Raw genomic sequence first — 67927 nt, 5'->3', positions numbered from 1 at the left:
ACTTTCCTGGGTTGGAATTCATAAGCCTTATGTCTGTGATACTTTCTTAGGTATGGTAAGAATGGCTAAAGATTCCTATACTAAAGTTGTGGAATAAAGATACTATGTTGGGTTGCTGCTGCTGCTGCTGCTAAGTCACTTCAGTCGTGTCCAACTCTGTGCAACCCCATAGACGGCAGCCCACCAGGCTCCCCCGTCCCTGGGATTCTCCAGGCAAGAACACTGGAGTGGGTTGCCATTTCCTTCTCCAATGCATGAAAGTGAAAAGTGAAAGGGAAGTCACTCAGTCATGTCCGACTCTTAGTGACCCCATGGACTGCAGCCTACCAGGCTCCTCCATCCATGGGATTTTCATGTTGGGTTAGATTCCTCCAAAACAGATCTTGTATACTGAGGAGGAACAGGGAGTAAAAAAGAGAACTGAAAAAAGACAATGTCAGTGACCGAGCAGATCGCTGCTGCAGACCTCAAACAGCACAATTCTATCCCCTTTCTTTTGTGACTGTTCATGGGTGGGCTTTGACTTAATTTGGTCCAATATGGAAACCAGATTGCCTATTAGTTGGGGAAGAGATTTTGTGGACATGGACCGAGAGAGAATTTAGACCCAGGAGCTCTTGGTACATATCCCATGACCATGGAGCCAACCTTAAGATGAAACTAACTGTGAAAAGTGGAATAAAGAGATGGAAAGAAATCCATTCTTGCTGATATCTTTGATCCCCTGCACTAATCCTACTTCAGGACTTTCCCTTTACACAAGCCAAAGTGCCCTCTATTGATGAAGCTGATTTGTATTTATTCTTCTGGCTACTTGCCACCTAAAGAATCTTAACAGATATATTACTAGTGTATGCAAAGTGTTTAGTGTAAGACCTGACATATAGTAAGTGAAACACAAATGACACCTATAGTTACACAGAAGGAAATGATGGAGAGTGAAATTAAATCTTATATTAGTCCTTCAAAATATGTGTTACTTTGGTATACACATAGGAATAAGAAGAGGCCTTCCCAGGGGCTCAATGGTTAAAAAAAAACCAAAAAACAAAAAACTCCACCTGCAATGCAGGAGATATGGGTTCAATCCCTGGGTTAGGAAGACCCTCTGAAAAAGGAAATGGCAACCTGCTCCAGTATTTGTGTCTGGGAAATGCCATGGACAGAGGACACTGGTGGCCTACAGCCATGGGGTTGCAGAATCAGACATGACTTAGTGACTGAGAACACACACAGGAATAAAAAGAGGGTATGTGAAGACATGAAGAAGACAGTAGTTGCTCACAATTACTAGCATCTGCTCATCTCAACCAGCCAAGTTTGAGAGAATAAAGAGCTTCAACATACCACTAGTCAATCAGACTGTCCATTGGGCAGAACTGCCCATCATGCCAGCAAGTGTGATTAATGTTGCTACTTAGGCCATAGAATAAGTTCCTGCTCCCCTGATGCCCACTGCAAAGGCTCACCTCATGGGTCTAATTCCCCAGTTACTGCTTAGACTCTAGTTTCCTGCTCAGTCTACAGTTTGAGCTGAAATCCACACATTTGATCTGAATGCTAACAACTAGATCATTCCAGTCCCATGCAACGAGGCTCATCCTTCACATGTAGGCAACTCATTTTTCCAAGGAGCACTCGATGTGGCAGGGTAACTGAGGTTGAGGGCCTGGGTGCCTGCTAAGTTGCTTCAGCTCTTTGTGATCTCATGGATTGTAGCCCTCCAGGCTCCTCTGTCCATGGGATTCTTCAGGCAAGAATACTGGAGTGGGTTGCCAGAGGTTGAGGGAAACCTGTTCTAAGAACTAGCTCTTCCCCATGGTTGTGGAGTGGTATCAGCTCTGCCTGAGTCCTCATGTTATTCTCAGTTCTCTGAATTGTTGCTTGTTGACAAGCAGTTCAGAAATGAAGTATCATCCCCCATAATTACTGTCCCTGGAACAGCCATCCTGAAGGCCCAAGAATAGAACAATTGAAAGTTAGGGGCACAGCTCACCTGGCCTGCTCCATGAGTTAGAGGTGCTAACCTCCAGAATCATTTCCCAGTCTCCCAGGGCATCCCAACACCCCATCCATCCTCCAAGGCCAGAGAAAGTCTCTCTCGTCTTTACACCTAATATTTGCTCTATTTCCCACCCCAGGACAGAGTCACAATTAAAATTCTTCCAGTTGTCTCCATTATCTCTAATAGACAATTGGAAAAGCGAAATATTCTCTGATGGTTACATTTCCCCCCATGGTTTAATAGTACAACCTTATACCATGGTTACTTCATTACATAATTATATATAAATGTGCCTTCCTCTCTCTCTGAAAAGAAGGTCTTTGAAAGCAGAAGTCATACTATAGCTGATTCAAGCCTATGTGCCTAGCTCCTGATTGTGTATCTGGTATATAATAGAAAGTCAATCAATATCTGTTAAATAGAAACCTAGATAGGTGAATGGAGACATGGATGGATAGATAGGCAGAGAGATAGATGAATGGATGGATGGATGACAGATGGACATTAAATAAATAAATCTAAAACCATCCCAGGAGCCCAAACAATGCCTCTTGATCCAAGTCCTTTGACTTAGAAAAGAGTAAAAAGCATCAATATTTTCTATTAGACCTTAAAAGACTTTCCTCACAGAAAATCATTTATTAACTGCTCCCTCTAAAACTGTAATGTATAAATTCTAAACTGATTTTATTGATGAGGAAACAAAAGTTCAGAGAAGTTAAATAAGTTGTCTACATTAATCAGCCAGCTAGCGACTGGCCTAAAATCAGGTCCTATGCTCCAGGGTCCAGACTGTTTCCACTACTGAGTTGCCTCTCATAAGAGAGTGGAAAACCTCTCATTTCTTGAAATTACATTAGACTTTTTACAGAAATAAATGTTTAGTGCATAGATTAGGAATCTGATGGCAACATGAAAGACTACAGGGTAAAATGAATATAAAAACAGAGTGAGTTGTGGCAGAAAAAATGCACATTTGTATGTGATTCTACTTTCTTTTCTTTCTTTTTTTTTTTTAATAAACCACCAACTTGCAACAATTAGGTTATAATTAGAGGCAGCTTGGAGAAGGATGTTTTGAATTAGCAACCAAATTGTCAGGTTTCTTTGTGGAGCATTTTATTGTTGGGTACAGTTGGAGGGAATCAGTCCCAAGGGAGGCCCATTTGTCATTCACGTAATTCTGCTGAACAGACGACTTACCCACAAAGCATTCTTCTTGCCTTCCTCCTCCCAGCTCTCAGCACTGCAGCCACACCTCCTCAGGCCACCAGGGCTATGCACAGGGCTTCAGAACTGGAAGGGACCTCAGAGAGCAGTGAGCATGTGCCTTGGTTCACATAGGAATCCCTCTTCAGTTCCCCCAACCTGAGGTCACACAGACTCTGCTGATAACCTACCATAATAGGGTGTGTGAGAAGTGATGGAAGTTCAAATCCCAGCTCTTCCCTAGTGCTTCACTTGGTCTGGGACCTCAGACAAGCTCCGTAACTTCTCTGACTCTCAGTTCTCTCACCAAACTTTCAGCAACAAGGTGAGGACTTCATGATTAAAGGCACACAAAATGCCTCACACAGACCCTGGCTTATAGAGGTGCTCAATAAACAGGACTATTCTTGATTGGGGCCCTTAAAATGTTGTTGGAATATTTCCAACAACAAGATGAAAGGTGTTCAGCTGCATTTTCTAGTTCTGGTTTCTCTGACTGTGAAGGGCAAATCTTCCTCATAGTCACCCTTCAGATACTGACAAGCAGCTCTCATTGCCCTTATGTCATCTCTTCTTCCACATTAAACAGCTCTGGACTTTTCAACTTCCTCATGGCATGGTTGGTTATCCCCTCTGTATCCTCGTCTCCCTGGTCTACATGTATCCTACTTTGCCAGTGATCCTAGTACATTGTCATAACTCTACTCTGAAGGTCAGCTATAAGGATGATCAAGTTTGTACTTCTCCTCTCTCCATCTTTTCTTCTCCCATCCCAATCACAAACTCTTTGTGCCTTCATGTGCCCCTGACTCACCTCCTCACTGATGGCCCAGCATAAGGAAGGTTGTTTTATTGAACTTGGTCCAGATGCAAGAGAAGATATTGAGAGAAGGGTGGGTTCCTGGATATACCCAGGAGCAACTTCCCCTTGTATCTCATACTACTAACCCTCCCACCCCACTTAACAGATGAGAGTCTGTATCAAACCCATGCTTCCTGATGATGACATTAAGGATAATTTTACTTCTCCAAGGGCTTCTGAGTTCCCAGAACACATGAGAAAGATCTGTGGATTTTTCTACAATGCTTTTGATTCCTCAAAATCATCAGGAATTATTGCCAAAAGGTGCCAGTATTGGGGGCATGAGCTACAGTGGGTCCCTTATGATTCCCATCCCAATTATCGATGCATTAGTAAAAAGTTAAGACAGTGTTCAAAACCATAAATATGGGCCAAAGACTTTAATGTATATCCAAAGTATCTGAATATATAAAGAGATTTGCAATAAACTGAGGGCAGATTTCTAAGATTTCAGCAGCTTGTACACTAATCTCTGATTTATTTATTATTGGAAAATCAAAGATCCCTTATACTTTATGCCAGCATAAAGCTAGAGCTCAAGTCTAAGGGTTCAATATCAGGCCTGAGAAACCCAGGGCTGAGTGATAAGATGCAGCACATTTCCTAGGATCCCCAGCTTGGTTCAAAGCTGAGACATCAAAGGTGAGTAGAGGCAACTGGGATAGAGAAGAGCACTGAGCTGGGTGTACACATGGTTCCTGTTGCCTTCTTTCCTCCTAAAAACAGGTTTAGAAGGCTGGTGTGGGTCTACATTTAAGCACTTACAAGGGAGCAGATTGGAGATTCCAAGACGTAAATGATGTCTCAAAACCTCAGGGGACTGAAAATCCAACCTTTCTTTAAAATTAATTGTCAGCAGCAAAAATGCTTACACACTTGGTTCATTTGGAAGGTGAATACTACACTGATTTAAAGACTGACTTTTGCAAGTGGTCTAATAGTACATAATGCACTTTGAGACAGACAACACTGTCCTTTTGTTTTCAGGATGGAAGAAAGAAATGTTTCTGCTCTTTTCTTCCTCTGGGCATAAGCTGAAGCCCAGAGTGATGAGAGAGAAGGTAGACTGACCCATCATATAGAGTAAGTTACTCCAAGGTCATTGAACCCCAAATACCCCCACTTTCTTTGCCAATATATCACATGGGAGTTGCTCTCCTTAAATTCCATTTTTAAAATCTTTTTTCTTCATCTTCATTAAAGTTGAGGCATTATATCATCCTCAGTTCAGTTCAATTCAGTTGCTCAGTCATATCCGACTCTTTGCTACCCCATGAATCACAGCATGCCAGGCCTCCCTGTCCATCACCAACTCCCAGAGTTCACTCAGACTCATGTCCATCGAGTAGGTGATGCCATCCAGCCATCTCATTCTCTGTCGTCCTCTTCTCCTCCTGCCCCCAATCCCTCCCAGCATCCGAGCCTTTTCCACAGACTCAACTCTTCACATGAGGTGGCCAAAGTACTGGAGTTTCAGCTTTAGCATCTTCCTTCCAAAGAACACCCAGGACTGATCTCCTTCAGAATGGACTGGTTGGATCTCCTTGCAGTCCAAGGGATTCTCAAGAGTCTTCTCCAACACCACAGTTCAAAAGCATCAATTCTTTGGCGCTCAGCTTTCTTCACAGTCCAACTCTCACATCCATACATGACTACTAGAAAAACCATAGCCTTGACTAGATGGACCTTTATTGGCAAAGTAATGTCTCTGCTTTTCAATATACTATCTAGGTTGGTCATAACTTTCCTTCCAAGGAGTAAGCGCAAGCTGAAGTATGTCTTATTAAGGAACTAATTTGTTTCAAGCTGTTTTGAGACATTTTATATATGTTCTAACAATCATGCCTTACAAAGTCCATTCCTCTAAGGTGAAACTGACTTCTCCCCTTTATACCAGTGAGAACATGAAGATGCATAAAGTCTCAGAGTGACTTTCCCAAGGTCCCAGGCCTTGGTCACTAAACCATGCATGGTTTCCATTGGACAGTGTCAGTCACTGGTGTCCTCCAAAGACCTGAATCCCAAGGAGAGAGGAGGAAGCTTGGAGTAGAAGAGAGAACTTTAGAGGCATCTGTACTCAACAATTGTGAGGTCTGGGGCAACTCTACTTTACTGTTGTAGAAAATAAGAATGTCATTCCTTACTTTACAGAGTTGCTATGATGATCAAATGGGGTAACATGCAAGAATGTTTCATGCAGGCCTAGTGTATATGGTCAGTGCTCCACATAAGTAAGTGAAATCTGATTGTCTCCAGAAACTAATTTTCACAAGGAAGCAGGGAAGAAGTTACCCAGAAGAGAGACAGGGCACAGTAAATGAGAGGAAGACCCATCGTCCAGCCTGCAGGGCCCTCTGAGGCTAGGTGCCAGGGCTCTGACCTCTGGACAGATCTGGTAGAACTGGGAAAGTGGACCAGAAGCTGCCTTGCCACTTTCTCAGCTTGTACAGACCAAATAACCCACTGTGTGTGATGTCCAAGGAAGAACAAATATAGATGCCCTCATCTTCCCTGAATCATTGATTGTGTTTGTCTTGTGAAAAGTCCTATTGCTGTCTTTATGGCAAACTGTAAAAAAGTATTTTTGATCCTCATTTATCCAAGAATAACACAATCCCCCCCTAAATAGCTGTTTTATTATGACCGCAATCAAAGCTGAAAACAATTTCGTTTTCCCCTTTGAGGTCCTTGGGAACAATTTTAATTTCATAATAAAGTGGAGCAGTCCAGGCTTTGCTTCTTAGAGACAGCAGACCTAGGGGTATGGGTCCAGGAACACAGAAGTCAGAGGTGGGCCTGTGTTGGGGGGCTTTCCCACATATGGTGATCCAGATGGCTTGGAAATCATTTTAGAAACCATCTACAGCACTCTTTCCCAGCAGGCTCTCACTGTATAGGAGGGCAGAGCATGGATTCATATCACATCACAGGGAAAAAAATATCCATGTAGGAGAAATCTAGCACTTCAACCGATCTCAGACCATGGTGGTGGGGATCCAGAGAGAGAAATGAATCTGTGATAGGGGATGGGTCTACCCTGTGCAGTCTGCTTAGCAGCAAGTCTCCACCCAGGACCCCATCCTGGAGGACAGCCTCGCCATCCCTGCTGCCTCAAGTCAAAAGCCTGAGTCTTACTGATATCCATGTCCCCACAGTGGGCTGCCATTTCCTTCTCCAGGGGATTTTCCTGACCCAGGGATAGAAGCTGCATCTCCTGCATTGGCGGGCAGATTCTTCAGTGAACTCTTTACCACTGAGCCACCAGGGAAGACCTCTTTAATGTGTTAAGTCTTCCTCATTTCTCTCTTAGCTTTTTTACCCAAACTCATCTTTTTCTCTGTAACCACTTTTGCTCAGACACTGTTGTCTCACTCTCACTGGACAGTTATAGAATCCCCTGATTGGTCTCTCTGCCTCCAACTTGTTTCCACCCATTCCTCCTCCATTTCACCAAGCCTATCTTACACTTTAATAGTGAAAGTCACTCAGTTGTGTCTGACTCTGTGTGACCCCATGGACTGTACAGTCCATGGAATTCTCCAGGCCAGAATACTAGAGTTGGTAGCCTTTCCATTCTCTAGGGGAGCTTCCCAACCCAGGGATCAAACCCAGGTCTCCCATGTTGCAGGCAGATTCTTTACCAGCTGAGCCAAAGGGAAACCCAAGAATACTGGAGTGGGTAGCTTATCCCTTCTGCAGTGGATCTTCCCAATCCAGGAATTGAAACAGGGTCTCCTGCATTGCAGATGTGTTCTTTACCAGCTGAGCTATCAGGGAAACCCTATGTCTTATACTTTAGTCTTCCACTAAAATCCTCTAGGATCTCTCAGTGGCCTTGAGTTAAGTCCCAGTTTCTTAGCCTGGTATGTAAGACTAACCATTTTTTGGTCTCTGCTTACCTCTGGTTACTTAGGAAGAATTATCCTTTTGCAAGATTGTTTTATAAAAGTGAATCTAGATTCTTATCTCCATATTTCCTGACTTTTTATGATGAATATTTTTAACACAGAAAAGTTGAAAGAATTACAGAGTGAAACCCATATACTTGCAACTCAGATTCTATAATTAGCATTCTATAATATTTGCTTTATCACATATTTATCCATTCATCCATTCCTCCTTCCATGTATAAATTTAACTTATGTTTGATGCATTTCAAAATAAGTTCTGGACCTCAGTGTTTTTCATCCGTTAACCTTCAGCATATATATCATATGACCACTAGATTTGTTTACATCATCCTTTTCCTCCAAAATGACTTCTGAAAGCATAGATATATTAGGACTAACTGATTTACAAAAGGCAAGTTAGGTATAAAAAATAAGAGCAAGTTAAGGAAAGAGAAAAAGTTTATACAGAATCTCTGACTGAAGAAAATTATGTAAATGAATGCAAAAATACCTCTGAGCTTCCTAAAAACCAAAAATCATATTAGGTATATTGCTTTAATCTTCTTGTAGAAGGCCTACTAGGGACACATTTTTCAAGTCTTGAAATCTGTGAATTTGTCAGTCAGGTATGTTGTTAAAGGGCACTTAGAAATGTAGAAACGACACTAATAGAATACAATGGTTAAGAACTCAGACTCTGAAGCAAGAGGACTTGAGTTCAAATTTAGCTGCACCACTTACCATATATGGGAGCTTACACAAAGGCTTTTAACCATTTAGGTTCCCCATCTGCAAAATGAAGATCTCACAGCACCAATTTCATTTTGTTTATTTGGTGACTTTAATCAGATAATGTGCTCAAATCACTTAATATAGTGCTGAGCACATAGTAAGCACTCAATAATTAGAGTTGTTGTTTTAGCAATAAAAAGAACTGCTTCAGCAGAAGGTGAGATTATAACATCAAAGCATGGTTTTTATAAAAGCTTTTATATGTCACAGTGATAATATTCAGGAATAATGTTTTCTTTCAATCTAGCTTAGTACAGAGAAAAATCTAGATACTCTTTGAGGAAGACAGAAGATATCATTGGTTGCTTTTACAATAATGGTCCCTGCTTCTTTCTAGAAGAATCTAAATTTTATTCAGCTAACAGACAAAACTCAGAGCAAAATGTTCATCCCCAGAACATGAACCATTCTAATTCTAAGCCAATCATGTTAATTCCATGCCCAGAAGTTAGTGACGGATCTAGAAATAAATAATTAGACTGAAGGAGCAGTGTGCTGGAGTGACTGTGCAGAGAACCATCTTGATAAACAGGGAGGGAAAACTCCAAGGGAAAGGCCTATTCCTCACTTTCTGTGTTATATGGTATATGAGGATTTAACGCATGGTATTATAGTAGCCACTTTGTGACCATGAGGAGAAAGCCAAGGAATTGCTGAGAAGCTGACCCAAAGCCTTGCTGTCCAACTTCTTGGTATGTGAGCTGAATGAATATTTTTAATCCATTTTTAGCTAGTCATTCTGTAGTACTGTTATAAGCATTCTTAGTTAATGATAAAACAAAGAGCTAATATTTCCTTTGAGTGCATCCCTGCTGTTTATTGTCTTTATCCAACTGGTTTGACAGTAGCTGAAAGGACTTTAAAATGGGTTATTCTTAATTGTACATAATCACTAAGAGGAGATATCAGCCACGTTTTAAGAACCCCAAGTTTAAGTGAATCATGGCAGTCATTTTCTGCAGCAGCTGCAGAAGCTCTGCTCACTGAGTTCAGCAAATGTTTGGTCAGGTAGACATACCACCATATGGCCCATTACCCAGAAACTTCATTTAGAGAGAGAGTAAGCTTATAACCTACCAAAGGCAGTCCCTGGAAGTATCTGAAATCGAATCTTCAAGAGGCTCTTGCCGTTAGGGATTCTGGCTGTCTGCTAGCACAATGACCAAGCAGCTGTGGCAGATGGATAAATCAATCCCTATGGAGTAGGAAAATGGCTATTTGCCCTATGCTGTGTTTCAACACATTAATTTTTTAAAAAATTTTATTGGATACAGTTGATTTACAATGCTGTGTTAGCTTCAGGTATACAGCAAAGTGAATCAGTTATACATGTACATACATTCATTCTTCTTTAGATTCTTTCCCCAGATAGGTCCTTACGGAGTACTGAGAAGAGTGCCCTGTATTACAGTGTGTCCTTACTAGTTCTGTTTTATATATAGTAATGTGTATGTGTCAATCCCAGTTTCCCAACTTATCCCTCCTCTCACCCCACTTCCCCATTTCTGGTAACCAGAAGATTTGTTTTATACATCTGTGACTCTATTTCTGTTTTATTAATAAGTTCATTTGTACAATTTTTTTAGATTCCACATATAAGCAATATCATGATTTTTGTCTTTCTCTGATTTTACTTCATTCAGTACGATAAACTCTAGGTCCATCCATGTTGGTGCAAATGGCATTATCTTGTTCTTCTTTATATATGTATACATATATACAATATCCCATTGAATATATGTGCAACATCTTTATCCATTCCTCTTGTTGATGGATATTGAGGTTAATTCCATGTCCTGGCTATTGTAAACGAGTCTGCAATGAACATCGTGGTGCATGCATCATTTTGAATTATGTTTTTCTCCAAATACATGCCAAGGAGTGGGGTTACTGGGTCATATGACAACTCTATTTTTACTTTTTTGAGGAACACCCATATTGTTCTCCAAAGTAGCTGCACCAATTTACATTCCCACCATCAACAGTGTAGGAGGGTTCCCTTTTCTCCACACCCTCTCCAACACTTATTGTTTGTAGATTTTTTTGGTAATAGCCTTTCTGACTAGTGTGAGGGGATAGCTCATTGTAGTTTTGATTTGCATTTTCCTAATAATTAGTCATTAAAAACATTAACTTATTGAAATCAATGTGTGACATCATAGAAACCGACTGTATATTTGGTTACCATATAGCAGATTTTGGGTAGGAAGAATCAAATTCTATTGTTAAAGTTGGGGTAAATATAAGTATTCATACATGGGACCTGTATTCTGCATTTGGTAACGTATCTCCAAAATCATTATGGAAGTAAGGGGGAAATACATGGTTAAAGATAAAAAATACCTGGAAACACGAAACTCTTCATGAATGCTTAATTATGAGGGGTGCCTGTGCAAGGGATGGTGTGCACCCCAGCACAGCTGTGATCAGTGTCATCTGCAGAGCATGAGGAGGGGAGACAGGGAAGGGCACTGACTTTAGATGGACATGGTAGAGACTGCCTGTTCTCCACCAAAAACAATTCCTTCTTCCTAGGAACACAGCAAAGGTACTTCCAAGCTGCCCTTGCAGCTGGGCATGACTATGCGACGAAGTTCTAGCCAGTGGGATATGAATGGAAGTCATATGTTTGCTATTTTCAGGCTTGAAACCTCCCGCATAGCCTACTCCATACTCTTTATGTTTCTGTCATTTTGTTATAGACAAGGGCCATACCAAACAAGATAAAAGAGACTCAGTATGAAAGAAGACTGGATCCCTGGGCTGCTGTGTGCAAGAGAGCTGACCCCCACACAACCTGGACACCTACTTGGGATTACCATGTGAGTACAAAATAAGATAACATTGTGTTTAAGCCATTATATGTTGTTTGATTCTATTGTTGTTTGGTTACAGCAGTTTAGCCTGCACTAAGGCATACAAGGGCTTCCCTAAGAGATACCCTGCACTAAGGGTGGCGCAGTGGTAAAGAATCCTCCTGCCAGTTCAGGAAATGCAAAAGACATGGGTTCGATCCCTGGATTGGGATGATCCCCTTGAAGAGGGCATGGCAACCCACTCCAGTATTCTTGCCTAGGAAGTCCCATGGACAGAGGAGCCTGGCAGGCTACGGTCATGGGGCGAAAAACAATTGGACACAACTGAAGCAACTTAGCATGAATGCATGCAAGGGATGCAATTGTGTATCTATTAAGTACATGAATGTTTTCCCCCTCTGGAGCCCCATATTTACTATAATGTACATACGAATACATATAACAAGCTCAATGGAAGTATATTATTTTAGTCTCTAATAATGTAATTTCCCTTAGAAACTCATCTTTGTTAAATAAATGTGAGTATTTGAAAAGTTTGGTAGGAGTAGAGGTGGCCTCCAGGGGCTTTGGGTTCTACAGCCCCTTCCTGCAAGGCAAGAAGAGGGTCCAGAATGGGAAAGAAGCACACTGAACAGTGGAAGCCAGGTACTGAGTAATGTTATTTTCCCCCTTGGGCTCCATATTATTCACAAAGTTTGCATTGCTCACAGATGCTTTTGCTTGAGTAGTGCATCCTTAAAAATGTTTCTTTCTGGAGGGCATGCATAAAGGAGTTTGGAGTTCTGCTTTCACTTGGGTATGGAGCAAGGGGCAGGCATTTCAGGCTCCCACTTAGAGCTCTTTCAGAAAGATGCACAAGGGGCTTTCAGAGTGCCGGGGAAGAAATGTTTTCCCTGGCAAAGTCAGAGAACGCTTCAAGGAGGAACTGAGTCATCTTGAGAGAGGAGTCGGAACCCGCCAGTCTAGAGAGGGAGCAAGGGCATTCCAAGCAGAGAATAACAAATGGATTTCAGCCTTGTCAGGCCATGGCCTTCACGGATTTACCTGATTACCGGGCCTGAGTGCCTGACCCTGTCGCCTTACCATGGTCAATGCGGCTAGCACCACCCTTATCACAGCAGCATGTCTCTCTGCAGTTACCTAAGGACAGGGACGTACAGCTCCTCAGATAAGGGGCTCGTGTGCATTCCAGCAATCTTGTCAATTATCCCTGGACTGATTTGCACGCCTGCTCCTTCTCAGCATTAACACTGGTTGGCGGAGGGGACGCTTCCTTTTATCGGTGCCTATTGTGCTGTCAGGCTTGGTTTACAACACAATAAGCTTACAGACACTCACAATTAATGAGCTTCTCATGAATGCTCACAAACACATTAAAAATGAGCAGGTAGCAAATTATCTACGGATCCCAATAGTCTGCACCTACATTCATATCCAGTTTTTAGTAGACTGGAATTGACTAAAAGTCCCTGTCATTTGTCAGGTGGTATGTCAGCTTAATGGGCCCAGAGCTCATTTATGGGTTGCCATCTCCCACTAAACTGTCTAAATTGTCTGCCTGAGCTTCCAGAAATACCTGAAGGGGTAGGTCCTGAATATGAGCCTTATCCGAACTTGAAATCTGTGTGGGCCCCCATTCTTAAGGAATCCACTTTGGAATTCTGAGAAAAATCTGCACCCCCCCACTCCACTTTTGTTTTTTTGTTTTTTTCCAAAATGTACATCCAAAAGAAAGATGTAAGTGTAAACAGTATGGGAAGAAGCACTTAAGGATTTGGGTTGAGTGCCTTATCTCACTTGCTGTGTAATTTTGAGGATGTTAATGTCTCTGAGCATCAGTTTCTTCATCTGTAAGTGGAGATAATCATAGCACATTTCACACAGAATCAAGTGACAGAAGGAATACAAGGCACACCAAATTTATACAGCACTGTGATGAGTGTTGTGAGTCTGTGTAGGTGCTTGCTAAGTCACTTCAGTATTGTCTGACTCTTTGTGACCTATGGACCATAGTTCACCAAGCTCCTCTGTCCTTGGGATTCTCCAGGCAAGAATACTGGAGTGGATCTCTGTGTCCTCCTCCAGAGGAATCTTCAACCCAGGGATCAAACTTCCATCTCTTATCTCTCCTGCATTGGCAGGCGAGTTCTCTACCACTAGCACCACCTAAGAAGCCCTGTGAGCACTTTACAGTAATTCAATTTCTCCTCATAATAATCTTATGCACTATTTTGTAATCCCATTCTGCAGCTGAGGAAACTGAGGACTTGAGAGATTAAGCAATTTGTTTAAAGTCAAATAGCTCATAAGTAATGGACCTGGGACACAAACAAGGACATCATGATGCCAGAGACCTTTCTCTGTTGAAGGATACTGTGCTGTGCTAGCTGGTCCATTACCTGGAAAGGAATTCGTTATTTCTCTTTGAATGTAGAGAAACTAGAGAGATAAATAAGATATGCACCCAACTTTAAGAAAATACCAGTCTGTCAGGGAGATTTGTCTTGACCAGTCTGTCAAAGCCATTTGAACCTTGGTTAGTGTTATAACTGGGGCAATCACATGTATCAGTTTTGATTGCTGAAAACAAATGACCACAAGCTCAGTGGCCTAAACCAACACTCATTTAATACCTCACAGTGTTCGTGGGTCAGGAGTGCAGGCACAGCTCATCTGAGGCCTCTGCTCAGGATCTCAAAGGCTGCAATCAAGAAGTCAGCAGTTTCCTTTCTGGAGTTTTCTGATTGCAAGCAGAATTCAGTTCCTTGCATCTGGAATATGGAGGCCTTCGACTCCTAGAGGCTGCCCAATGTTCCTGGCCATGGTGCCCGTGGCTTTTTCCATAGGCAGCAGCTCATTCTTCAGGGTCCACAGGAGAATGTCTCTCTTTGGTGTCTTAGATAATCAAGGGATTGGCTATCCTTTCACCATTGCCATATTCTATTGGCCAGAGGCAAGTCACCATGAATGCCTACATGCAAGAGAAAAAGATTAGAGAAAGGCATGACTCAATAGGGGTCACTGGAGGCTGTGTCGGTCACACCACACAATCTATTATTCTATTGGGACATTCCTGAGAGTGAAAATATGCCATTAATAAATACTGGAAAAACAAGCATAAATTGAGACTGTCCCAAGCAAACTGGGACATATAATCATCTAAGCTAGAAACAGCACAGGACACTTAATACTGGGCCAGTGGAGACACAGTATAATTCTGATCTGGTGGATCTGATAGTACTCCTTTGGGCAGGTGATTTTTCAGTCAGGTTGTGAAGGATGGGTTAAATTTCTACAAGCAAAAATGGTATGGGACAGGACAGCATTCCAGGCAGAGGAAGCATTCTGGGTGAAGATGTAGCCCTGAGAAAGAAACAGGCCAGGATCTCAGAATGAGAGATTCCGGGAGGAGCTTGTGAAACGTGTTTCAAAGCCTTTATTCAAAGGAAATAGGCACAGGGGTCTACCGAGTTCAGTGGACTTTAGCTGGGGTTTCTGACTAGAGGTGGTGATGGTGGTGGTGGTTTAGTCGCTAAGTCGTGTCCGACTCTTGCGTCCCCGTGGACTCTAGCCAGATGGGCTTCTCTGTCCATGGGAATTTCCAGGCAAGAGTACTGGAGTGGGTTGCCATTTCCTTCTCCACTCTGACTAGAGGGCACCTCTCCAATCCTTAATGCATCTTGGATATTTGGAGACTCGCAGTTTAGGGAGACAGGCCCTCAGCTTTCTGCCTCCTGGGGGAACTTCTCTTGTACATACATGTGGCTTACGAGCCCTTTACCTCATCACAGTTGTGGAGAAAATTCTAGAGAAAGGAACAAAAATGGGTCAACTAATTCCATAAGTTTGATCAATGTTTTATTAGAATTGAGGTTCAGCAGCCACCTTAGTCCACAGATCAGCTCTGCAGTTGTCTTAATCAGAGCCGTGCTGGGTGCAAGCTCACTGTTGCGTTGTTTCTGCTGGGTCACTTCTGTGGAGCAGTGTGTGCTGGCTCACCTCCCTGCTTCAGGGGAGGTCTTGTTTATTTCCCATCCATCCGTCCCCTTCTGTGACTCAGTGTCTGCCATGAAAGGGGGATTTCCTGACCTCGCACCAATTCATCCCTCACTTAGATAAACAGAAGTGATCCCTGACATGGCCACTTGTAGGTCCTCTGTTGCCACTAACCCACTGGCGAGCACCACATGAGAACCACGTCCAGGGAAGGGCCAGAGACAGTGCCATGGAGGATGAGGTGTGTGGTTCAGACAAAATCTGAGTCAGCCGCTCAGACTCCAGTAGAGAAGCTGGGATGGGGACATTGAGCCCCATCTGTGCCAAGCTGCCATGGCTTTGGCTTCCTGCTCTGGGGTGGCAAACTGGCCATACATTATAACCTCGGAAAGAACGGGGCTGGAGCAAGGAAGGCAGAGGGAATGTGAGACAAGTCCAAAGAGCTGGAACTGGTCTTCTTCTCTACCATAAAGCAAAAGATACACATTTCCTGGGATGCACTTACATACTCAACAGCTGTCCCAGGCACTGGAAGTTCAATGGTGACCAAAATAAAATCCCTGTCCTCATGGATCTTATAGTCTCAGATAGGGGCTGGGCAGAGATAACCTGAAAACAAATAAAGACAAAGTAGAATAAACATTAAAAAGCAGAGACATTACTTTGTCAACAAAGGTCTGTCTAGTCAAAGCTATGGTTTTTCCAGTAGTCATGTATGGATGTGAGAGTTGGACTCTAAAGAAAGCTGAGCACCGAAGAATTGATGCTTTTGCACTGTGGTGTTGGAGAAGACTCTCAAGAGTCCCCTGGACTAAGAGGAGATTAAACCAATCCATCCTAAAGGAAATCAGTCCTGAATAATCATTGGAGGGACTGATGCTGAAGCTGAAACTCCAATACATTGACCACCTCATGTGAAGAATTGACTCATTGGAAAAGATCCTGATGCTGGGAAAGATTGAAGGCAGGAGCAGAAGGGGATGACAGAAGATGAGATGGTTGGATGGCATCACCGACTTGATGGACATGAGTTTGAGCAAGCTCCGGGAGTTGTTGATGGACAGGGAACCCTGGCATGCTGCAGTCCATGGGGTTGCAAAGAGTCAGACACAACTGAGCGACTGAACTGAACTGAGAATAAATAAATGGGGGTGGGGTACCTGGTTAAATAGAGGGCAAGGAAGTTTTCTCTAAGAAAGTGACATTTTATCTGAGATGAGTCAAAAATACCAAGAGTGTTGCAGACAGAATGTGTACACATGCCCTACAGTGGGAAAGAGAAATTGAGAGAAAAGAAAACAAACTGTGCGGCTGGAGTTAAGGAGTGAACAAGAGCATGAACTGAGTGAATCACAGTTGAAGGCGGGTCACAAAAGTACCTCCCACTCTTGGGCGGATGCTGATAATGGGGGAGGCTACGCATGTGTGAGGGCAGGGGGCATATTACTATATCTCTGCACCTTCCTCTTGATATTGCAGTGAAACTGAAACCACTCTAAAACAAAATGAAGTATTAAAAAAAAAAAAAAAAGCTGGGAGGAATCTGGGACTCTTTTTTAAAGATAGTATATTGGATAATTTGGATATAGACTGTACTCCCTAGTGATAACAGTCTGACAGGGAACAGCGTTCTTGGGGGCAGAAAGTCGCAGTCATCACTAGAGTGACTGACAGAGTGGCGAGACAAATACCCTGAGGGTCAGGGGAAATAGCCACAGGATTCTCCTGAAAAGACAAAGAAGTATGATGAGGGTGGTCCCACTGGTAGAGCAACTTCTACAGGCAACAAATCCCCCCTGGTCTTCAAAGGACAGTGTCTTCAGGGCAAAGGATCCATCCTGCCCCTAGTAAAAAACAGAGCATAGGAAAATACATGTGAAGGGAAGAAGCGGGGACGGAGGAGGTAAAATGGTCCAAGGCTGGGGATGGGGCTTCCAGAAGGTGACACCCACCAGGAGAGGGATTTCTGAGTACCTGGGGTAAGCGGCTTTCTGCACAGAGAGGCCTGGAGAAACACAGAGAGAGATGGAAGAAGCCTGCTTCCTTCCTTCCCCATAATTCCATCAAGAGAATGGCTGCATTCAGAGTTCTGGTCCATGAATTGCAGACTTTTTTTTTTAACAGAAAGGAACTGTTAGTTTTACCTCTTTCCCAGAAGGCGTTTCCCCATGGAAAAACAAACAGACCAATGGTGTGGCAGACACTTCTGCATGTAAATTCGCTCCAAAGAAAGAGTTAAAGTGCTTTCTAATATAAATTGGTTTTCGGTATTTCAGTGCCAATATAATTAGATTGTAACAAGCAAAGCCCTGTAACATAACACAGCGAAAATTTGAAAATTTGATTCTGTCTGGCAAACAACCAAGTCCCTGCGTGTGCGCAAACCTGACATTAATAAGCTACAAGAGATTACATGATTTAGAAAAGAAGCACTTGGTGTTACCAAATCAAATAATAGATCTCTAGGCTATAATTAGGAGAATTGGGACTCAACAATGAAGTCATAATACTGTAATTTAGCTGTGAGTAACAGAGCCATGGAGGCACATTAGGAGGTGGGTGGTGTCTCCGTGGCGTGCAGCTCCCAGGGGGGTGCCTTCTCCAGCACCCTGCATGCAGACACCTGTTGGCACCATGATGCCACAGGATGGACCCAGGTCTGCCATGGCTGGATGGCAGAGGCTCTGGGGCCCTTGTACTTCAGACGTACAACTTTAAAGATGGAGCTCCCCAGGGACAGCTGAGGAAGGCAGAGAGGCCACCAGAGCAATGCAGGCAAATTGCTGCCCTGCGGTGCTTTCAGGGCTAACAAAGGACACATTAAAAACACAGAAACATAAACAAGGCAAAATAAACACTGTAAAAAATAAAAAGAGAGTGAGAGAAGCCAGCAGCCTCATTCATAGTCCCTGAGCTGCAGGGGATTGTCAGGTTGGGCGAAGGCATTTTTCCTCTGAAATAGTTTCTGCAGAGATTGTGCAGAACTTAACCACCTCCTGGCAGAGTAACACAATCCATGCTCTTAGGTCATCAAACCATATAATTTCACGTTGAAAAGAAACCTTAGCAGGGCTTCTTAATCGGGGGTCCCCCAAGGGGTCTGTGGATAGAACTGAATTTCAATGTAATTGGTTTTCTTTGTAATCCTATGAATTTTATTTTCTGCATTTCAAAACATTATTCTGAGAAGGGGGTCTGTAGCAGACGTTGGAAGTGCCCCTCTGCATATCCTCAGACCTTTCTGGATGCTCCAGCTGGCTTCTAATTGCCAGTCTTTGCATCTCTGGGCTTGAGAACTCTCTATCCCACCAGCTTAGCAAAACAGCATTGCTTGGTGCCCATGTGGTGTGCAGGCTGCAAGTGCCAGGGAGGTATGCCAGGGGCAGGTATGTAAGTACCCCAGGTCCCTCCCGCTTCGGGTGTGAAAATGCTAAGAAGTGGTTTTGCCCTCCTTGTCCCAGAGAAGCCTGGAGGATTAAGCTCCAGTTGTCCACCTTTGGGCTGCCTTTCCTTTCCCACTTCTCTATGGTTACTTCCTGTACTTACCAAATAAATTACTCTATGATTACTTCCTGTATCTTCCAAACAAATTAATTGCATTCAGGATCTGCTTCTCAAAGAGCACAGACAAAGATAGGGCCAACAGGAAGGTTAACAGACTGCCAAAGGGGTCCAGAAAAAAGATGAAGCCCTGGAAGGTGTGATTCAGATCTTCTTACCCTCAGCACCACTTCATGGATGAGGAGCCTGGAGCGCAAAGAGCAAAGTATCTCACCCACAAAAGGGAGTTAGGAAGTAAGACATTCACTTCCTATGGTTACTGTTGTGATCATGATTTCCCACATTTCACATGTTCAATTTGATTTTTCTCCTTGTTCCTTCCCAAATCCTCTCCAACAGCAGCCATTGGCCTAGGACTGCTTGAAAACAGAGTCCATGGCTGGATGTTCTTTTCCTTTCTTCCTAAATGCAGGCATCTGGCAGGGCCCGGTACCACAAGAACCTGTTCCTGTGCCCAGGTCTGAGCTGAGTTCTGGATGTAGGATGAGCGACAGCAAAGTGTGTCTCTTATCACATTCAACACAAATACTGTTTCCATTCAGTTACCCCTTAAGCCACATGGTAACTTGTGTCTAAGCTCTATCTGAGGTTAGGATTCCACAATGGGATTCAGCACTGGGGTGGCAAATAGTGTTCTTGTTTTATATATATATATACATATATATATATACACATACATACACACTTATAAAGGACATTGTTTCAATTTTTATTCAAAATGGATTTTAGAAATACTACAATAAAATGATACAAGGATATCAAGTAGAAGGAAAATAGAGGTACAGTTATAGTAGGCTTTGTAAGTAGGTCCTGAAAGATGATTCCTTCAACACAGTGTCCTCGCCCTGCATGTTTATTCCCCAGCACCTCAACATGATGATAGAAAAGCATAAACCCAACTACATGCTTTCCCTGTTCTAAAACTTTCAATCATCACCATCAGAGAAGACTAAGATTCAGTTTTGTTAAAATAGCATTCATGGCCAGCTCCTGCCCATATATCTTTACTTCCTCCTCTCTCCTTTTCACTCTCCTTCAATCAGACTCTAACAAAATCCTTTGAATACACCATGTCTTCTTACAGTTTTTCTCATGACGCTTCCTCTTTCTGAGGAACCACTTGTATCTATTTCTGTTCTCACCCTTCTAAAGGTTTGGCTGCCCTTCCTCTGAGCACATACAGTGATGATGTATCCAAACATCTGATCTCTCCCCATTTCACACTTGTCTCACCTGTTTCATTCTGCTCCAAGCAAATCCACAGTGGACGCTTTCTCCTACTCATGAAGGACTCAGCTCAATTGTCACTTTCTCAGACAAGTCTTCTCTGACCACTTTAAATAATGCTTTTTGCTGTCTCATCTTTAAAATGGAAAAATATTTTGAAAAATATTGGCATGGTCTCCCTTTTTGATTTTATGTCCATAACCTTCTCCTTTATCTGCCTTCTAATGAACATATGGAGGTGGGATATGAGGGGGTGAATTGCTAGGAGAATTAAGAAAGTTGCAGAAGGGAAAGAAAAAATGAATGAAGGAAGTTGATGTTACCTTTAGAGTTTTGAATTTTGCAAAAAGTCAGGGCTTGCAACTCAGACTTTTCAAGATTGTAGAGAGAGATTTCTAAATCCCTCCTTTTAGCATGTCACATACCAAGTCTGCTTGACTAGATTGTTTTCCTATATTCCCTACCACCCCCTCATGAGCACTTTTTAACATAACAAAATTTATATTTTCTATGTTATTCCAAGTTTCTATAATTAGCATATATTCATTTCATATTTATAAAAAATAAAGAAGAAAATCATGTCAGATAGCCACAATGATTCTCTAGAGTAGAGAATTTCTGATTGTCTCCTTAGAACTTTCTAATTTTTGTTATTGATGCAAATTTTAAATAAACTTTTTATTTTATAAATTTTGCTCTTATAGAAAAATTGTTAAAATAGTACAGAGAGTTCTTATATACACCACAAGAAGTAGTTGACATCCTACACTTGTATGGTACATTTGCCACAGCTAGTCAACAATGATAGGTTATTTAACTAAAGTTCATATTTTACTCAGATGTCCTTCATTCTTACCTATCGTTCTTTCTCTGTTCCAGGATCTCATTCAGGATAGTGAATTACATGTAGTCACCATGTCTTCTTAGGCTCTTCTGACTGTGACATTCTCTCATACTTTGCTTGTTTCTGATGACCTAGACAATTTTGAGGAGTCTGGCTCGGTATTTTGTAGAGTGGGATTCACCAGATGTTTTTTCTCATTATTAGATTATGTTATGTGTTTTACAGAGAAGTACCACAAAGGTAAAATGCCATTTTTATCACATGACATGAAGAACACATGCCATTAACATGATTTAACATTGTTGATATTAACTATGATCACTTGGCTGAAGTAGAAGATCGTCAGGTTTCCTCTAATTACTTTTTTGGTCTTCCTTGGTGGGCCAGTGGTTAAGAATCCACCGGCCAGTGTAGGGGACCCAGGTTCAAACTCTGGTCTGGGAAGATTCCACATGCATTGGAGCAACTAAGCCTGTGCACCATGACTGATGAGCCAGCACCCTAGAGCCAGTTAGCTGAGGCCTGCGAGCCTAGAGCCTGTGCTCCACAACAAAAGAAGCGACCGCTGTGAGAAGCCTATGCACCACAGCTAGAAAGTAACCCTCACTGGCCACAGCTGGAGAAAGAAGCACACAGCAACAAAGACCCAGTGCAGGTTAAAAAAAAAAGTTACTCTTTTCTTCTCCCTTTCCAGGCTGTGCTCTTTGGAAGTTACTATGTCACCACCATCCATTTATTTGTTCAATTCCAAATACATATATAGTGGTATCAGAATTGTTAACAAAAACTAGCAGGGGGAACAATTTTATTGACTAGAATACAGTGCTTACATACAGTTTCACTTGACTTTAGTCTTCCAGAATCCTCTTATTTCCAAAGGTACTTATGCCAGCACCTTTTTACCCCAATGTTTTCCATGAAGTTGTTTCATACATTTGTAAAACAGTCATATTGTTTTGTCACATTTTACATTCCATCCTGGGATCCCTGATCTCCTAGATTATTTTTAATTTGCATAATTAAGGACTACTCTTTTGCTGTAAAAACTATAAAGGGTCTTTACAAATGTATAGTGTAATGTACTCACCATTACAGTATCACACAGAATAAATTCGCTGCTCTATAGAAACCCCTTGGATATCATCTATTCAACCCTTCCTGTCTCCCCGCCAGGCCTCTGTTGACCACTGATGTTTTCATTGTCTTTATAGTTTTCCTTTTAGAACACCTTGTAATTAGAATAGCACTTTATATGATCCCATTTATCTCCTCTTTTAGCACATCAATTATACTTCTTTAAAAAGTAATTTCCCTGGAGTTTCCAATATACATTTTACCTAGTCTAATTGCACCTTCAAATAACAATATACTGCTTCACAGAGAGAGATACAGAGTATTCCCAATTCCTCCCTTCCTTCCCTTATGCATTATCATTATTCATTTCATTTATTGCTATGCTATAATCACCAAATACATTGTTACTATTATTAAACAGCTATCAATCAAAAGTAAAATAAATGTGAAAAATTTTCATCTACTTTCATTTATTCTTCTACAAGGTCCAAATTCTTACTTATAAAATGTTCCCTCTTCAGCAATACGTGAACTGTGAACTTTCAGATGTTCAAGCTGGTTTTAGAAAAGGCAGAGGAACCAGAGATCAAATTGCAAACTTCCGCTGGATCATTGAAAAAGCAAGAGAGTTCCAGAAAAACATCTATTTCTGCTTTATTGACTATGCCAAAGCCTTTGACTATGTGGATCACAATAAACTGTGGAAAATTCTAAAATGGATGGGAATACCAGACCACCTGACCTGCCTCTTGAGAAACCTATGTGCAGGTCAGGAAGCAACAGTCAGAACTGGACATGGAACAACAGACTGGTTCCAAATAGAAAAAGGAGTATGTCAAGGAGGTATATTGTCACCCTGCTTATTTAACTTATATGCAGAGTACATCATGAAAAACACTGGGCTGGAAGAAGCACAAGCTGGAATCAAGATTGCCAAGAGAAATATCAATAACCTCAGATATGCAGATGGCACAACCCTTATGGCAGAAAGTGAAGAGGAACTAAAAAGCCTCTTGATGAAAATGAAAGAGGAGAGTGAAAAAGGTTGGCTTAAAGCTCAACATTCAGAAAACGAAGATCATGGCATCTGGTTCCATCACTTCATGGGAAATAGATGGAGAAACAGTGGAAACAGTGTCAGACTTTATTTTTTGGGGCTCCAAAATCACTGAAGATGATGATTGCAGCCATGAAATTAAAAGACACTTACTCCTTGGAAGGAAAGTTATGACCAACCTAGACAGCATATTCAAAAGCAGAGCCATTACTTTGTCAACAAAGGTCCATCTAGTCAAGGCTATGGTTTTTCCAGTAGTCATGTATGGATGTGAGGGTTGGACTATAAAGAAAGCTGTGTGCAGAAGAATTGATGCTTTTGAACTGTGGTGTTGAAGACTCTTGAGAGTCCCTTGGACTGCAAGGAGATCTAACCAGTCCATCCTAAAGGAGATCAGTCCTGGGTGTTCATTGGAAGGATTGATGTTGAAGCTGAAACTCCAATACTTTGGCCACCTGATGCGAAGAGCTGACTCATTTGAAAAGACCCTGATGTTGGGAAAGATTGAGGGCAGGAGGAGAAGAGGATGACAGAGGATGAGATGGTTGGATGGCATCATTGACTCAATGGACATGGGTTTGGGTGAACTCTGGGACTTGGTGATGGACAGGGAGGCCTGGTGTGCTGTGCTTCATGGGGTCGCAAAGAGTCGGACACGACTGAGCAACTAACTGGCTGACTGCCTTAAAAACTTATTTTAACATTTCTTGTGATGAGATTTGTTGGTAATGAATTCTCTCAGTTTTTGTCTATCAGAAAATGTCCTTGTTTCTGTTTTGCCTTTGAGGGATAGTTTTATTGGATACAGAACTCTAGTTTGTTTTTTTTTTTTCTTTAAAACTTAAAATATTCCACTCCATTCTCTTCTTACTCCTGTGGTTTCTCATAGAAATTGGCTACAATTCTCATCGTGTTCCTTAATAGGTAATATTCTTCCCACAACCATCTGCGGCTGTGGTTTCTTTATTTTCTCTTACTCTTTCTTTTTTTTTTTTTTTGTAGCTTGAATATGGTACGCCCAGGTATAGACTGTTGGTGTTTATTGACATTCTCTGAGCTTTCTGGATTTGTGATTCGGTATTTGTCCCAAATCTTGGAACATTCCCAGTCATTATTTCTTCAAATATTTCTTCTGTTCCTTTCTCTCTTTCTTCTCCTTCTGGTGTTCCAATAAACATATGGCATACCTCTTGAAATTTCCCAGAAGTTCTTGGTTATTCCACTGTTCTTTTTCTTTTTTCATTCATTTTTCTCTTTGCATTTCACTTTTAGAAGTTTCTGTTGAAGCTCACTGATATTTTTCTTGGCTGTGTCCAGTCTGCTGATAACCTCATCAGGACATTCTTCATTCCTGTTAAAGTCTATTGAATTTCTAGCATTTCCTTTTGATTCTTTTTCAGAATTTCCAGATCCCTATTTATATTACCCATCCTTTCTTTCATGCTGTCTGCTTTTTCCGTTAGACCTTTAACACATTAATCATAATTATTTTAAATGCACTGCCTCTTAACTGTAACATCTGTGTCATATCTAAGTTTGATTCTCATGCTCAGTTTGTCTCTTTGGACCATGCTTTTTCTTGACTTTTATTATGCCCTGTAATATTTGTTGTTGAAAGCCAGACATGTTGTATTGAGTAGTAGGAACTAAAGCAAATAGGCCTTTATTGGGAATTTACGTTAATTTGGCTATGATTTGGCTATGTTTAATGTTTGCTGAAAGTGCTAGAGTGGCTCAGACAGTAAAGAATCTGTCTGCAATGCAGGAAACCTGGGTTTGATCCCTGGGTTGGGAAGATCTCCTAAAGAAGGGAATGGCAACTCACTCCAGTATTCTTGCCTGGAGAATTCAATGGACAGAGGAGCCTAGTAGGCTACAGTCCATGAGATCACAAAGAGTTGGACATGACTGAGCTACTGACACTTTCACTTTCTGTGTCTTTGGCTTTGACTCCTATGTCTTTGGGCTTCCCTAAGTACCCTTCCTTAGAGAGAATCTTGCAGTTCTTCCAACCAAAATTCATCATTATTTTGCTGGAGCCCTGTGGGTGTGGTGTTCAGGTAGATAGGAGGGGAAGCAAGGTGTAATTTTATGATGAAATTTTGGATTCTTTTTAAAGAATTTCTCTCTCTCTTTTTTTCCTGCACAGGTTTTAGTTGCAGCACTCGGGAATCATCATTGCCACATACAGACTCTTGGTTGAGCCATGTAGGATCTAGTTCCCTGACCAGGGATAGAATCTGGGTCCCCTGCATTGGGAGCATGAAGTCTTAACCAGTGGACCACAAGGGCTAGGCTGTCACGTTTACAGTGCTTTTCAATTGGAATGGCTTTTTGCCCTCTTAGGTAGGACAGGAAAACCAGAGACGGCTGGAGCTGGCTACTTTCTCCTAGGTGGGATCAAATTCTGGATCCCTCTTGGAAATTGGCATCTGTTAGGGAGAATGCTCTGAATATGCTTCCCAGTGCTTACTGTTCCCCTTTCCCTGCCAGAGCCAACAGCGAATTCTTGGATCTTCACCATGAGAACTTGGTAGGGTTTTTAGAGGAAGAAACCATGAAAATGTGACTCCCCTAAGACTGCATCACTCAAGAGTTTTCCACCCTTTTGCTAGCTCATAGTCAGTCTCAAACAAATCATTATCATTACCATTTTACTATTCCTACAACTCTATGGCTCCAGGGCTCCAGGAGCTTTGGTTTCAGGTAACATATCTCACCTTTTTCTCTCTGGATTCACCAGTCTTTCCAGACCTTGGGGTATTGGTTTACCTTGTTATTTTAGTTCTCTGATGGGCCTAAGAAAAGTCATTGATTATTGGTTTTCTCAGCTTTTCTAGTTGTAAGGATGGAAGTGATGACTTGCAAGCTCTTTACATATCAGAGCAGACACTGGGAGCCCAGTCATGAGACTTTTAAACTTAGAGTACAAGGAAGTTATGACAGAAGAAGGAGAATGCTATTCTCCCTTACCTGAAGGACTTTGAGAGAAAGAATAGAGACAGAAGAAGAGAAAGAGAAGGTCCGATGTCAAGGTTTACATGTGTTCCCTACCCCTCACCTCATCTGAAGGCTGAACCTTAAAGAGAAGTGGCTTAGAAAGACACTAGGGTGAAGGGAGCACGGACAGGGAGTTTTCTGCCCTGCTTCAATCAGAGGACATCTGCTGGCAGCTGTCCCCTCCCCTGCCACTCTGACAGTGCAAGGTGCTGGGAGAAGGTGGTGCTAGCTTATAGCTCTGCTAGGTTTCTCTTGGTTTCCACAGAATATTAAAAACAAAAAAACTCAGAAGTTCCTGAAACTCAAAAGGCAGTCAGTTTGGAAGCCAAAGACCTGCCACTGAGTCCATCATAACAAGGGTAGGGATGACTCCCAGGAGAGGATGCAGAATGGAGGCCAGGGCTGTGGTGTCTCAGCAGAGGCAGAGCCCTAAATGGGTCTTACCAGGATATCTGAGAAGAAGATCAGTTAGCCAGAGAGGGCTAGCAAGTCCAGACTGAGTTGCAAGAGAGAAGCAAAGCTAAGAAAACACTCAGGCACAAATGGGATACATGTTATTGGAGAGAAGAAGACATTGCTTCAAAGACTAGTGAAGCTGGAGGACAGTGAAAGAATACCTCAAGGATCTAATGAACTCTTCTCTTAGACTAGCACAAGGTTCCAGATAAGATACATTCCTCCTAGTTTTCACTTTGATTTTGCAGTCAAAGGTAGGGCAGCAAAAAATCCTACAGAATTTTCAAGGTTTTGAATTATCAGATATTTTCAGATATTCATAATTTCAGAATTATCAGATCAAAATTATAGATTGGACTAAGAAAGTCAACTATTTTCCATGCTAAACATCAGGAAACACAAGAAAAATGGCAACAGTTTTAGGTAAAATACATTTCTGCCCATTTGAGTAGAGTGGGCAATTTGTGACTCCACCGCATTCTCCATTCAATTACTGTAATGTGTGTTCTTTATAACATTTTTCATTCTCTGAAGGCATCTTATTTATTTGTCTGATTAGTCTGTCTAGCCTAGCAGGAAGAGAACTCAAAAACACTGAAGGGGCTGAATTAATACTTGTCAAATAAATAGTGGTCTTTATCAGGTGAATGGGTGTAAGAGTTTTGAATCTTAAATTATTATATTAACTAATATTTATTAAGTGCTAAGTATCTATTGAATCATTTAAGCACTTGTAACAATACCATGAAGTAAAGCAAAGTGTTAGTCACTCAGTCATGTCCAACTCTTTGCAGCCCCATGGACTGTAGCCCGCCAGGCTCCTCTGTCCATGGAATTTTCCAGGCAAGAATACTGGAGTGGGTTGTCATTCCCTTCTTCAGGGGATCTTCCCAACCCAGGGATTGAACCTGGGTCTCCTGCATTGCAGGTGGATTCTTTACCATCTCAGCCCCAGTACTATGAAGTCAGTACAATTATTATCCTTGGTTTCCAAGTGAGGAAATGGAGACACAGAGAAGTCAGGCAATCTGTCCAAGGTCACTGAGTTTAAAACAAACAAGGCAATCTGACTGCACAGCCTGCGTGCCCATCTAGCACACCACACTGCCTCTCAGAGTCTCCTGTGTGGCCTCAGCTCACCGCCTCCTTCCCCTCCTCCCTCGCGCCAGATGAGCCACAGACGGCTAAGTAGGCAGCGAACACTTCTCAAGATGTTTTCATCGATTTTGCCAACACTCAGCTGCTTTATCGGCTCTGATGAAACATTTGTGACAACCACAGCAATTGCAATGATCATTTCCATGCTGAAAACATTTGCCTACAAAGCAGACATTTTCTCTTCAAAGTAAACATTGGTGCCGCTGAGACGCTGCCACCCACACCCATCCATGCTGCTTCCTTAGAATTTCGAATGCCTCCAAGGCAAATTCCCCACAAGAACCGATGGGATCATACAAGAGGATGTGGACTTCTCCAGGTGGCCTCACCTGCCACTCCCAGGCCAGTCCTGTGGTGTCTCTCGTCATCTGCATCTCTGTCTCCCCTCAACCCAGCACTTAATCCTGTTACTAGTAACAGCAGGCACAAGGGTTAACCCTTCCCTATGATGTGTCTATTTCCTGTCTTGACTCTGCATGATACGGATGATGCTTTATTGATCTTAAGCTCAGCACTTAGTGCCTTTGCTTAATTAATTAGTTAATAGTAAATGGAAGAAGACCTTGAAAGCCCCTGAAGCTGGTCCTTTAATATGTCCAGAGGGAAATAAAACAGAAGGCAATAGAACTAGATGGAAGGAGAGTTTCCCAAAGTGTGTTTCTGTAAGTCCTACCCCAAAGGATATTAATAAGACATTTAGTGTGTGTGTGTTGTGGGGAGTGGGGGAAGGCAGCAGGGAGGAGGCTCTCATTGCCAAATAAGATCGATAAATGTGGAGTTAAACTGAATTTAAAGTAAAAGGATTTCTCACCTGCAGGACTTTTCAGAGCCTTTGGTAAGCCAGTGTGCATGGTCAATGTCTAACAAGGCCATGCCAAATGTAGCATTTTGCAAATGCATTTGCCCACAGAGGCATTTCTTTGCCAGATTCTTCAAGGTCCTAGTGGACATAAAACCAACTGAAGAAATGCCATCTGCCTAGGCCAGGGGAGAACCTCCACTGTCTAACAGTGTTTTGCATAGGTGTGAATGGGCAAACCACAGGGAGCCTACCATTGGCACAAATGAAGTCTTCTTGAGAACGGAAAGACTCTCTCTAGGCCCAAATGGCATCTCTGTAGGAACAGCCTCCCAGATACATGGAGAAATGAGCTATAGACAGAATGCAAAGGACAGTTTTGTGCCAGACATCATGCTGGGTCCTCTCAGAAAGCTAATTTAGCCCCTGAGAACCCTGTGAGGTTGTCATTATCATCCTATTGCACAAAAAAGGAACTCAATGACCACAGAGGCTGGGCAGTGAGCTCAAGCAGGCAATATAAGGATCTTCTGGACACCAATTTAGCCTTCTCTACTTCTCCTCATTGCTCACTTAAAAATTAAAACCCAAAAGGTTGGGCCAAGTTTGGAAACAGTTACCTCTCTTTCGAGGCTTCCCAGGTAGAGCTAGTGGTAAAGAACCCGCCTGTCAACGCAGGAGACATAAGGGACACCGGTTCTATCCCTGGGTTGGGAAAATCCCCTGGAGGAGAGCATGGCAACCCACTCCAGTATTCTTGCCTGGAGAATCCCATGGACAGAGGAGCCTGGTAGGCTACAGTCCATGGGGTCGCAAAGAGTCAGACATGACTGAAGCAACTTAGCACACACCCATGCAGCTCTCTTTCAGGAGTCTGGTATCTGCAAGACCCATCCTCTCCTGCAGGACCTGAGCAGAAACCACATTTACTTGGGGCAGCCAGTGGGCAGGACAGGGACCCCCTCCCCAAATCAGACAGAAGCCTCTCCTCACACCTCATCTACACACCAAATCACGAACTTTGCCGGCGCTCTTAAGTGATTGTGACGGCTTCGTTTTCGAAATATCAGTCGGCCTGTTCGAGTAATTTTATACTTAAATTATTTAAATGCAATCTATCCATTGAAGCAATTTCCCCTGCACAGGAGAAGTGTTTTCTTTTTTAGGGAACTGAAGCGTGATAAATAAATGAATAAAGACTTGTAGCAGTGTCTCTCTCTCTCTCTCCTGAAGAAAGCACTCGGCTGCAGGTCTCTTCTGTCAGAAATCTTGGAACTCGTAATATTCCCTGTGGCTCTGCCGCTCAGCATTAAAAATAACCAAAGACTCAAGTCACAGGGCTTTTTTTTTTTCCTAGACACGAAGCACATTTTACGCCACAATGCCCGGGATGACACGGGGACTGCTCAGAGCTTGCTAATATTCTCCGCTGCCTCTCTCCCCAGGCCTGCAAGCAGTTAGAATGGCTTAGTGGTGATCACAAATGCTGTCCCATTTGGCAAGCACTTCTTTAAGGCAGAGCAGATTAAAATTCATGAAAGGAGGCTTGCTTGCATAAATAAATTAAAAGCTGCAAAACTAAAGTTTAAACACCCATACACAACTAGCATTTTGCAAACACCATATGCATCGTGGTTCTCAATTCTGGGCTGTCATGCAAGAAGTCGAGAAAGAGGCCTCATTAGGTTTGAATGCATAAAACTGGAAGCACCTTGATCACCTTTGGCACAAAGGAGCCTCAGCCGCAAAGTGTGAACTAATTGATTTGAACCTTGTCTAAATGCATATGGATTTTAGGAGAGCATGCCAACGTCTGGAGAGTATGTTTAAAAGGAACTGAGAGAGAGAATGAGCACAGGCTTTGAGATCAGACGCTGCCAGATTCAAAACCTCATTCTTGAAATGATTCTGTCGCCTTGCGTAGTTCATGGGAAGTCTTGGATACCCAGTTTTCTCAACTGTAAAACAGATGTAAGAAAATTAACCTCTAACCTTAGTAAATAATATGCTGTGCCTAAAGCAGCTGGCAGAGAGGAGGCACTCATGAGCTGTGAATCCTCCTCTTCCTGCTTTTATCTTACATTTACACAGTGGTAACATTGTGGAAAGGAATGAGTTCTGGGGTTAGAAGCTTTAGATCTGAGCCCCAGCTCTGCCACTCACTGGCTGTGTGACCTCAGAGAACTCATTTCCTCTCTCAGAGCCTCAGTTTCCTCATTTGTAAGGTTAGGATGGTAACATTACCTCTTCCACTATATGTAACATCTGCAAAGTGTCTGGTCCTTGCAATGCTACATGGGAGGCATGGCCAGCAACTTTATCTCCATTCCCTTCATAAAAAAAAAACTGATGCTATCTTGGGGCAGAGTGAGCTTGAAGGGACTTATCATATGAGAGGCAGACCCAGAACCAAAGAGCAGGTGAGCCTAACTCCCCTGCCAAGGTATCTGGGGGCCCTCCTCCCACTTCAGTACCTTCTTGTTGTCCCATGGCTGCTCAGGCCTACTAGGAGAGCACCTGGTCCCAGCTGTAGGCGTTTAGGGGTCTGCCGTGCCCGTCCTGATGGAACAAATATGTCGTCATCCCTGTGCTCCAAAGACTTACTGCCAAATTCTGATTATTCAAGGCAATTGGCAACAATGGGTTCAATTTCAGTCCCTCCAAAGTAGCAAAAGTATGCTTCTTGGTATGGTTTTCTGAATTCCCAAGCTGCTAGATTCAGACAGAGAGAGGGCTAGAGCCAGAGTTCCACAATGCTTGCATGTGAGAGCAGTGAGTTCATGGGGTAACTTCCTGAGTCAGCTTGGAATAGATGCCCCTTTGTGAGTTACACTAGTAAAGGGAATCATATCAGGAGCCTGGAAGTATGCATCTGTCATTCTCTAGTTAGAGCTCCCCAGCAAGGTGTTAAACCTCAGGACTCAACACGAACCAGGCCCAGTCCCAGTGGGGGCAGATTCTAAAACACAGATTGTGTCTGCCAGTAGTCCTGGTGGCAAGCAACAGAAATAAAATTTCAGCTTTTATACTCAAATTAGAAGTGTGAAAGTGTAGACTGGTAATCCAAAATCTTCCTGCTACAAAATATCCACTACTACTGCTAAGTCGCTTCAGTCCTGTCCGACTCTGTGCGACCCCAGAGACGGCAGCCCACCAGGCTCCCCCGTCCCTGGGATTCTCCAGGCAAGAATACTGGAGTGGGTTGCCATTTCCTTCTCCAATGCATGAAAGTGAAAAGTGAAAGTGAAGTTGCTCAGTCGTGTCCGACTCTTAGTGACCACATGGACTGCAGCCCACCAGGCTCTTCTGTCCATGGGATTTTCCAGGCAAGAGTATTGGAGTGGAGTGCCATTGCCTTCTCCAAAATATCTAGATGTGTTGGAAAGAAATGATAAATACAGTGTATACGAGCTTGTAAGAGTTTGTGAGACTGTAAAAGAAATCCCAAAGGGGATTAAAATGAAGAAAATATACCCTTATAACTGCCTTGGTAAATAGGTAGGCAGGTCAAAAGGCGTCTGGGGTGTCAGTCTCCTTGACCTAAAGACCTGGATTTAATGACTACATTGGAACAAAAAGACCAATCTTGATCCTGGACAATTTGACACTTGAACAAATTTCCTTGCGTAAAGCCAGGACCTTCAAGGTGTTACACCATGAGTAAAAGAAATGACTTGAAAATATACCCAATTTCTGTGTACAAGGTTGCTCATCTTTACAGAGCTCTAAGAGAGAAAATAAGATCTTCTTTAAGAACATGTAATCATAAGGATATAACTCACAATTGTATGCATGCTCAGTTGCTCAGTCACTCAGTCCTGACTCTTTGAGACCCCAAGGACTAAAGCTCATTAGACTTCTCTGCTCATGGAATTGTCCAGTTAAGAATATCAAGAATATTGCAGCAGGTTGCCATTTCCTCCTCTAGGAATCTCCCCAACCCAGGGATTGAATCCACATCTCCTTCCTGTATCTCCTACATTGGCAGGCAGATCTTTACTGCTGCACCACCTGGGAAGCTCCATATTTTATTTTTAATAATTTTATTTATTTATGACTGTGCTGGGTCTTCCTTGTCGTGCCAACTTTTCTCTAGTCGCACCCAACGAGAGCTACTCTCTGCAGGCTTCTCATTATGGAGGCTTCCCTTGTTGTAGACCACAGGCTCTAAAGCACTCGTGCATCAGTGGCTCCCAGGTTTTAGAGCACAGGCTCAATAGTTGTGGCATAGATTCTTTACCACTGAGCCATCATGGAAGCCCCCTTGCACACGTTAGAGTTCAAATGCTGCTTGTTAATACTGCCCTTGCAACTAAAGACACTAACAAAAAAGTTAGATCACAAAGAAGGGACACTTTGGTGTACCTAGTATTAGAAATAGGACTCAGAAACTTTCTGGAAGATTGGGCCTTCAGTCCAGGTAATTATACAAATAAAACCTCACTAAGGGTGGGTACATAATTCAATATGAAATATCTGGGTATGGAGGAGACTCTCTGTTGCTTATCCCAAGAATTTCCATCCTTCCTTCTATCAGGTCGCACAGAGTCAGACACGACTGAAGTGACTTAGCAGTAAGCAGTTGCTTAGATTCCTGGCAACTGGAAATAGCCATATGACTAAATTCTGGTCAACAGCTTATAAGTAAAAGTATTCTATGAGAGCATCCAGTAAATTTCTTCAAAAGACAGCTGCCACGTGCCTGTTGATCCTTCTTTTTACCCACTCTGCTATTTGGGGCATGGCTATGATGGCTATTGCTCCATCCTGGACCGTGAGGATGACTGCAAAATGGCACCATGTGGATTTATATCACACCAGTACTTTTATATGAGAGAGAAAAAATTCTATTGTATGAGTCATTATTTTCCTTATTTGTATTACTCACAGTAAAACCATATCCTAACACAATGAGGGGGAAATCTACCACAAGTCAAGTCAGCAGGTGAAATAAACAACAAGATTGTTCTCAAACAAATTAGATGATATAAGTATTGGAAAGTGATTACAAAATAATTGTCTACATCATTAGAAGCATAAAAGAAGAAATAGGCTGTAGATAAAAAAGTAAAACATTAAGGAAAACAGACTGATGTTTTAAAGAACCAGTAATAATAGTAGAAATTAAAAACAAAGTCATTGAAACAAACAAAAAATTCCAATGAATGAGCTAAATAACTAAATATGCAGAAAGGAAGAATTAGTGGAACTTGAAGGTATAGCTGAGAAGATAACACAGAATGCAATACAAAGAGAAAAATAAATGGAAAAAACATAAAGGAAAGTTGAAAGATGTAAAGATCAGAATGAAACTGTCCAACACACATCTATTATGAATTCTAAAAGGAGACAATATTGAGGCTAATGGAGAGGTAACACCTGAATAGCTAATGGCTGAGAATATTCTATAATTAATAAAAGGCATAAGGAGCAGATCAGATAGACAGGATAGCTAGATATCCACAGAGATACACTATAATGAACTGTGGAACTCAAAAAATTTTTTCAAAAGCAGCAAGAAAAGGGAATAGATTAACTGACAGAATGTTTCTCTATACGACCATGAGAAAACAGAATACAGGAAAATAACATCTTCAAAGTGCCGAGGTAAAACAATTATCAACCTAAAATTCTATGTCCAGCTAAATATCATTTCTCAGTCACAAGACTGAGGACAAAACATCTCTGGATACACTAAAACTAAGAGAGAATTACCACTAAAGACGTGCCAAGTGAGAGAAGTATGCTTGGCACTAAAGCACACGGAGATTACCTTTTTGCTATTATTTTCTTTACATTCCAGTGACATCAGGCAAGCATGTTAAAAAAAATTAAGGATGATAACTGAAAGACTAAACATAGAATGAAAAATTTCCAAAACAGTAATGGAGGTAGGAGGATTGAAAAAAAAAAAAAGGAAACTGAAAATATTCAAGGAATAAAAGGGAGATCTTGGAAATTAAAAATAAGATAACAGAAATGAAAAACACAACAGAAAATTTTAAAAGTAAGATTTCCAAGAAAGCAGAGGAAAAATGAGAGCAAAATATAAAGTAAATTAAAACACAAGTCTAAGAGATCTAATAATAACCAAACAGAATTTCTAGAAAATTTGAGGAAATGAGATGAATGCAGTCCACAAAAATGTAATTTAGAAGTTTCCCAGGACTAAAGAGTGTGGGTTTCTTGACTAATAGAGTACAACAGAACAATTGATTTAAAAAAAAAAGAAAAGAAAAAGACCTAAAACAAGGCATATTATTGTGAAATTTCCAAAAATAGGGGCCACAAAAAAAAATTCCCAGCCTTGGGAATCAGAATGACTAACAGGCCAATATCAAACTGGAAGTTGGAAGACAATGAAGCAATGCCTTCAAAATTCCAAGGGAAAATAATTTCTGACCTCAAATTCCATTCCCAGACAAACTATAAACAGATTAAAAAGTTAAATAAAATACAAAGGTAAAATAAAACATTTTTAGACCAGTACACTCTCAAGAAAATTATCTTCCATTCAGATTTCTCAGGAAGCCATTGGAAGATGTATTCCAACAAAATGAGGGAATAATTGAATAAGACAGTGACATGGGATACAGTAAAAGGGAGAGCAGAGTAGGATGGAGGTGAAGGCAGCGCCTAAGATGATAAGAAGGCAAGTCCCAGGAAGATTGCTGTGAATAAGGCAAAGGTGATTGAAGAAGGTCAGGAGGCTCTTGGAAAGAAAATTCTGGAAAACTTGATATAAATGGAATTCTCAAAAGAAGAGTTAAACATTTGGCAAAGAATTTGGAATTTATTTACTGATCTGTACATACAATCCTGAGCAAATGAAAAATATGACAAATATTAGCTCTAGGAATGGAGAAGGCAATGGCGCCCCACTCCAGTACTCCTGCCTGGAAAATCCCATGGACGGAGGAGCCTGGTAGGCTGCAGTCCATGGGGTCACTGAGGGTCGGACACGTCTGAGCGACTTCACTTTCACTTTTCACTTTCGTGCATTGGAGAAGGAAATGGCAACCCATTCCAGTGTTCTTGCCTGGAGAATCCCAGGGACGGGGGAGCCTGGTGGACTGCCATCTATGGGGTCACACAGAGTTGGACACAACTGAAGTGACTTAGCAGCAGCAGCAGCAGCTCTAGGAAAAACCAAAGGTGAGGGAAAGGAAAAATAGTCAGTTTCCTAAATGAATCACCTGTAAAGACCATTGCATAGAGATAAGAATATAACACACTGAAAATTTATTTCTCAAAATTATAGTACTACTGTGTTGTAATCAGAAGGATGTGGCTCATGGGAAGAGTGTGAAGTGGGTTGGGGGAGCAAAGATTGCTAAATTCTCCTTTCTGTGGGAAGTGCTTAGATGACGCTCATGCTGAACCCTTAAGAAACAGTGATAGGAATATGTTGCTGAGAAGTATGAGGTAAATGACAAAACTGTCTGCTTTTAGGGTGAAGTGTTTGCCTCTGGGAAGGAGGGGTGACCAAATGGGGACAGAATGCTTCCTTTGATGTAACTGATATTATAGAGTTGTTGAATTCTCCAAATTTTGTCCATAATTAACTTGATTTAAAAACAAAAGAAAAATTTAATGGGGGAAACTTAGCTCAAATAAAGGCTTGTGATTTGGGTTAGGACTTTACCTAAAGTATTATAATCTTCTGGGGATGAGGTATCCCAAGAAGGTGTGTTAATGCTTTTCCTGCTTCAGTTTAGTTCAGTACTGTCCCTCAGTCGTGCCCAACTCTTTGTGGCCCCATGGACTGCAGCACACCAGGCCTCCCTGTCCATCACCAACTCCTGGAGCTTGCTCAAACTCATGTCCATCAAGTTGGTGATGCCATCCAACCATCTCATCCTTTGTCATCCCCTTCTCCTCCTGCCTTCAGTCCTTCTCAGCATCAGGGTCTTTTCCAATGAGTCACTTCTTTATGTCAGGTGGCCAAAACACTGGAGCTTCAGCTTCAGCATCAGTCCTTCCAGTGAATATTCAGGACTAATATTGAATCATAATATTCAATATTACGATTGACTGGTTTGATCTCCTTGCAGTCCAAGGGACTCTTGAGAGTCTTCTCCAACACCACAGTTCAAAAGCATCAATTCTTCAGCGCTCAGTTTTATTTATGGTCCAACCCTCACATCTATACATGACTACTGGAAAAACCATAGCTTTAACCTAGATGGACCTTTTCCTACTTAAACCAGTTCATTTTAGTAAATATATTTTTAGAGGGGAGAAAAAGGTTGTTTTGCAGGTGAAATGAAACATTACATGGACAAGTTGGTCTTTTGACAGCTTTGGGAAGACAAAGCAGGGGGAGGAACAGGAACCCTTTCACCCTTTCTTCCAGTGGCTGGGAGACCTTGTTGGAGTAACGTGAGAATACGGAGGGCATTTGAGACATGCCTGACAGTGTCAAAACAGCAAGCAGCCTCATCTTCCACGTTATATTCTGAAATAGGAAAGAAAGCAGATGAAATAGCTTTTTCATTATTTTCCACATCCCAAAAGGAAATTCACTTCAATTTTAATAACATCTCTATTTCTTATTTATCATCATACAAACCTTATAAAAATTGCAAACTCCAAATTTGGAGGAATAGGTTGCAAGATGAAAAAGAAAATGTTTCTGTCATCTAGTCTTTTTTTTTTATTATTAAACTAAAAATAAACCTATGTTACTTTTGAAGGAGAAAACAGAGGGATAATAGCTAATTCAGTGGATGGCCATGAAGTCTCAGGAACCCGGCTGAGGGCCACAGCCCAAGGTCATGCACAACACAAGTCCTGCTCCATCTTGCCCTGACTTTGCATCTTATACCAGTGACACAGCCACCCTGGACAAGGTCCTTCACCGCTCCCGTACAGCCCTGAGTGATGCTGCACTCTTACACCACCAGGCCACGAGAAATGCTTCCTCCTGGGCCCTGTTCCTCATATCACTAGAAATGATTTGACAGCCAGGTGGTACTTCTACACCTGGGGCACATAACCATTTTACGGTTACAGAGAAAGCTAGGACTCCTAAGTAGAAGAGGGGCTTGATATCAACAATATAATGCAACGATAGACATACATATGCAATGAAATAAGAGCAATAATGACTATCATAGTCAATAGTTTGAACCCCGCTAGATGGTAGTAAGGCATATAGACTCTGTGGTCAGACTAACTGGGTTTGAACCCTAGCCCTTCCTTTCCTTGGCTATTCAGCCAAGTAGATTCCTACCTCAAGACTTTTGGTTCCCTCTTGTCCCTTTCTTTGGGTTTCACTTCTCTCCAGTATGGGGTTCTTCACCTACTGTCTTGGTAAGTCATGCTGTCCAATTTAGCTTCCCTCAAATTCCCAAGACCCCTATCCTGATTAATGTTTCTTCCTAGAACTCATCATCACAGGATAACCTATATAGTTTACCTGTTGATCTTTTTCCCTATTCTTTCCCCCTCCCACTCCACTTGGAGGTAAGCTCCACGGGAGCAGGAGCTTTGTCTGTATAGGTTATCGCTGCATTCCCCAAAAGCCCAGAAGATTCCCCAACACATAGTGGATATTCTATAAATATCTGGTAGCTAAATGAATTGGGTCTGACACCCAAGTTTGTTCTTTGAGCCTTAGCTCATTGACTGTAAAATGAGGTTAATAATAATGGCTAGAGGATAGGATTGTGTGAAAATTAAATAAAATTATTTGTGTGTAGGAGGGTGAGTGTCCCCTTACTCAGCCATCCTGCATCCTTGCTTCCATCTCAAACTCCCACCCCAAATTGAGTCAGTTAAACAGACACCTCTACCACTCTGAGAAAACTGTCTTGGTAGAACCAGAGAAAAAAGACATCACATTCTTGGGTTTTAAGTTCAAAACTCTCAGTCCAGAACTACAACAGAAAATATTTAGGAAAATCTGTGACCAAGTGGAACCAGTTTTTCCTGTCTCACCACCATAAACTCTTCTCCATAAAAGTCTCCACAAAATCTTCCAAGGTGGGGAGGTGGGGGGAGAGAGTGTGACAGGAAGCAATGGCATTCTCAGAAGGTGCTCTTCCACGCTACACCACCCTCCCGCCCCTGAGTAGCAGTTGCAAAAGAGGAAGAGTCATCAGGATACTCAGGCAGAGTCCGTGCGCACTGATAATTCTCCAGCCGCATCAGCATGGCACTGGAAAAGAGCCAAGATTTCATGTACCCCATAGAACTGTGTTAGAATTATGAGAGAAAGATGCCATGCAGGAAATAGCAGAGATCACGCAGCCAGGGACAAGGTGGGACACAGCAGTGCCTACACGCCTGGGGCAAGGATACCAGAGGCCAAAGACTAGGAGATGTATCTTGGCAGCTGCCATCACTGGAAAAAGAATGACTTGCAGCCAGAAGCCTCAGCCTTTCCGCCACCTACATGCATGCCAGGATAATACTCAGCTGCTGCTGCTGCTGCACCAGAATGCAAACACCACACCAAGGGGAAGGGGAGAAAGGGAAACATTCTGAATTTACTGAGCGTAAGCCCAGTGCAACTTAGAAAACACTGAGGTGACTGAGCCCCAGCCAGGACTAGAATTAAGTGTTTGCCATCATGCACAATGGGAGCTTGAAATAAAATTTTATAAAAAAATAAGTAATTAATAAAATAATAAAGATTATTTTAAAAATACACATATTTATTTGACTTGCAGAATGTGTAGCCTACGAAAACCACCCCTACTCAAACATGTGGAGGATGTATTAGTGTCTGGCACTCAGTAAGCAATGAAGTAAATGACAGCTGATATTAGCACTGACACGGCCAACTAGACACCAGGCCACTCATTTGACATGCATCACCTCTGACTCCCCCCATAATCTTGCAAGAAATTTTGCAAGAAATCTTGCAAGACAATGAGTTATTATTTGTAAGTCCTATAAGACAGATAATTATTTCTATTTTGTATTTAGTGAAACTTGGAATGATTCAGTGATTTGGCCATTGAATGGCCAATGCTTTAAAGAGTTCAGAGATGGGGTTTGAACCTAAGTTGCCTGTTTCTAGGGACTCAGACATCACACAAGAAGGGTAGTCATGCTCAGTTAGGTAGGTGTTTGCTCTGTTGACAGGTTGGCTGGGGTTTCCCTGAACTGGGGGGCTTCCATCAGTTATGGGATCCCAGGCAGTGAGCAGAAGTCCAAATTCACTTGGTGTCTCTAAGGGCTATCCAGGCAGACAGGCATGATGTAGAAAGAATTCAGGGGCCTGTGGACATTGAACTGTGACACTAGTCTGTATTCCCTCAAGGGTCTTCCTTTTGTTTTGAATTGTCTATTTATTTATTGATATTCAGCTTTGCTCCCAAAATTTAGAAATAAGCTCTGATGATCTAATTTTTTCACAGTATTAATAAATGAGCTTTTTTTTTCTTTTCCCTAATGGTATATTACAGGATATTGAATATAGTTCCCTGTGCTGTACAACAGTACATTGTTGTTTCTCCATTCTATATATCAGAGAAGGCATTGGCAACCCACTCCAGTGTTCTTGCCTGGAGAATCCCAGGGACGGGGGAGCCTGGTGGGCTGCCATCTGTGGGGTCACAGAGAGTCGGACACGACTGAAGTGACTTAGCAGCAGCAGCAGCTGCTAGTCCCAAGCTCCCAATCCATCCCTCCCCTCCCTCACGTCCTGGCAACCACAAATCTGTTCTCTATGTTTGTGAGTCTGTTTATGTTTCATAGACAGACTCATAGACACAGACACAAACTAAACTTTATGTTAAAAGTTCATCTGTGTCATATTTTAGATTCTACATATAAGTGGTATCATATGGTATTTGTCTTTCTGTTTCTGACTTACTTTACTTTGCATGATAACCTCTAGGTCCTTCCATGTAGCTGCAAATGGCATTGTTTCATTATATTTTATGGTTGAGTAATGTTCCATTTTATACACACACATACACACACACATATGTATCTCACATCTTCTTTATCCATTCATCTGTTGATGGACACTTACGTTGTTTCCGCATCTTGACCATTGTAAATAGTGCTGCTGAACATAGGGGTGCGTGTATCTTTTCAAATTGTAGTTTTGTCCAGATATATGCCCAGGAGTGGAGTTGTTAGATCATATGGAAACTTTACTTTTAGCTTTTAGAGGAACCTCCATATTGTTCTTCAAATTGGCTGAGCCAATTTACATTCCCACCAACAGTATAGGAGGATTCTCTTTTCTTCACACCCTCTCCAGCATTTGTTATTTGTAGAGCTTTTAATGACGGCCATTCTGACCGGCTGAGGTGCTATCTCATGGTAGTTTTACTTTGTATTTCTCTAATAATTAACTATGTTGAGCATCTTTTCGTGTGTCTATTGGCTGTCTGTATATCTTATTTGGAGAATGTCAGTTTAGGTCTTCCCCTCATTTTATTGGGTTGTTTGGCTTTTTGTTACTAAGTTGTATGAGCTATCTTGGAAATTAAGCCTTTGTTGGCCACGTCATTTGCAAGTATTTTCTCCCAATCCATAGGTTGTCTTTTCATTTTGCTTAAGGTTTCCTTTTATCTGTGAAAGCTTGTAAGTTTGATTAATTCACATTTGTTTGTTTTTGCTTTTATTTCTATTGCCTTGGGAGACTGACCTAAGAAAACATTGGTGCAATTTATGATGTAGGAGAACATTTTGTCTATGTTCTCTTCTAGGAGTTTTATGATGTTATGTCCTATATATAAGTCTTTAAGCCATTTTAAATTTATTTTTGTGCGTGGTGTGAGGGTGGTGTTCTAATTTCATTGATTTACATGGAGCTGTCCAACTTTCCCAACACCATTTGCTGAAGAGACTGACTTTTCCCCATTTTATATTCTTGTCTCCTTTATCAAAGATTAATTGACCATTGATATGTAGGTTTATTTCTGGGCTCTCTATTCTGTTCCACTGATCCATATATCTGTTTTTGTGCCAATTCCACACTGTTTTGATTACTGTAGCTTTGTAGTATTGTCTGAAGTCTAGGAAGATTATACCTCCTGCTTTGTTCTTTTCCCTCAGGATTTCTTTGGCAATTCTGGGTCTTTTATGGTTCCATATAAACTTTAGGATTATTTGTTCTACTTCTGTGAAAAATGTCATGGGTAACTTGATAGGGATTGCATTAAATTTACAGATTGCTTTGGGTAGAATCCTTCCAGTGGTCTTCTAATCTATCAATCAGCCCCAAGATCCTTGATTCAAAAAAGTATGTGTCTTAGTCCTCCCCTGGGAAGCCTAAAAAATGAATAGGAACGCTAGTGGGAAGAAATCTTTTCCGTCTCAGCTGGGGCAGGATCTGGGCAGCACAGACTAAATGCAGCAGCAACGATGGATTGGCCCTGCTTCACAAAAGCAAGACAGGCCCAAATAGGAGCTCAGTATCCAAGACTGCAGAACCCAAATGCCCACCAAGGAGTGCCAGTGAGTCACGTGGGTCTCTGCTGGGGTTATGAGGAAAATGGGTAAAATACAAGTACCTACCCACTGAGCATAGGGAGATGAGGTTTTGGAAAAGTGAATCTGTGGACTGTGGAGGACTTTCTATTTTTCAGAAGGACCAATTAGCAAAGCCACAAAAGCAGTATCAGAGTTAAGGCCAGCTAAACCTGCCTGATAAAATTACACCCCTTCTCTGCCTTTTAAGATCTCAATATCTGTGCATAATGCATGGTAGGATTCTTTGAGTGGAAATTTTTTGGACAGAAGCCCAGGAGGGCAGAAGTGGACTTCTTGGCACTAGGAAACTTCAAGTGATTAAGTGAAAGACTCTGGGCAATGACATGTACTAACCACAGTCAGCAGAAGGAAGGGAGTCTCTGTGTGCAAGACACAGGCTGGAGTGTGTGTGGTTCTAAAAGGGGGAGGGAATGTGTCTGGGAAGGGGATAGCCAAACCTGCTTTAAAGTGCTCCACCTAAAGCCTTATGCCCCACCCTCCCATGGTGGCTTCTGTGAACCATGATGTCTTCATCGTCATAAAAGCTCACCACTCAGATGGAGAAAGAAATTGCCCAAAGTCAAAGCATCAATTAGAACTCAAAGAGCTCTGAGATAATAACTAGCCTTTACTGAGCTCTTACAACATGCCAGGCCCCATTCCAGGTATGATTTGGTTCTTAAGCCATGGAATCCATACAACCACCCTCTGTGGTAAGTACCATTTACTATCCTTATTTTGCAAATATGGAGACCAAAGCACAGATAGACTAACACAGATTACGCAGCCTGAAGTCACACAGCTAGGAAGTGACCACACTGGGATTCGAACCCAAGGAGTCTGGCTCCAGTACTGAGAGCTAAACCATCTCACCACACTATTTCACCTGTTCTTACCTCTATCAGAGTCCTAAAACCAGTGTGCTGCCATTATCTCTTCTGCCCTTGATCATGAGTTCCTTGAAGGCCAACACTGTGTCTTAAAAAATATGACTCTAGTAGGTGCTCATCGTTCAACTCATTGTTACTGAGTTGAAAAATGAGTTTAAGCAAACCTTATAAAGGTTATATTACTGCAGAGGAGAAAGGTAACTAGGAAAAAAGAATATTTGTTGAACTCTTGCCATTCAACAGCATCTTGCCAAGAACATTGCATTTATTTTCCCCCTTAATTCCCTAGAATTCTCTGAGAAGTAAATACTCTTATTAGCCTACTTTTGCAGAAGAGAAACTGAGGCAAAGAGCATATAAGTGCCATACACAAGACCCCACAGCTAGGATTCTCATTTAGACATTTGACATTGCCCATGCACTTAAGTGTGTGCATGCTCAGCCATGTCCAGCTCTTTGTGACCCCATGGACTGTAGCCTGTCAGGCGCCGCTGTAAGTGGAATTCTCCAAGCAAGAATACTGTAATGGGTAGCCATTCCCATCTGCAGGAGATCTTCCTGACTCAGGGACTGAACCTGGGTCTCCTACATTGCAGGCGGATTCTTTACCATCTGAACCACCAGGGAAGCCCCAGTTAATTAATTACTGCACTTAATTATGATCTCATGTACTGCTCTGGACTAGAATAGGCCACAGGGGAAGGAGGCAGGACAATGAACAGGCCTCTAAGGAGGAAGGTATGCCTTTCAACCACAGGATCAAGGAAGTCATTTTGGAGGAGGCAGCATGTGGCCTCGATCTGCCTCTGCAGGGCGGGGATTGCATGCAGAGGAAACAGTGTGAGCAAACACACAGGCAGAACACTGCTGCACGTGCGAGAAAAATCAGAGTTCTTTTCACTTGGCTGCAACTCAGAATGAATGAAGAGGAATGCCTGAGGTTCAGTCAGGAAGGAAGACAGGGACGGGAGCCAGATTGCAGAGACTTTTGAATGATAAGCCTGGAGGCTTGGATGGAATTACTAGGCAATAGGGAGCCATTGAATACTTTTGAGCAGGGAGTGATGTATTAGATCTGTGCTTAGGATGACTTAGCAATCAGAAAGACGATAGCTGAAGGCAGGGAGATGGGGCAAGATAAAGAGCAATTTGGATTACTAAAAAAAAAAAAAAAAATGGGCTCAGACTCTTAACTAGGTAGGGAGAAAAGAGAATGGAAATTATCAATGATTTGAAGCCAGGAACTATTACTTAGCTCTGGGTAAATTGTGAGGGCCGTGATAGAAGAAGGAGTCAAGAGAGATGTTAAGGTTTTTCTCCAGACTCACGGATGACAGTTCCCTTAGCAGAAAGCATGTATGTGGGCGTGCAGACCGTGTCATGACTGGTGGGTGAGCGAAGCTAATGAGTCGATCCCCTCACACTGAGAGCATCTTCTAAAGGGTCAAATCTAAATTCCAGGCCATCTGCCCCTTCAGCCAGGAGAGATCCAACTGATAAGTCAGGGCTCCACTTCCATGGCTTGGACAAATTCTCTTTGTAGCTTTGATTGATGCAGGGTAATATATATCCAATATCCATGTCAGGCATCAATAGCTCACACACACACGCACACACACATACATACATCCACCACCACTAATGACCAGCAGCTTAATGAAGCCCCCTCTTCTGTGTGAGCATTAGTGAGTTGATCCAGTAATAGAAGACAAGCCATACAAATTGAAAACTAAAAACTTCCAGATTTCATCCTGCTTTTCCTTATGTCACTTATTTTATGCTGCATGAATTGGATATTAGTTTCCCCGTTTCGCTGAAATGTCGGATCACTAGGGTAGCTTGAACAGACTCAATTTCGCTTGGAGTAATAGAGTGAGATTATTCAAAATTATTTCCAGTGGGCTGAGCCTGCCTGTTCCTTCTGTTATGAGAATAGAAGTAAACAACTCGCCACCCTCCTCGCAAGCTGACATCCTTGACACAGCGCCCCTTTGCCTAGCTCCTTAATCGCGAGAGCATTTTGGTTTTAGCCACGCTCAATTAATTCATCCAGAAAAGGGTCCAGTCAGAAAGAGTTGATTTAAAGTGAGATAAACTGGGCATCTGCTTGGAAAACCAGATGATCCCAAATATGTCTTTCATCGTGAGAAAATGAAGAGCTCTCTCCACGTTTAGAGCAGTGACTTCTCAGTAGCATTTTTTTTTCCCCCTTGAGAGTTTAAGCAGAGCAGGGGCAGAAGTGATCCATGGGTGGCCTCTCCTAGATTGTGATGGGGCTGGGTCTCAGGGAGGACGAGACTTCAAACCACCCACCACCCCTGCTTGCCTCTGGGTCTAGCAGGGCCAGGTGAGAAGGGCTGGGAGTCAGAGTAGAGTTTTTAATCCCTAACTAGATACACAGCTGGTCCCTCTCGCCGTTGAACACAAAAGAGCTGAGCTAGCACTTGGGAAAGTGGGATGTCAACATTTTTTGCTCAAATTTGATAAGCAGCAGAAGATTAGCACCTTCCTCAAGTCTCTATTTCGAACAATGTTCCTTTCAAGGCATCCAAATTTGGCAGAAAATCCAGACCCTGCAGACAGCCCTGAAGCTTGTGGGGAGAGGAGGGGGTGGGAGGAATGGAGCAGGGGAGAGAAGATATATGGTGACAAACCCCAAACCCACAGCTTCTAATGGAGCAACATTCGCTTGGGGGATACAAGAAGCTCTACCACGTGGATTTTCCACCATGGGAGCACTCTTTGGGCTGGTTTCAGGGTGTTCCCAGCTAGGAAAGGAGGCCAGACAGCAGAGCATCTGTCCAGTGGGCAGGCAGACCCAGGCCCCGGTGGCCTCGAGTCACCCCAGGCATCCTGCTTTTCTGTGCCGAAAGCATTACATGGCACAAACGAGCTGGGGAAATCAGGGACCAATCGGAGCATTAAAAACAGGCTTTTCTGGCCTCCCAGGGAAGGCTAGGGTTTCGGCTCTGCTGCCATCTCCTCACATTTTCCACTGATGTCACCCCAGGCAAATAATTGGTGGAGAGGAGGCTTAAAGGGAAAGAGAGGGACTGTGTGAACAGAGCAGTGAGATGGAGAGAAAACAGGGCTGGGACTGGCCCCAGCTGTGACCATGTGGATCTCACCCTCACTTGGGAAGCAGGAGTGTGGGCCAGCCATTTGCTGTGGAATGAAACCTTCCTCTTGTTCCTGGATCAAAAACACCCTAGCGAAGATTGCTTGTCTCAGGAGTGCAGACTTCTCCTCTTGTTCCTTGATCAAAAACACCCTAGCGAAGATTGCTTGTCTCAGGAGTGCAGACTTCTTGCCAGTCCTGACCATGGCTCCCACTGTCCCAGTCCCTGCTTCCGCTGGTGCAGCCAGGAAACAGGAGGCTGCTGATCTCAAAGGGGGTTCTGGCCCTGCCTCTCCTGCCCTGTGCAATCCTGGGATATCCTGGGCCATCTCTGGCTTCAGCTGTAACCAGTGCTTGGCCTTTGACTTTGATTGTGTGATAAGCTGTTTAGGGAACTCCTTCAAATCAACTGAAATTCAAGAAATATTAATTAAAGGTCTTCCTTGTGCAAGGCACTGTGCTAGGTAGCTTCACATTAATCACTGATATATTTATTTTTTTTAAATTATGAGTGGCCCATGTTGTATGATCATTTAGCTAAGCAATAGGGATAAAGCAGTAAGCAAGACAGATGCCTCCCTCTCCTTTCAGAGTTTATGTTCAAGCTCCCCTCTTTGTACCTGACAACACCATGATATAGTATATTAGCTGCATTTTACAAATGAGACAATGGAATCTCAGACAGGTGGAGTGACTTGCCCAAGGACACACAGCATTCCAGAGCAGAGTCCAGAGAAGAAAATTGGTCTTCTGGCTTTAAATCCACATATTTTCCCATTATATCATCCTGAATTCCCTTGCACAGAGTAGCAGGAGATGCTGAAACACTCTCCCCAGCCATCAGGAAGAAAGGAAAGAGAGAGGGAAAAAGAGAGTGAGAGAGAGTGGGAGGGAGGGGAGAAAAGAGAGTCCGTTTCTGCTTTGAAGTTCTCACAACAGAATATTTCTTTAAATGCTGTCTCCAGCCATCAGTTTCCGAGAGGCCAAAGCTCTGACCTGCCTAAATTCTATTCCTCTATTCCAAATATTTCTTACACCAAACAGACAAGAAATGCTGAAGGGGCCAACCAAAAAAATAAGGCTCTAATAATAATAATAGGCTTACATTAAACCAAATAAAGTCATTTTGAAATGACTAAAGAGAAATAGCAGAGGAGAAACGCCCCTGGGCACACACTCTGTTTATGCACCGCACATTATACCTTTTCATCACAATTACCTAAAGTGGTACATTTGTACTTCCATAATGTATGGAATTCATTACATAGTTTTGCAATGAAATTATCACACTGTGCCTGGGACATCTGCACCCTGTCATACATCATTCTATTCATTTCTAGTTAATTTAATCCCAATATCTGCCCACATGATAAGACAGATGTTCAGCTACACTGCAGCTTCAATGGTTTTCTGCCTTGAAGAAACTTAAAGCTGTTGAAAGAAATGACATCTTTCAGGCAGAAAGCGTACAGTATTACAAAGTTTGGAGGTTTGGCACTTGACTATTATCAGCTTTATTATTTGTTGGTCTATCATAGTAACCTCTGCCGTGAGGATCAACATGTGAGATGAACAGTCTAATGGGAGAATTTCTACGAGTATTTCTATAGCCACTGAAGATGAAGCCCCATCAAAACTGGAAGGAATATCAGCATCTCACTCAAAAGGAAAATTTAAACATTTCACGCATTGTGTTAGTCACATTTTCTGCTTCACAGGGAGAGGGAAGGAGGCCATTATTCTTGAGTCTTTCTCCTTGGCCAGCATCAGTCTGGGTGCTTGGCTCACATGATCTTTTCCACTCTGCGTGGCCACCCTGAGAGGTGACCACTACGGTGATCTCCCCACCAGTATCTGTGACTTTTATGCTTCCATGATTTCTACTACTTCCCTGATAAGTGCCCCACACGAGTAAGTGCATTGACTTTGGAGACAGCTCTCCTGGGGTGTGAATTTTGGTTCTGCCTCTCACTGTCTGGGTAACTTTGAGTTACTCAACCCTCTTGGAGCCTCAATTTCAATATTTGCATAAGTAAATAATAACAATTATTTCATAGTGATATGACAGTTAAATGAGATAAAACAAGTAAAATATTAAGCTCAGTGTCTTAGCTCAATAATACTTTTAACAATAAGAGCACCACTTTTCACATAGAAAACATGTCTAGTTCATCTGGTGGTAGCCTCTAAGGATGTAACAAGCATATTATTCCACAATGAATCCTGTTATGTAGAAAACAATTTTTGCCCCCTGAAGTCACAAGTTAAAATCATTTTTTAATTTTTTGTGATGGTCAACTATTGTCCTTAATAGATCAACACAAAAATAGAGGTGGATTCTGGAATTCTGGGTGTATTAAAGGGGTTTTATATAAGGGAGTCAAATTAAGTGAAATAAAAACATCTGGAATAGGGACAGAAAAGCATAAACACATCATTTGTACAACCTTTAAGTAGGCTGCCCCCTGAGGACAGGAGGAATCATTGCACTATAGAAAAGAAGCATTGTTTCCAACTTCATTTATTTAAGAAAAATTCAGCAAGTAATGAGCCCCAACTAAGTGCCAGAAATTGTTCTGGGTTATTATATGGGACAGGACTGATAAAGATATAGATTCTATAATAATGTGATCATGATTCTAGTTATATAGTGTATACACATTATATATATATATATACACACATGTATATACAAGAACACAAACATATATGTATATTTTATGTGCTATCATTTTAATATAAAGATACATTTTAGCACAAAATCACCAACTAACCCCTAGGTCTAGATGGGCCTCTTCATAGTTTGAGTTTCCAAACTATTTTAGCAGGCTCATTGCTCATCAAGTTGCTGGCATGATGGCTTAGAAGGTATAACCTAGCTCCAAGAGAACCTTGCAAATCCAATCTATTGAGCTTTGTCAGCAGAAAACCTTCAACATCATTTTTCCACCCTCTGGGGAAATACAGTCTAATATAGGCTCTCCATTTTCTGTTTTTACTTCTTTTCTATTCTGGCCTGAACTTTCTTATTAATATCCTCATCCATGTATGGCTCTGCTGCATTGTGTTTTAAACACACCTTCTAAATACACACGTGTATGCAGTGTTTTCCTTAAGTTTCTTCCTTATAACTCGGTCCTAGGCACAGCAAGTAGCTTTTTATTTCATTGAAGGATTGCTTAAACTCTGGTTCTATATCTGCCACCCTATTCTACCAATGAAATTTACTCCTTCTTGAGGGAGGTAAGATCCCAAATGGTACACTTAGCAGCTGACGTACAGGGGACCTGGAATCAGGGAAAGGACAAGGAAGGCACATACACTATTTCGGTTTTCTTCATTTAATAAGTTAGAAGGCATGTGCTTCTGGATGGTCAGTAGGAGAAAAAAATGAGCGAGCGTCTCAGTGCTTGTCACACTGAGCAATGTCATGGGGGAATGGGATTCACCCTCAGGCACGCTGTCCTGACCACCAAGCCTTCCCAGTCAGCAGCATCAATGAAAGGCCAAGATACAGAATAAAATGACTGGTTCCCTGGCCAGATTCAGGAGTCATATTCCTGAGATGGCTGCCCTACATGGTATAAAATATCAGAGATGAAAGTAGCCTCAGGGATAGATAGTCCAATCCTCTTCTACAGAAGAGAAACATGAGACTGAAAAGTATCTGTTTCCTAATCAAACACCTCTTCTCACTGTGCACATCCTTTTGTGTTTGTGTCCCAAATGCCTAGCCCAGTGGTAGGCCCATAGTGGAAGCTCAGTGACAGTTCAATGAACTGCAGTAAGGCAAGGCCCAGAGAGCTCCAAGGGCTCATCAAATTAATGGCAGAGTCCTCAATGGAACCCAGATACCCTTGCCCAGATGCCCTTATTCCTGGTTCTGGTCACCAGACTTACCTTCCCAGAGCCATGAGCCCAGGAGGCCTTGCAGTCAGGAATGACACGCTGGAGGGCCAGACTCATCCTTTCCATCACCCACAATACTCTCCATCATCCCAAGCCCTGCAACATGTGCCTCAACAGGAATCCAAGGTCAAGTCCCTTTGCTCTCCTTGTGTGTTTTTTTATCATCTGTAACTTGAAGCGATTGGGCTACATCACTTGAATATATGTTCCAAGACCATACACTTCTGTTCGCTTCTGAATCCCCAGTACAATTACATAGTACATTCTTCACAAAGATTTATAAATATCAATGAGCAAGTGAATGAGTAACCCAGGCATTCAAGTAGGTTTCAGCTCATGGGCGAACAACTATTAGAATAAATTCCTCGAGTTGTGTTTAAGAAGAATTCTAGGGCAATTCTAGTCTTTCCCAGAAAGACTGTTGTGATTAATTAGTAAGGCCTGGCCTGGGCTCAGGGACACATGGTGTGGCTTCAGTATTTCCTGTCACCAGGCGACATAATTAAGTGGTGGGAAGGAGAGAGAATAAGGGAAGGGTGCATTGTGGTTTTGCAGAAGGAGACAGAGAATGAAAATAAGAAGCAAATATGGGATGAAGACTAAAAGCCACTGTCTTCCATCTCCAACTGACTCCAATGATGATGCTTTTCGACACCATAAAAGAAGACATTATCCTTGTCTTCTAAGTGACATTTCCCTTCTGCTCACATTTGGCTTTTGCTTGAGGCCTAGCTGAGCACTCCCATCAGCCCTCTGGTATCTCTGATCTCTAAGTGGCAGAATCTGATCTCATGGCAGTGACATTTCCAAATGACGGTATAGCCCTACCTGGAGAAGGGCTCTGATTACAAGGAGATACCTAGCTTAGGATCCAAAATCAACAGATCTGGCTTTAGTGACCAGTTCTGCAAATTACGCCTTGCTTGACATAGGACAAACTATGTGTCTTCTTTGTGTAATATGGAAAAAAATAATACTACCACTGCACCACAGGCCAGGACAAAATGAAATTATCCCTGTAAAGGGATTAGCACACTTTGTATCTTTGTGTCAGGATATCATCTGCTCCCTAGCTCCCTTCTGTTTCAGGCCAGCCATTTATAAGCAGCACCAATATTGCTCCCAAAGAGCCGCCATTGCTTAAGTGGATGGAAAAAAGAGGCCTCTCCTCTGTGGTTTGCTGCAATAGTAGCTACTTTTCCTAGATCCTGGAAGCCAGCTTAATATTGAGTTCCCTGGCTGGGGGCCTCCAGATAAGCCCTGAGCATATTGAACTCCAGCTGTTGAGCTGAGGAACAGCTGGAAATTACACAATTGACACCTAAATGGAGGCGATGATCCCTGCACAATCACCTCTCGATTACCTGCCCACAACTTGTGCTCAGCTGCGTTGATTTTTCTGTGGTTGTCCAGTCCCATGCTGACTTCCCAAGCTAGCCCAAGCTGAGATGGTGTCTGTACGATGGTGGTCATGGTGGGCCGTGTGTGTGTGTGCGTGTGTGTGTGTGTGCGTGTGTGTGTGTGTGCGTGTGTGTGTGTGGTGGGGGGCGGGGGTGGGCAACGCAGTCCTGTGTTCCCAGCTGATTATCATAGCCAATTCATATACAGCCTGGGGAGTGCATATTGATTTCTATCATCTGTGCCTCTGCTTCTTAACATATCAAAAAAAAAAAAAAACAGAGCATTCCTTCAAATAGTCATACACTGGGCAGAGCAAAACCATTCTTGGCTGTTTTTCCAGCCTTGGGGCCTATAACAGCAATTGTTCCTGAGAGACTCTGTCAGGGAGCAGAATGGTGTGATAGGAAAAGCATAAACTTGTGCTGTGTCAATTCCCAGCTCTGTCATGTCCAGCTATATGACCTTGGGCAAGTTATTTATTTTCTCTGTTTTACAGAAACCTTGCCCAAGGTCACATTTGGGATTCCTGACTCTAAAACTCTTCAGTCTAGCACTGGGTGATAGTTCCTTTCTCCTTTCTGCACCAGTCTAACCTCTGTTCATACGTGTATCTGTACGTGTAGGCCTGGCTTACATCCCTCCATCCCACCCTGCCACCACTCCCCCCAGTGAACTGGGGATGTCTTTGAGATCCAGATAGAGGTGGAAGACAGTCTCTCTTTTCCTTATCAAAGACAAGGGAAAGAAAATAAGCTTCGATGGCATAACTACTATATGCCAAAGGCCCCAGCTGCTGAGACATCTACCAAGCATCATCCCTGATTTATAGATGAGGTTTCTGAGGATCACAGAGGTAGAATAACTTACTTGCTTTGGTGGCCAGCAGGGATAGAGAAACAGGATCTCAGCTAGATGGCAATATCACAAAACACTGACCTGATGCTCAACCTTTAATTCTGTAGCAGTGACTTGGGAGGAGGCTTGTGAGGATGACTGCCGACCCAAGGTGACTGCAGGAGCAGGACTTCAGTTGGACAGGAAAAGAACAACACGGCAGAAAGCAGAGCAAGTGGGAAGGCTAGCATCTGAGTCCCCACACAGACGTGTCAAGGAGAGGCGGGACAGGGCAGGGGGCTGGGGAGTGAGAACAGCTGGGATGAGGCTGTGAACCTCCCTGGTTAGTTTTCACTCTGATTCAACCTATCTCCTGACTTTTCTGTAGCACCAGAAAGAGCATCCCCATCTTCCACATGCATTCAGAGAATATGTATCAAGTGTGTGCTCTGGGTCAGGCATTGTTTAACCCAGGAGACACAGCAGTAAGCAAGACAAACAAGGTTCCAACCACAGGGGCTCTTGTTCCTGTGAAAGGAGACAGATGATAAATACATGGATTGGTGGTTCTGACCTTGGGTTGGTATTACTGGCCAGGTGGACATCTCATGTCTGCGGGATATAGAGGGGAAAGAGTGCGGGGATGGTTGGCTATCATAAAGACTCTCCCTCCCCACCTCATCCTCACTCTGGCATTCAGGTTGGGCCAGGAATGGGCAATGGCAAGTGTGCTTTAATGAAAGACTTGTTTCTGCATGGTGAAGATATGCCCTTCTCCAGATGCTAGAAGCACCCTGGTTGAGAGAGAGCACCCTGGTTGGAAACACATAAAGGAAAAGAGGACTCTAAAATAGTGAAAAATACTATATGGGAAAGAAACAGGGTAATGAGATGGAGGGCCCAGTGGGATCTACTCTGCTTTAGATGATACGTAGGTTGATATATAGGGCCATTTCCATGCCCTAATGCCCAGAACCTGTGAATGCAACCTTATTTGGGAAAAGGGTCTTTGCAGATGTACTAAGTTAAGGATCTTGACATGAAAAGATCACCCTGTATGATCCAGGTGAAACTTGAATTCAGTGAAGTGTCTTTATAAGATAATGGCAGAAGGATATTTGAGTCAGCAGAGGAGACACAGACACACAGAGGTGACCATCACGTGAAGATGGACTGGAGTGCTGTGTCCACAAGCCAAGGTGGTCCCAGCTGCCAGAAGTGAGGAGAGAGGCGTGGAACAGATTCCTCCCCCAGCATCTCTGCACAGAGTGTGGCCTCCAGAACTCTGAGAATAAACAAGTGTCAGCCCATGAATCTCAGAGGTCACAGTTATGCTGAGACCTGACTTGTAGTTAGGAGCAGCCACACACAGAGACATCAATGCACTTCACAAACTGATGTCTCTAGAAACAAGGAAAGACAAAGTCCGCAGGTCAAAAATCTTCATGCAAGGGGCAGAAGAGAACAGCTTAATTGTGTGGGCCCTGACTTCTGGGCTTTCAGTTCTGGCTCTGCTCAAGAGTAGCTGGGTGACTGAGGGCAAGCTGTGATCTGAGCCTCTTTTCCTCATCTGAAAACAAGCTTAATAATGTGTTCCTCTCGAGTTGAAAGGAATGAGTTAACAATCATTAACTCCGTGCTTGGCACAGAGCGTGAGCTCTCAATAAATGTTAACATAATCACTATTATTAGTATTATTATTTGAATTTGAAGTCACAAATGGCCAGAATTCTCTTTCTTGAACACAAAGACTTAAGTGGGAAGGCGGAAGCTGTTTATAAAACTCAGGAAGAACCACCTTTGGCCAGCTGAGTCTTCAGGGTGGAGCGTTCCCATTTCAAGTCAGCAGCCTTGATTGGGGTGGGAAAGCGGCCCCCAGCTCACAGCTCACAAGAGGATGGGGCCAGATGATGACAGCTTGGCCGGAGCTGCCCATGGCTTGCAGATCCCTGCCTTTCAGAGATCCACGTACATGCCACCCAGCTCCCCCTTTAAAGGCAGAAAGCCGCCTGATAAACAAATGACTGTCAGATCCTCTGATCTTGCACCTGAGGGCCAGAGGGAAGGGAGAGGCCCTCTGCAGCACCTTTTACGGGACCCGAGGAGCTGGCTTGGCAAGCGCAGTCCTGCACCACACCCGTCCTTCTTCAAGCATTTGAGGGCTCCAGGGAAAAAAACCTGGTGCAGATGAAGAGGTGTCAAGAGGAGGGCTGCGGCCCTCTGTGAGTCACTCTCAGAGAGGCCCCACAGTGACTCCCAGCCCTCAATCCACAAGTCCCTGCACTGTGCCCTTCCACACTCCAACACCAGGCTGGACAAGGTCGAGTTGGGTCTCCATGGGTTCCAGCTCCTATGGATCAGCGGAGAGAGGATGCTAGGCTCAAGCTGAGGAGGGGAGGGCCCTGGGACATGTGGAGGGCTGAGCAAAGGTTGAAGTAGGGACCTGATTCAGAGGCACACTAGTTGTCATGGTGGATGGACTGCATTTCCCATCTGTGCTAGATTCTGGGATAGAAATACAAGTTGAATTAGATACTCCCACCCTCCTGGAGCTGATGGTCCTATAGGGAACCTGAGTCTATCCTAATCATCGCACCAATAAGGGCCCAGTTACAAAGTCAGATCAGCTTGCTCAAGCCTCTCCAGTTTTCCCAGTGCCCAACCCCCGCCCTGGGCTTCCTATCAGATTCCAGAACCTCCCTCTAGACTCTGCAGTTAGCCCACAAAGTCCAGCCCTGAGCTCCACTGATCTGACACGTGACTCCCTCCACTGCGCCTGTCTGTCCTGGGCCCAGAGAGGGGTCTCCCCTCATAAGGTTATCAGGGCTAGGGCCCAGCCTTAGCCTCCAAATTAATCTTTCCCTCCAAGATGTGCAAATTGTTTTCCTCTTTATGAATTTTTCCAAAACAGAAAAGGTAACAATTACTTAAACGAGGAGATTGATTGCTTTTAACCAAAAATTCTCTGCTGATCAAGCACAGATGAGTTGCCAGGTGTAGGCTGAGTGTACCACCAAGACTCGCACAAACATTCCACCCTTTTTTTCTCTCAGTTATAAGGTTGTCAGGTGCTGGCTCCTGTTCCCCAGAGTGGAGCCAGAAAAGATAACTCGGAGGCTCATTTCTGCTGATGAGGTGAAAAAACAATCCCCAATTCCAGGCTCCCAACAATTCCAAAGTTTCTTTCACTTACGTTAATTTTTCTATTTCTACAGAGCAGGAAGAATCACCATTTTTAAAAGTGTCTGACCATTTTTACTCTGGACATGGGCAGTCCAACCAAGGAGGTAGGCACGCTTAACGGTGGCTGGCAAGCAAGGGTGAATCCGGTAATTATCATGATTTGAGGAGACAGGATCATTTGGGATTGGCTGCTACCTTTGACAGTGGATGGCATTACCACTGGCCTGAAAGCTAATGTGGATTGAAGATGAAAGTGTCACATACAGTGTTATGAGTAAAAGTGTACCCTTTTCTCGACTGTTTGCCAAGACATCTCTCAATATCTCTTAGGGCTGAGAAGTAAGATTAAGCTCTGGATTACAAAGGCCCACTGATGGGCATACCATCCCAGGTATTTTAAATGCCAGACTTGTGTGTATGAATGTGCAGATGGTGTCTTTGAGCATGTGTCTGTGTGTATGTGTGTGGGGGTAAACACAATTAGCATTAGAAATGAGCTTTGTAGACACCCCGCCTCATCTACCTGGCAAAGATTATACAGCCAGTTCCATGCACTCAGACAAACAGATGTAAATAATACACAAAGAGTTCACACCTCGTCAGGGAGACTCAGTAGCTTTACAAATAATGATGGCACACAGCCTAGCAGGTGTGCCATGAATGCGGTCCAAACAGAACAACGCAGGATTCTGGCTGGAGGGAGAAACATTACCTCTGGTTGAATTCATGAGGTCTCAGGGGTTCCACCTGTCCTTGAGGGTTTCCCTGGATAGGTGAGGTACTTTTAGACAGACTTCATGGCATGAACAAAGATATGGAAAGCTAACGGAAGAGAAAGTTCAGAGAGCAGCGAGCCAACCCATCGTGAAACATGTCACAGGTAACAGGTGCTGTTTGAAAGGTGTGTCCTGGAGACTTCATCCCAAGGCATCCTTTGTATCTTTCAAACTGTCACTTCCCACCTCGTAAACTTTCTTCATCCTCAACTGTAATGACTATAACACCATCTCCACCTGGACTCCATACAGGGGCTTTAACTGCACTGCAAGTGGTCAGGCCAGCCTCTGAGACTGCGTCCCTGAGGCGGAAACAAATCTCTAATTCCCATAAATATTTAAGCCAAAGGGGTATGTCTCCTTGTTTGAAGTATCATAAATAACACACATCTTGGCATTATAAGCCAAAACAGGAAGCAGATATCAGTTGCTGATGTTAAGGTTGATGGTGGTCACATTCTGGACAACAACATAGGGAACATGTGCATCAGAGGAGCGGATGGGCTAGAGACCTTGTCAACCTGAGAAGGGGAAGCCGGCTTCCAAGAGCATAAGTGACTGGCTCAAGGTTATCCAGCTAATGAATGGGGGGACCCACATCTTCTGAGTCCTTTTCACAGCTTTGTGCTGCCTAGATAGTGTTGAACATTTAAACTTAAGAACAATATCCATTTTTATCTGCCTAAGTAGATGACAAATTTCTAAAAATGGCACTACTGGGTGTTAGCATTTATGTTAGAAATCCCAATGTTAAAAATAGTTTTCCAACACGATGGATATTTCCTTCAAAAGTTATGTTCAGATGATTCTATAATTTTAGCAATTAAATGCAATCTCATTATGTGTCCATTGACACTGACTTCCTGGCCATTTGGAGAAGTCTAGTGTAGAAATTAAGGACTCTGGAAACTGATTGCCTGATTTTGATTGACAAAATCAGGTGCAGGGCCTTAAGCAGGATTCTTCACTTTTCTATACTTCTGTTTCCTCATCTAGAAAATAGTGATAAAAATAGTACCTATCTTATAAGCTTGTTGCGAGGATAAAAAGAGCTAATACATATTAAATGGTTAGAACAGTGCCTGGCATGTGCTAAAAGTAGAATCAAAGCTTGCTACTATTATCATAAGCAAGAATATTATTTTGCATGGCAGAAGTTCTTAACCTGTATATTAAGGGCTCAGAACTTGATCAGAATCAAGCATGCCACAAATAATCCTTGTCCACACGTTTCTAGTCCTCATGACTAGATCTGGGTAATCCAAACCCCTAAATCAATTAGGGTCCAGGCAAAAAAAAAAAAGAGAGAGATGGCCTACTCAAACAGGTAGCAAAGGAGAGTTTAATGGAGGGACTATTTGGAGAGGTGCGGGAAGGTCTGAAAAGACAAGTGGAGGGGGAGTGGTCACGGGAGCCAGAGAGGGAGCAAGAACTGTCAGAGGGCCACCTGATAGGAGCTGCAGCCTTCAGAAAGAGATAGACCCATCCACAGGTCCCTGGCAGAGAAAGAGCCAAGCCTCATGCTCTTTTCTCCTGTTGGTACTTTCGACTGACCAAACCCAACCACGGCAGACAGCAAGAGAGTCTCAGCAAAGCAGGGCAGAGAGTTAGCCTCCTGGGGCACAGAGCTGGATGGAGACTGGTGGAAAGTCTGGAGGAGCAAAGAAGATCCAGCACCAGATCCTCTCTCACTTTGCTATGATGTCCTTCAGAAAATTTACCAATGATAGCAAGACAAACCTAACCATAATTAGGGGGATAAGGGTTGCTCCTTAAGCCTTCTCAGCTGGAATGTGGCTTATGAAAACCTTTTCGATTCAGTATTTTCTATAAAATATTAAATCCTACTAGAGTTTCGTTGCAATTAGACACACACCGGACTGCAAAAGATAAAAGCTTTGGCACCTGAATTCTGAGTTAAGTACCAGTTCTACTCCTTATCACCTGAATGACGCTGACAGCTGAATGAACTAGGTGCAATGAGGACAGGTGAAGTAAGAGAGGAGAAACACGTAAACAGCACAAGCAACAGCTTTTGATGGATACGTACAGGTTGGGGGTCTGTATGGAAGAGGAAGGTGGAAGAAGCCAGGAAGATGGCAAAGACATGGATGAGCTAGGGGATCCAGGGGAGAAAATGATGTCTCTTTGCTTACAGGAGGACCTATTATTCCTACTCTTTCTTCAAAGCCTTGAGGTCCTTCACGCCCCTGGTTAAATGGCTTCAGGTGGAAATATTCAGGCCGGTGGCCTCTTGGCAGCTGAGGTCTGTACTGGCCCAGGTCCCCAGCACAGAGCTGCCACCTTGAAAACTCAGTAAGTAGTTTGGACTCATTCCCCTATTAACCAGGAATTTGCAATCTCAGGAGAGGGATAATTAGCACAAGTGGTGCAATTTGGCTCATCCTCAACTGAAAGCTACAAGGAGACAATCAACATCAAAAAGCCTCTTGGTCCGGAAGTCTGCAAGGAAGTGACTAAGGATGGAGGGATTTTGATTTTGTGCTTTTAGTTTTCGGCTGAACCAGTTCCTAATTGGAACAATATCATTAACTACACATTTGTCCCCATGTGGTCTCTGAGCCTCTTAATCTGCTGCAGATAAGGATCCCTACCACGGGGTAGTTTATTACCATGTCCTCTGTCTCCTGTTGTAGTTGAAAGCAGTGTGGGATGGTGTGTTTTACTGCTAGGATAGCAAATGCAGCTGGCAAATTTATTGGATTTACCCCTCCCTATCCAAACAGATTGCTTGTCTCTTCCTCCCTCACTGATGGCATTCCCTGCAAAGAACTGCAATAATTAAGACATCTGGTCACCAGTGTCCAAAAAGGAGGGAGATGTGCTTTAATAGCTAACTCCCAGTGGAATAGCTTCCCAAGAATTTGCTTGGGTCAAAGACTTTTCGGACTTTCCTGAAGCAAGTGTTAAACTTCTATAGAGCCTCTGTGGTATATGGAATTGTGGGGACACAGTGCTCATTAAAACACAGCCTCTGCCATCTAGTAGCTTAGACTTAAGTCTGGAATATGAGTGCATATACATAACCAGCTGACCAACAATTTGAACAAACTAGAGGATCTAGGCTTCATTCCAACTCCACTGAGCTTAGGATATTCCATGATCATGGAATATCTCTGAGACACGATCTTCCCCTGTAAAAGGGCATCACAGGACTATTGTGAGAATTAAAATAGAGATTTCTTGGGAAAGCATTTTAAAAACAAATGTATCCATTATTACTATCACTTACTGTGGTTTATAAAAGTAAATTGGAAGTAACTTAATTTTCCAGTGATACCAAACGCAAAAGTAACTTTTGGCCTTAACTATTCATGAAAACTGTTTAAGCGTCTACAAAGATGTTTAGAATAACCAGAAAATATTCATGTTATGCTGTTATGAAAAATCAGGAATAAAAATTTCAGCATGGATCAATTTCAAGTTTGTAAAACTAATATATAGGGGAAAATGCAAACAGAAACACCAAAATGTTAAATGTTAAAATGACATCTTCCTTGGTAGCAAAAAGATAGCCTAGCATCCAGATCTTGGTTTCCAAATATAATTCCCCACTAGAAGGAACTGGGAATCCTGAGAAAAATGGCTGGTTTCAGGGTTGAAACTGGGAAAGCATAAGATGTGCTTGGAATTTTGCTTCATCTCAAACAATATGAAGTACTCAAAGAATGATAGGAGAGTTTCAAAAGGACAAAGAACCCATCTTGAAGTGACTCCCACTAGCCAAATCGAGGATAGTTTGAGAATCTGATAGTAACAGATTATTCTTCTGCTTTATTGACTATGCTAAAGCCTTTGTATGAATCACAACAAACTGGAAAAATTCCTAAAGAGATGAGAATACAGACCACCTTCTCTGCCTCCTGAGAACCTATATGTAGGTCAAGAAGCAACAGTTAGAACAGGACATGAAACAACTAACTGGTTCAAAAATGGGAAAGGAGTACAATAAGGCTGTATATTGTCATCCTGCTTATTTAACTTATATGCAGAGTACATCACGAGAAACGCCAGGCTGGATGAATCACAAGCTGGAATCAAGATTGCTGGGAGAAATATCAACAGCCTCAGATACGCAAATGATACCACTCTGATGGCAGAAAGTGAAGAGAGACTAAAGAGCCTCTTGAGAAAAGTGAAAGGGGAGAATGGAAAAGTTGGCTTGAACCTCAACATTCAAAAAATTAAGATCTTGTCATCTGGTCCCATCATTTCATGACAAATAAAAGGGGGAAAAGAGGAAACAGTGACAGATTTTATCTCCTTGGACTCCAAAAACATTGCAGATGGTAACTGCAGCCACAAAATTAAAAGATGCTTGCTTAGAAGAAAAGTTATCAGAAACCTAGGCAGCATATTAAAAAGCAGAGACATCATTTTGCTGACAAGAGTCCATTTAGTCAAAGCTATGGTTTTTCCAATAGTCATGTACTGATGTAAGAGTTGGTCCATAAAGAAGGCTGAGCACTGAATAATTGATACTTTCAAATTGTGATTGTGGAGAAGACTCTTGAGAGCCCCTTGGATTGCAAGGAGATCAAGCCAGTCAGTCCTAAAGGAAATCAACCCTGAATACTCATTGAAAAGACTGATGCTGAAGCTAAAGCTCCAATACTTTGGCCACTTGATGCAGGGAGCATCAAGGGTCCTTGGAAAAGACCCTGATGACAGGAAAGACTGAAGGCAATAGAAGAAGCAGGCAGCAGAGGGTGAAAATGGTTAGATAACATCACTGACTCAATGGACATGAATTTGAGCAAACTCTGGGAGATAGTGGAGGACAGAGGAGCCTCACGTGCTGCAGTCCATGAGGTTGAGAAGAGTTAGACATGACTTAGCAACTGAACAACAGTAACAGTGGATTATCACCCATGAAATAAAATAAGAATCCATAAATTCATGCTGCTGCTGCTGCTGCTGCTAAGTCGCTTCAGTCATGTCCAACTCAGTGCGACCCCATAGATGGCAGCCCACCAGGCTCCGCCATCCTTGGGATTCTCCAGGCAAGAACACTGGAGTGGGTTGCCATTGCCTTCTCCACTATAAATTCATACTTAAATTAATTAATCTCAGCCATTTTTAGTTTATACAAATACAGTTTTAAGTTTATAAAAATAATGTATAGGGAAAATATGTTAATTAATAAATTTGATTAAATACAAAAATTGAAAAGAATGGAAAGTTCTTCCTTAGGTAGAATTTCAACAATGAATTTGTTGAAGACGCTTACTCCTTGGAAGGAAAGTTATGACCAACCTAGATAGCATATTCAAAAGCAGAGCCATTATTTTGCCAACAAAAGTCCGTCTAGTCAAGGCTGTGGTTTTCCAGTGGTCATGTATGGATGTGAAATTTGGACTGTGAAGAAAGCTGAGTACCGAAGAATTGATGCTTTTGAACTGTGGTGTTGGAGAAGACTCTTGAGAGTCCCTTGGACTGCAAGGAGATCCAACCAGTCCATTCTAAAGGAGATCAGTCCTGGGTGTTCTTTGGAAGGAAGGACTGATGCTAAAACTGAAACTCCAATACTTTGGCCACCTCATGCAAAGAGTTGACTCATTGAAAAGACTCTGATGCTGGGAGGGATTGGGGGCAAGAGGAAAAGGGGATGACAGAAGATGAGATGGCTGGATGGCATCACCGACTCGATGTACATGAGTTTGGGTGAACTCCGGGAGTTGGACAGGGAGGCCTGGCGTGCTGCAGTTCATGGGGCTGCAAAGAGTCGGACATGACTGAGCGACTGAACTGAACTGAACTGAACTGAAATGAAATGAATAAAAAATCATAAAATTAGAAATAACTGTTTGTTAACCAAAGTAAAGTTACTCAAGCAAGAGTTATCAATATATGCTAAAACTAACAGAATTTTGATAAGAAACATGGTATCTACTTTGTCTCAAACCATCTGCTCACAAAACATCCGCTAATTTCAAGGCAAAAAAGAGTAATTATATATGACGCATCCTGCAGATACCACCTTAGCCAAGTGACCTAAGTTAACATCCATAAAGTAAAAGTGTCATGTCATGTCATGTCAGACTCTTTGTGACCCCATGGATTGTAGCCCACCAGGCTCCTCTGAACATGTGATTCTCCAGACAAGAATACTGGAATGGGTTGCCATTTCCTTCTCCAGGTGATCTTCCCAACCCAGGCCTTAAACCTGGGTCTCCCACATTGCAAGCAGGCTGTTTACCAAATGAGCCACCAGGAAGACCTTAACATCCATAGTAATGGGACAAATCTACATCCTGTGGCTGATATAATGTAATGATAAGAACACTATATTTTATTTCTCTGATGTTCATGACAAAAATGCATAATTTGAATGTGATTGTGAAAAAAGTCACATCAAATTGAGGAATGGTGTACAAAATTGACTTGTACTCTTCAAGAATGTCAGATTATAAAAGGAGAAAAATAAAGACAGAGGAAGCTAACTGTCGCAGTATGAGACACTAAAGAGGAATGAAAACTAAATACAATGCATGATCATAAATTAGATCTTAGAGCAGATTTTTTTTCTTTTGCCACAAAAGGCATTTCTGAGACAATTGGAGATATTTGATTAAGATTATATATTAGATAGTGGGCTTCCCTAGTGGCTCAGCAATAGAGAATCCACCTGTCAATGCAGAAGATGCTGGTTTGATCCCTGGGTCAAGAAGATCCCCTGGAGAAAGAAAGGCAATCCATTCCAATATTCTTGCCTGGGAAATTCCATGGACAGAGGAGCCTGGAGGGCTGCAATCCACATGGTCACAAAGAGTTAAACATGACTTAGCAATTCAGCATGCATACATGTAATTCTCATATGTGCTATAGTTAATATGTGAGACAGATACATGTGTGCAATCATGTATGGGAAACAAGATTTTTATATTATTCCATTAATACTACTCTCATTTTATTTTGTATTCTCTTGTACTGCTATACATTATTGTGCATTAATGCATTGAACTGCAATACATATCCAATGTACTACAAATTATGACTGTTTCCTTCAGAAAAATAGCATCACTTTCTTGAGCTTCTGAACAGTGAAGGTAAGTTATGATTAATAATCAGATAAAAACTGTTTAGTGAAATTCTGAGGATGTAACCCAGAGGCCTGGGACATGATCACTCTGGGCCCTGATACCAGATGTATCAGTCAGCTATGTGACTTCACTAAGCCTACAAATACAAAAATCCTCAAATTTCCAAGATTTCTTACAACAGAAACATAATATCTTATTGGACTTATTCCTTACTCATGTTACCTGTGGACTGTTGATTGGCTACATTCTGCATATGGTCTTCCTATCCTGGAGATCAGACTAGAAAAAGCATTCTCTGTACTGTTATCATGGCAAAGAAAAAAGGTCAAGAGAGCTACGGGAAAAGCACGGTGGTTCTTAAAACTTCTGTTCACTCATGGCACGTGACAATTTTGCTCATATTTCATTAATCCGAGAAATTGCATGACCAAGTGGAAAATGGGGCAGAGAACTATACTCATCCCATAGGGAAGCTCTTCAAATCACACCACAAGAGGCAGAGATATATAATCTTCTTGGAAAGGAGGAAGCAAATGTTGGGAACAATGATAGAATATTCCATGATAAGTATCTTGATCATAAATATTTGTTCCCTCCCTTCTGCACACAATATATACCATTCCCCAAAAGAGAAGGCCAAAAGTCCAATGGGATATGATAGTAAATGGAAAGTCTCTACATTAAGGTTGTCAAAATGTTGCTTCTCTTGATCCAGAGAGTCATGAACCAAAACCAAATCAAACCAAAAGACAGTTATCTTTTCTTTCTCCAAATTCAACATGCATTAGTAGAACAAGGCCAGAATAACTGTAATGAACTCTCCATTTGTAAAGGAGAAGCAATGGGTGATCATTGGTCCTGGTCCATAGCAATTCTGAAATATAGATGGGCAGATTCTGTTAAACCCATACCCTAGTGTAGGAAATATTCTTTGATTAGATACCAGGTCTGCTCCCTGGGTGCAGCCATTGCTCTCCATGGCTCTTGCCTTCATACTTTGATAATTTCTCCCTTTGCCATTGTCCACTTTGGATATATTTATAGAGAACATTAGGGGATATTCTATCCTTGGGAACTGAATGGCAGAAATTTGGGGGCCTTAAATTTAGTTATGTATTTAACAGTTACAATCTCCTAATTCATGCTAGTGGCTGTTTTGGAAGTAAAAATCTCTCAAACCCTCATTGGCTCGTCACCAACCAACATTATGTGCCAATAGTCACACCCAGAATTCCTTTGAAGACATGCTTCTTGTTCTAGAATTAATTAGAGGTGCTTCAAACTTATCATGCTTTTATGAGAGAGCAAACACTTCCTTTCCTTGAACCATTTTGTCTAATTTAAATTATTTACTCAGGACCACCTTAATTCATTTATAGGTTTTAACAAAGGGTATGGAGGCTGCACCCTTAATTTGGACTTTGCTTGGGGCCATAATATAATTAGCTTTTGTTGTTCAACGTATTTTTCAGTTTAACTTTTATAGCTTGTATATGAGAATCACTTGCATCCTACAATGCCTGAAAGTTCTGAATTCTCTCTTTTCCCTTTTATTCATGCTTGAAAACTGAACAATTACTTCTGAACTCATCTCTTTCTTATAATACCTTGTCACATGCAACCAAGAACAAGCAAGCCCACAGGCCTCATTCTGTTTGCCCAAAGCTTCACCTAGAGCCGCACCTTTGTTAGGTAAATTATCTTCCCAGTCATCTCAGGAAATAGTTTTACCAAAGTGTTTAGCCACTGCCTAACATGAGTCACTTTGTTGTCAGCTTCAATAATAGTTCCCTCCGTGCCCACTGCTTGACTCTGAAGCCAGTGCCACATAATTTGGTTGTTTTTGTTTCATTTTGCTTTGTTATGGTAACACCCCACTTCTGGTACCAATTTCTGTATTAGTCAGCTTGCACTGGGTAAGACCATGGTAACAGCCCAAAATCTCAGTGACTTCCAAAAACAGTGGTTTATTTTTGTTCATGTGTAATGTGAGCCTCATACCCAGTGAGTATTGACTTATATACTTCTGTACTAGAAATGTGAGCTCAAAGGAAAAGCTCCAAAGCTTCAGAGATGGTGTAATAAGAAGTTCTGCAAGAGGGGGGAAACTGTCTCCTCCTGCTGTATTCCTTAATACAGTGAATGACTTCACCATCTATCTGGCTTCCTGAAGCTACAAATAGATAAATGAGTAATCTTCTACTTCTCCCTCTCCTTCACCCGCTGCATCCTCCAAGTATTCTTGGCAACTAAAACATTGCCTGACTTATTGTATAGTATCTCTAAATGTTGTTGTTTATGTTAATGTACAAAATTATCTGATTAAAAGAAAATCTAATGTTTATTAAACTCCTACTCTGAAGTAGAGCCTATCACTCCCATAGCTGGTAAGTGATAATGCAAGGAACCAAACCCAGGCCTGTCACACTGAAATGCCTCTGCTCTTATAATTTTCCTCCAACAGTCATTATTTTGGGGCTAACTGGAGGTTCATAAAAACAGGCATAGGCAGAGTCATTTGCCATTGTTTTATCTCTGACTGCACATTCAAACATGCTGTCTATAAGAGACAGCATGGCTTACTTATTCATTAAGGCTAAAAGGCAATACATGTCCAAGGTCACATTTATCCTTATCCAAAGAACTTCAGAGCACCTCTTTTATTTAAGGGAATCTTTTCGTGAAGTATTAGTACCTCCCTCTAAACTCTAGGATTACCTAGGAGGGAGAGCTTTACGTTGCTGCTTTAATTACCTGGCCATTCTTCTCACTAGCTAGGAAATTATGAGAGAAACACAGCACTGAGAGCATTGTATCTAAGCAAATGATTACAAAATCATAGTAACTAGTCTTCAAAGATAGGAAGACCCCCCACCCCCTGCCCCCGCCAGTAATCCCAGTATTCATGACCTGATATAGCCTCCTCCCACATTAGATCTGGCTGGGTCTATAACTTACTTTTATGGGTAGAATGCAGTATTTTTGCTGTTGCTTGGTCACTCAGTCATGTCTGACTCTTTGCAACCCCATGTACTGTAACCACCAGGTTCCTCTTTCAGTGGGATTCTCTAGGCAAGAATACTGAAGTGGGTAACCATGCCCTCCTCACTTCCCAACCCAGGGATTGAACTCATGTCTCCTGCACTGGGAGGTGGATTCCTTACCACTGAGCCACCAGGGAGGCCTAGAATTATTACAGTGTGCCAATTCTGAGCATAGGCTTTAAGAATGCCTGACGACTACTGTTGCACTTTTAGGAGCCCTGAGCTGCTATGTAAGAAAGCATGCTACCTGTTGGAAGGTACACTTGCAGAAACCAAATGGAGAGGCCACTTGGAGAAGAGAAGCTCCCAGATTATGTGAAGACAGAAAGAAAGACTCAGCCATCTCAGCATCCCAGCTAAGTTCAGCCTTCTAGTCAACCTTTCCCGATTTCCACAGCCGTGGTGAAAGGTCAGATGAAGAAATGGCTGGGAAGGTGCTGTCTAATCTCTACGTGAGCACACAGGTTTGTGTTATCACACATTCAATCAACCATAAGTATGCACTGAGCATTGAATTCAGCCAGACTATGATGGGTGGCAGAGGGAAGGGGATTTCAAACCTGTCCTGGAGAACCCTCCACTGGAGACAACAAAACAAACCTGTGAGCAAAGAGGACACTGTGTGCTCAGACATTCTTCTCAGCTCTTGTCAGAGCCACAGGGATGGGAGGAAAGCAAAGATGATTGGTGGGTGACAGGGCGGAAGGATATGTGCCGCTGAAGGTCAGAACACATAATGAAGCAGTCACACCACCTCTCCTTGGGGAGGCAGATTAGTCATGGCACATTCTGGGGAAATCAAGTAACTTGTCAGGGCCTCCTCTAGTGAAACTTCATTTTGACACAGGACCTTAGAGGGGAGAAAGAAACGAGATGGAGCCCTGTCCCCAAGGTGCTAGAATTGTGGTTGACCCTTCTCTGGGAAACACAGGGAACTTTTGGAAGCCAGCTGCCCTCTGAATTAGACTGCAGCTCTTGGAAATGCCTTCTAGTCCTTGGAGAGAGATCAAAAATTCCTGGAAAAGAGCCACAACAGGGGCAAGATGAGGGACACACTAACAGGGAGACAGCACCATGGATTCAACATGTGTGGGGCCAGCAACTAAAAAGGAAATAAGCTAAAGTCAAATTCACTCTCAGTTACAGTGGCCACAGCAGCCCTCAGGGGTTAGAGCAGATCCACAAACCATCAGAACCACTAAACTGGGTCCTGGACAGCTGCAAGGGCTGAACCTGGCCTGCATTCTTTGTGATTCCCCACCATCACCACCCCCATGTGATCCTGGTCTATAAAACAGTCCTTCTCTAGACACACAGGATTCTAAGAAAGCAGAGCTTTAAAGTTCTAGCCAAAACCTGGCTGCTCTCTAAGCCTCTCAGCATGTGGTGCTCATGGTTGGACAGACATATCTTAAGACATTCTGGGACCTCAGCAGTGCAGACTGACGGGATATGAAAGAAAAACCCCAATTGCTCCAAGAGGAACATCGGAGGGTACTCAGATTAGTGGGATGAGCCCAGG

The 67927-nt window shown here is 42.5% G+C and overlaps 2 long non-coding RNA genes across 3 annotated transcripts; one reads left to right on the top strand and one right to left on the bottom strand.

Annotated features, from left to right (window-relative positions):
- Positions 1 to 11458: 11458 nt before the first annotated feature.
- Positions 11459 to 27437, top strand: LOC147357676 (uncharacterized). The gene is made up of 2 exons (XR_015141505.1): positions 11459 to 11580; positions 25483 to 27437. It is a non-coding gene; the product is annotated as an uncharacterized LOC147357676 (long non-coding RNA).
- Positions 27438 to 35025: 7588 nt separating this feature from the next.
- LOC147357675 (uncharacterized) lies at positions 35026 to 53293 on the bottom strand. 2 transcript variants are annotated; one of them, XR_015141504.1, is made up of 3 exons: positions 52372 to 53293; positions 37024 to 37204; positions 35026 to 35885 (listed from the first exon to the last, which is right to left on the bottom strand). It is a non-coding gene; the product is annotated as an uncharacterized LOC147357675 (long non-coding RNA). The 2 variants fall into 2 exon arrangements; XR_015141503.1 differs by having other exon boundaries at positions 52441 to 53289.
- Between the last annotated feature and the right edge of the window lie 14634 nt (positions 53294 to 67927).

The sequence above is a fragment of the Bos grunniens genome, chromosome 15, assembly GCF_055505025.1.
Source record: "Bos grunniens cultivar Pamir isolate PY7600 chromosome 15, Bosgru_T2T1.0, whole genome shotgun sequence".
NCBI lineage: Eukaryota > Metazoa > Chordata > Mammalia > Artiodactyla > Bovidae > Bos > Bos grunniens.
The sequence above is the reverse complement of the archived record's forward strand: the minus strand, read 5'-3'. Positions and strand labels throughout refer to the sequence as shown.